Genomic DNA, 55,731 nt, shown 5'->3' with positions numbered 1-55,731 from the left:
GGCCTACACTTCTCACCTCAGTTTATTTTGAAAAGCTTCACACTGTTGTGCCTTTGTTTCTAGAAGTAAGTACCTCTTCTCTCACATAGCGTTGGGTGGCAGAATCTGATTTTTAATTTTTTACATTTTTATTTTATTTTTTTTTTTTTTGAGACAGAATCTCACTTTGTTGCCCAGGCTAGAGTGCCGTGGAATCAGCCTAGCTCACAGCAACCTCGAACTCCTGGGCTCAAGCGATCCTCCTGCCTCAGCCTCCCCAGTAGCTGGGAAGTCAAATTCATAGACACAGAAAGTAGAATGGTGGCTGCCAGGGGCCAGGAGGAAGGGGCAAATGGAAAGTTACTGTTTAATGAGGACAGAATTTCAGTTTGGGAAAATAAAATTAAGTCCTGGAGGTGGGTGGTGGTTATGGTTGCACGACAATGTAGATATACTTAATGCCACTGAACTATACACTTAAAACAATTAAAATGGTAAATTTTATGTTATGTATGTTTTACCACACACAAAAAAATTAAAGCTAAAAACAGACAAACAGTGGCATTCGAGCTTAGCTGGGTAAGAGGTAGAGGAGTTAACCAGCCCAAGCGTGGCAGGCATGTTGCAGGAAACCCGATTCTTGCCCTGAATCCCTTCCTCATTAAAGGTATTAATTCCCACGTCTGCTGGGGACCACCCTGAGGGTCTCCAGAGATCCAACATTTGAAAATAAAACTCCCAAACTAAATTATGTTTAATCCCCAAAATTCCCCTTTGAGTGCTTTATGGAAATAAATACATCAAGCGTAATCTTTAAAAACAGAACAACAGAACGTCATCATTCACATTCTAAAAGGATTCCTTGATTAGCAAGCGGATTTACCCGTTTCTTAAAATGGATGCTCCCCCAGCACCCTCAAGTGTGATTTAATTTACAGAAAACAGGCTTATCCCATCTTCCAGAAATAGGCCAAGCAGGTAATTTCAGGAAACTGAGTATTGAAAATCCAAGAAAACAAAGACCCGCCACAAAGGTAGGTGAACGCCACTCTAGATTAGAGGTTCTAACTCTACTTCCTCATTCAAAAATCCCACCCTGGGGCCACCCACTGATATGGTCAGAAGCCATAACCAGCTGACCACGTCTCCCCAGCTTAGCCAAACCTGCCAGTGCCTCCCCCACCATCACGCACTGTAGATTCTAGTTCTTTACAGGAACCTGCTAACATGAAACAAAGTTCTCATGGGCTGGGGCGGTGTCACATTCATTTGTGTGACTCCAGGAAGACTGTGAATAGCTCAGGCCACTGCCCAGGACCTATTTGTGGATGGATGGGTCGATTCAGTCATTTGAATGACTCCTCGAAGCTTAGGGAGCAAACCTTCACACCCTAGGCCTTCACACTTGCTGTTCCACTCAGCTTTGCGTCTGTTAGCCCAGAGCTCTAAACCTCTGCTCTGTCCTGCTCCCTGCACCCCATTTTCAGTTACTGGACCCCACTCTCACCCACCACAGCCAGGCAGCTCTCCTGGTGTCATCCTTAAGGGCAGGCCTCCCACCCCAGGTTCTCGCCTTCCCTCCCCCCAGGACTGACTTCTCTCCCCAAACGTAGGTCCAGCCGCGGATGACAGGCCCTTGGGTTACCATCTGCCAGCTGCTGCCTCCACCTGGGCACCCAGCAGGCCTCTTCTCAACTGTGCTACACCCACCCTTCCACACTGGTCTGTCCTCCCACCAAGGGAGCCCCCAACCTTCCAGTCTGGGGGGTGGGGGAGTGCTGCCCAGTGACATGCCCAGTGGCAAGTCTCACAGCTCTTGCCATTCTGTGGCTAGGGGTCTGGTCATCCAGGACCGGCTAATGACTACCACGGGGTGCCCATGAGCACAGGCTTTGGGCCTGCTCCCAGCGAGACAGTGCGTTGGCAGCCACCACCGAGAAGTCACTTCTTGTTCCGAGAAAAAAAGGCACCTACAAGCCAAGGGGCACAGCTGCAGCCAGGGCCAGCCCCTTGGGCCGGAGAGCCACCTGTACGGCCCTGTGAGGAGCTTTCAAAGGCCCTGCGGCTATGGAGGAAGAGCAAAGGTGACCCACACATTTTCCCTGTTCCGAGGCCAGCAAATTTTTTCTGGAAAGGGCCAAAGAGTAAATATTTTAGGTAAGAAAAAACAAGTGTTCTCACCGAAGAGTCCTTTTTTACGTTTAAAATTGTGAAAAACATTCCTAGCCTTCGGGTTGTGGAGGCTACATGTGATCTGCTGACTGTAGTCTGCCTACATGGGTCTAAAGGGGTGGCCTTCATTTATGACACTTTTCAAAACTATTAGAGAGCTTCAGGTAAATCAGAGACAACAGTTAGATGCAATTCTTCAACCAAATCCAACGATTTCCAAAGTGAGGCATTCATTCCTACTGGGGGAAAACGAAATTATTAAGACTTCTATGCTATGTTTTTATCTCATTCTTTTCTATCTATATTTTTGTTTATGTTTTATAAAATACATAATGTGGGTACAATGGCATTTTTACAGAATTTATAAACCTATAATTACATAGGGTGGGTGTGACATGCTAGATTTTTTTTTAATTATAAGCGTACAAGACGAAAACAGTCAGAAGAAGGCTGGCCTACACTTCTCACCTCAGTTTATTTTGAAAAGCTTCACACTGTTGTGCCTTTGTTTCTAGAAGTAAGTACCTCTTCTCTCACATAGCGTTGGGTGGCAGAATCTGATTTTTAATTTTTTACATTTTTATTTTATTTTTTTTTTTTTTGAGACAGAATCTCACTTTGTTGCCCGGGCTAGAGTGCTGTGGAATCAGCCTAGCTCACAGCAACCTCGAACTCCTGGGCTCAAGCGATCCTCCTGCCTCAGCCTCCCCAGTAGCTGGGACTATAGGTGTGTGCCACTATGCCAAGCTAATTTTTTAAAAAATTTTTTCGTAGAGATGGGATCTCACTATTGCCCAGGCTGGTCTCGAACTCCTGGCCTCAAGCCATCCTCCTGCCCCGGCCGCCCAGAATACTAGGATTAGCATTAGTGAGCCACCACCCCATTCATTTTTAAGTTAAAATGTATTTAAATCAATATTGATAGATATTAGAGAATTTCAGTATCTTTGAAATCAATGTATTATGACATGGAACCTAGTCTCTGCTTGGGATTTTGAATTTTTGCTGCTCTGTTTTGTCACATAGAGTCAGAACCATCTTCCCCCAAGACAGGCCTTTGGGATTAAGAATTTTTCAACTACTGCTGGGTCCACATTGACTTTGCCTTGGGCTTGACTTACATAAATTATAAAGTAACATTCCCTGCGTATGCTGAATTCAGTCTCTTGTACAACAGCCGTCTTTTGTGCAAAAAAGGATAGCAAGTGGGGGGCGGGGTGCAGCCTGCTAATTTAGCACCTCACCTCACTTGTCTTCATCTAAATAGCAGCGTTTGTGCATGTTTTCCCATGTTTTGTGAAATTAGTGGAAAATTGAAAACTGAAATTATTAGTGCCAGTGATTAAACAGTTGAGATAAACTTGATGTGACTGAGATAAATGTGGAAATAAACATGCTGGAAGCTAATCATTAGCCTCACTCGGACATTCATCAGATTAACCCAGGTACCTATCTGGGTGTTCACTTGGGAAGGAAAAAAATAAAACTATAAGAGATATAGTCAAGAACTGTGAAGAGTTGGAGATTTTACCTTACTTACAAGCTAACAAATTAGTCTGCCACAGTTTCATGGGTGTCAGCAGAAGACACAAAAGTCCTGGATCAGAGACAAAGAACTTTATTACTCATGGCAATATCAGCATTTGTGACTGTTCTCTGAGCCCCATTTTCCACAGGACGACACAAAGAGGGCCAGGTGACACTTGCACAGGCAGTATGTTGAATTACAGGAGAGGAATCCTGAGCATTGAGAACCTGAAGGCTTTTATGATTTCTGTACTTTTAAATTTGTCAAGATTTTTCTATGGCCCAGAATGTGGTCTATCTTAGTGAATATTCCATGTGAGCTTGAGAAGAATGTGTATTTTATTGTTGGATGGAGTAGTCTATACATGTCAATTAGATCAAGTTGATTGATGGTGCTATTCAGGTCAACTATATTCTTACTGATTTTCTGCCTGCTTCACGTATAAATTACTGAAAGAGAGGTTTTTCAGTCTCCAATTAGAATAGTGGATTTGTCTTTTTCTCCTTGCAGTTCCACCAGTTTTTGCCTCATTGACTGTGACACTCTGTTGTTAGGTGCATAGGTGTTAAGGATTGTTACAGCTTCTTGGAGAATTAAACTCTTTATCATTATGTAATGCACCTCTTTACCCCTGATAATCTTCCTGTTTCTTAAGTCTGCTTTGTTTGAAATTAAGAGAACTACTACAACTTTCCTTTGTTTAGCATTAGCCTGAAATAGCTTTCTCCACCCCTTCTTTTTAACATGTTGAGTCTTTATATTTAAAGAGGGTTTCTGGCCAAGTGAGGTGGCTCACGCCTGTAATCCTAGCACTCTGGGAGGCCGAGGTGTAGGAGGATTGCTTGAGCTCAGGAGTGCAAGACCAGCCTGAGCAAGAGTGAGACTCTATCTCTACTAAAAACAAAAAAATTAGCCATGTGTCATGGCACCCAGCTGAGAATCAGTTGAGCCCAGGAATTTGAAGTTGCAATGAGCTACGATGAGGGCACTCTACCCAGGGCAACAGAGTGAGATTCTGTCTCTACATACATACGTACATAAAAAGTGGGTTTCTTATAGGCAATATATGCTTGAGTCTTGTTTTTTAATTCCCTATGACAATCTCTTTTAATTGGTGTATTTAGGCCATTTGTATTTAAATTTATTATGAATATAGTTGGAGTAATAACTACCATGTTGATAACTGCTCTCTGTCTATTACACCTGTTCTTTGTTTCTTTTGTTTGCCCTCTTGTCCTTCCTTCTCCGGTTTCAATTGAGCATAATTCCATTTTATCTTCTTTCTTAGTATATCAAGGACACATCTTTTAAAAAGCATTCTAGTAGTTGCACTAGAGTTTGCAATACATTTTTGATCTAAGTCCACCTTCAGATAACACCACACTACTTCACACGTAGTGCAGGTACCTTGTAACGGAGTCTTCCCAATTCCTTCCTCCTGCCCCTTGTGACACTGCTGAAATTTATTTCACTTATCAATATGCTATAATCACACATTACATTGTTACTAGTATTGCTTTAAATAGTTATCTTTTAGATCAATGAAGAATAAGAAAAAATAAAATATTTTATTGTACATTCATTTATTCCTTCTCTTTCTCTATCTTTACGTAGATCTGGATTTCTGATCTGTATCATTTTCCTAGTCATCAAAGCACTTCTTTTAATATTTCTTGCAGAGCAGGTCTGCTGGTGATGAATTCCCTCAGTTTTTGTTTGTCTGAGGAATCATTTCTCCTTCACTCTTGAAGGATAATGTCACTGGATATAGAATTCTAGGTTGGTGGTTTTTTTCTTTCAACATTTTAAATATTTCGCTCCACTCTCTACTTGCGTGTATAGTTTTTGATAAGAACTCTGTTATGATTCTTATTCTTGTTTCTGTGTATGTAGTGGTTTTCCCCTCTGGCTTCTTTCAAGACTCTTCTCTTTTTTTTTTTTTCAGATTGATTATGATATGAATAGGTATAGTTCGTTTTTGTTTTTTGTTTTTTTGAAACAGAGTCTTGCTCTGTCACCTGGGCTAGAGTGCCGTGGCATCAGCCTAGCTCACCGCAACCTCAAACTCCTGGGCACAAGCGATCCTCCTGCTTCAGCCTCCCAAGTAGCTGGGACTACAGGCACATGCCACCATGCCCAGCTAATTTTGCTACTTTTTGTAGAGATGGGGTCTCTCTCTTGCTTAGGCTGATCTCGAACTCCTGAGCTCAAGCAATCCTCCCACCTCAGCCTCCCAGGGTGCTAGGATTACAGGCGTGAGCCACTGCGCCCAGTTTGGTGCCTTCTTTTTTGACATGCCTCCTAACCTGTCCACCCACCAGCTGCCTTTGGAAGCGTTTTAGAAATACCACTTCACAGTGATGAGACAGGTCATCCTTTCCCACTGAGCCTGGTTTCTCTGAGTTTTCTAATACAGATTTGCTGAAATTAGAGCACAAGGTCTTTGCTTCCCCTGACCTCTGTGTTTCCCTCATCCATCAGGAAGAAGAATGCCATGGCAAGGTACTCAGAGCTGAGGGAGGAAGACTGCTGCAGCCAGTTAGCTAAACGGAAAGAATACACCAGGCTTCTCTGGAATCCGGTGTGGAATTGATGCCGTTGCAGGTATCCATTCGATACATCTTTATGATGCACCATTACATGTTTAGGTGCTAGGGACCCAAAATGAATAAAATCTTGGCTCTGCCCTTGAAGGGCTTATTAGCCCCAAACCCAGGCTAATAGTTTTCTAAGGCTAGGCCAAATTGTTTAAATACTCAAACAGATTGTATCTATTTGCTTGTGGAGAGAAGTGCACATTTTGTCATCCAAGGTCGTAAGAGGCTAATAGTTACAGGGATAGGTGATTCCATGGGCTGTGAATCCTCATGAAAAGACATAAAATCCCTAAAGGGTGGAAATACAGTCTTGAGCCCGTTCCAGATGTTTGTTATTAAAACATTACCCATAATTCTCCCTGGATGGCAATCCCAAGCCCAGAGGAGGACCTACAGGAACAACATGATGTTCCTCAACCAGTGTATTTCTTCAGCCAACAATTGCAGCCAGGGAGGCAGACCTGGCTCCTATTTCCTCCCTAAATTCCTTCTCATGACTGCGCAACTGGAAACTCAAAGGTTTCAGCGGCCAGGCAGAGAACCACAAGAGCGTGAGACCAGAGGGACTGCAGGAACTACGTGCATTTTCAAGGCATTCAAAATCAACACCAATATCACCCAAACACCTCCTGCCTCTGTGTTACCTTAGCAACAATCTGTAGAGCTGGTCTTGAGAATCTGCTTCCCCGTTTCCATCTACGTACATCTGGGCATGTTACCTTGCCTCTTTAACACTTTGATTCCTCATCAGTTAAACAGGGACAATAATACCCAGCCTGTCTTTATCACCAGGTGGTTGCAATAATTTAATTATCCAATATCTGTAAAACATTTTAAAATTATAAATCATTATAAAACTGCGAACAATTTAACCAATATCAAGACTTCCTTATCTTTGAATGTTTAATTTATGCTTTGTCTCTCTTATAACTTAGGGACGTGCATTCCAATCTATTTTCCAGAATTCCACTGATAATATGTGTTGGAAAAAGTGCTCTTTTCCTGCTGCCCTAACTTGTTGAGACTATGGCTTGTGCGATTGTTAACTGGCTGCCCTGCAGCAAATCAATCAACAAATATTTACTAGCTGCTGAGCTGAGCCTTATAGGAGATACAAAAAAGCATGAGATTCACTTTCTATAATAAAGGAGCAAATTTGCCAGCTGAACCCATATATTCTAGCGGAGGAAAAAACTGCCTGTGCTCCCTGGATGCCCCCAATACACCTGGAGCTTTACTTCAAATACAAGAAACAGCTGGTGTTCATGATTTAAGGCTCAACACAAATAGCAGAGAGAATTTATTTTACAAGCTGCCTGGGTTGGCAAAATTCCAGAATTCACCAAACAGAAAGATAAGGATGATGATGATAATGATAAAAATGATTCTGCATAGTTGGTCTTTATATACTAACATAAAAGAAGTGTGATCTACATAGGACATTCCAGAGTTGGAACATACCCTTCCCAGGACCTGTAAAACTCAGAGGCGACCCCATATGTTTGACATAGATATGCTTGGAAGCGGGCCCTATGAAGGCTTCAGGCCATGGTTTTCTGTCTTGATCTAATAAAGGAGCATCAATATCTATATCACATGGGAAGGGTCCCAGAGAAAGAACCACAATATTTCAAAACCCAAATAATACCAAAAATGACTTACCATCCAACTGGTATTTTTCTGTGCATTACTGAGGTCTTTGTTAGAGTCTCATGAAAAATATGAAGCAAATAATTCTCCCACTTAGGGAAAATGCCAAGGACCTGATTCATAAAGAAATTTCCACCATTTAGTGAGAATAATTCTAACACATACCGAGAGCTTCTACTGCCAGGTTAAGCACTACGTACCTTAACATGTTAGCTTATTTAATTCTCTTGATAAGTCATTGCAGAAACTATTATTATTTTCATTTTAAAGATGGGAAACAGGATGGGCATGGTGGTGTGTGCCTGTAATCCCAGCTATTTGGGAGGTTGAGGCAGGAGGATTGCTTGAGCCCAAGAGTTTGAGACCAGCTTAGACAACATAGCGAGACCCGCACTTCATAAATAAATAAATAAATAAATAAAACTGAGGATCCCAGAGGGTGCATCATAGCCCAGGGTAACATGGGGCAGTGAAGGAGTTAGAGCGTTCCACTGCTCCCCACTGTCTGTGACACAGAAGACAGAAGTGGATGCGATCTGCTCGCTGGCCCCTAGGTGGCTGCAGGTTGATGAGTGGCTCTGGTTTCAAGTGAGCAGCCGTGGATGCCAGCTAATCCCATCCACAGCCACGAACTACACCCCTCACCGTGGCAGCTACTTCACAGAAGTCTTCTTTTGGTCCCCAAGAGGATCCAGTAGTATGACACCTGGAGATGGCTCCCAGAACTGCAAAAAAGAACTCAAAACACTTTTTCCCATCATTGATAGATTATCCCTTTTCCATCCTCACTGATATCTTATTGGTGGAAAATTCCATGGAGACTGATTTGATGAGGTATGAAAGCCTTTCAAACTTAAATGTGTTTCAGAAATTCCAGTTATGTCCATGCATGTTCATGGCTCAGGTTTTCTCATTTTCGGTGGGGTCTTCACTTAGAGAAGAGAACATATTCATTTCATCTTGGGCAAAAACATACAGCTCTGGAGATGTTCCATCTATAAAATGTGGATAATAAAATCTAGCCTACCTTTTTCACATGGCTTGGGGAAGTATACAAAGAACATAAAGAATAAAATTAAGAATAATTTCAGCTGGGCACAGTGGCTCACACCAGTAATCCTAGCACTCTGGGAGGCTGAGGCAAGAGGATCACTTGAGCTCAGGAGTTTGAGGTTGCAGTGAGCTATGATGACACCATGACACTCTACCCTGGGTGACAAAAAAAAAAAAAAGAATTTATAATACTATACTCAAATGCCGTCTTCCCTAGCTTTCCCAATCCATAGAGGCTCTCTCACAACCCATCCCTCTCCTGACAGCCGTCTGCTTTCTTTTATTTATAGCAGCTCTTGTTACTCAAATTCACTTTTTAATTTAGTTGTTTACTTAAGAACTTCCTGTCTGTCCAACTACAATGAAATTTCATGCAAGAAGAGATTTTATCTTCTTTGCTATTGCATTGCCAGCCTCTAAAACTGTCTCTGGTGCACAGTAGGTACTCAATAAATGCATGTTGAATAGTAAATTTTTTATTCAGATTTGTATCCTTATAGACATTTTCAAAATTGGATTTCAGATCCACAGAAACAGATTGATCATAATTCTTGGTTAACAGCACGCTCATGTTGATCCATGCATAGCCCGCTTTTCATTATTTATTTAGCTATTTAAATTAGGTTTAAAAAAAATCATACAATAAACACCTGAGAAAACAGAAACTAAGACAAAAGCTAGGATCCTTCATCCAATCATAGCGCACTGTCTTCCTCTCATCCTCTGCCTCTCCCCATCCAAGAGAATCAGCACTCAGAATCCCACGTCCTTCATTTCCTGTTGTCTTAAGTTCATCTCCCTGGAAGCAGAGCCTGAGATGGAGATTCTGATGCAAGGGATGCACTTGGGAGTGGTCTCAAGAGAGTGAGGGAAACAGAGTGGGCCAGGGAAAAAAGCAAGGATGACTTACCTGAATCATCCTGGAGTCTGGCTTTGGCCTGACATCGCAGGGAGCACTGGAGCACTCGTTGTACCAAAGCGTGGATCCCACCTTGTGGCAAAGAGCTAGCTATTTGTAGCCCTGAGCCAATCTGTCATGGGCTGACATGAGGGGAGGCAGCATAAGGGAAAACAGGTGCACAACCTTCTGAGTAAGGCAGCCCCCATTGGCCAAGGGCAATTTTCTGGAGAGGGATGAAGCCCAGAACTCTCCATATCCAATACTCACAGCTGGTGGGGATCCATGCGCTCGACCAGGAGGAGGGGGTCTAGGCATGGCCACTATGTCTTGCTTCACTTTTTATATAGTTTGATCAAAATTGGTATGTCTTCCTTAAAAGTACGTATGTATAATATATATTTTTTCCGTTATTTGGAACTTTCTAGAAAGGAAATCATATTAAATTTTGTTTTGACTGTCATATTTTAGTATGTGATTATACCATACTTTATTCACCCATTCTCCCACTGATGGTCTTTTAAATTGTTTTTAGGTTTTCACTATTTTATAAGTGTTGTTATGAACAGTCTCCTATGTCTCCTGTGGTATAATTGAAAGAATTTCTTAGGTTTATGTGTGGGTGGAATAGCTGAATCATAAGGTATGAAATTTGGAAGATAATGTCAAACTGTTTTCCGAAGTGGTTTTGCTGATTCACCTGCCCAGCAATAATGAATCAGAGACCCAGCCACCCACATCCTCTTCAACTTTTTGATTTTTGTAAACTGAATAAGTATAAATTAGCATCTCATTGCAGTCTTGATTTGCATGTCCTCAATCACTAATCATTCTTTCACATGTTTATCAGACATTCCTACTTCCTCTTCTAAGAAATGCTTGCTCATACGTTGGCCCATTTTTCTATCAGGTTCTTTGTGCTTTCCTTATTGATTTGTGGAAGTTCTTCTTGCATCCTTTGTCTGTTGTGTGTATTATGAATTATGAATATTGTTAATATCTTCACCTAGCCTTTAACTTGTTTTCTCACTTTCTATAAGGTGTCTTTTTGTGAATAAAAATTCTTAATTTTCTTATGGTCACAGGTATCAGTCTTTTTCTTTTTATGGATTTTATGTCCTGTTTAAGAAATCTTCCCCTTATGGAATCAGAAGGATAATCTCAATGTGAGGAGGCCAGGTGACAGACAAGTCACAGAGGCAAGCACCATCATGCCCTCCGATGCCTGTCCTCTCCCCAGAGCCCTGACTAGCCAGCACAATGACCAGCTGGCTGGCTGGCAGGTGTTTTCTGGTTATAGAAGTGGATATATCATGCTATTAGAGCAGGGTGTTATTAAAAATTCTAATCATAGACTTTAATTAACTTTCCTTGCACTGACGCCTGCTTGCTAAGCAACCACCTGATTATAATTTGGCTTCCCATGTATCTTGCCTACAGGGAGAGAATGTACGGTTCAGGCCGACGTGAGGATCCAATCTACTACACAGTTACGTGCCATGATGTAAATTAATAAATTCATATTCTGATTGTCTAGCCTCATCTGAGCTCTGTAGGCGTGAGTCAGCATCCCCAAGTCTAATCAACACGGACACTGGGAATATCAAGCTTCTAAGCTGAAAAATGAAGAACTAGCTCCAGGACCAGAGTGAGATCACCAGGGGAACATTGCCCTGGAGGCCCCTTGGCCTGGTGAGGAAGGCCCTCCTACGTGCCCTGCAGTATGGACAGGGATTAAAATCGACTTCTGACTTTATGAAGAGCTGTTTATTCAAAACCATGGCTTGGTTCCATTCAGGTGAAGGGGAAGAATAGGAGATGATCGTGAGACTCACACTGAATATTTATTGGCTTCTGAGTACACAACAGATGCTGCCCAAATCCTAGGCAGAAGGTGAAGATTTACAGACATGTTTGAAAAGAAAAAGCAAAAAAATAACAAAAACAAAACAAAACCAAAAAAAAAAAAACAAAAAAGGACAGATGGTGCATACGGAAGAGAAATGGAACAAGAGGCATCTGAATTCTTGCTCCACTTAGGTACTCATGGTCCGGGATACACAACAGAAGATGACGACTTTAAACACATACACACACACACACACACACACACACACGCACACACACACCCGGGAGAAGCAAACACGGGTAGGCACACCAGAGCACAAACAGGAATGTGCCGAGGCGGTGAGATTATCCAGACCAGGGGAATGATTTAGGACCTGGAGGGTGAGGGCAAGATCTTTGAAGTGAGTTCAAAAGGCAAAGAGGAGGTGCCCCCTCAGGACAGATGGGGCTAATTTAGCCATCCTGAGACTTCGATCACCTCTTCGTCCAGCCTTCCTGGGTGATCAGCGCCTAGAGGGACACAGATCCCCTCCTGCCACCCCAGTGATGCTGAGTAATAAAGGGACGAAAAGGCTAAGAACTGTGGTATCTAGAAATTCTTTGCCCAGTGGTGGGGAGTGATCCTCTACTTTGTATTCAGACTAAAAAGAAAGGGACCTGGAGGAAGAGACCTATACTGATGACCCCACAGGATTCATTGCTCAAAGAAAACCATATTCCGAAAGGAGTGAGAAAAATTAAAGGAAGTTCTGCATCATCTTTCAGATCCACCAAAGACAAGCATTGTCTCCCACTGCATGTCCCGTGGGGTTTGGCTACAGAACCATCTCAGCTGTTTCTCTGTCCTAAAAATGAGGTAGAGACATGCTCCCCGGGAAGGGATGAGCCTCAATGTGGCCACCCAGCCCGCCGTGTGGAAGGAGAGGCAGACAAAAGGCTCAGCAGCAGCAAAATCCAGCAGCTGGCCCAGCACCTGGCACAGGGACACCGCCAGGACGCACCGCACGACTCCAGGGCACAGGTCGGAGAGGCGCAGGCCTGTGAACTCTGCAAACCCAGAGGACTCTGACTCACTCGGGAAGGAATGAGCTCCTTTGACGTTGGCCTCAGTGTGTGCGCGCACATATGGGTACATATAAATGCAGACAAAGCGGGGTCCTCGCCTAGTAGAGGTGGTCCCGCACGTGCTCCATGATGGTCCTCAGTCCCAGCCAGGTCTCCTCCGCGGTGGGGATGATCTGGCTGGCCGGCAGGAGGAAGCTGTAGTGCCCGGTATCTCTCAGCTCAAACGTGAATGCGTACTTGATGCCGTTGTCATATGCCCAGTCGGGGCTGCTCCCGCTGGCTGGATCTGTAAGTCAGAAGGGAAAACACTCTTGAAGCCCAATTCCCTGCAGGGTTAGATGGGAAGACACAGGACCTCTGCCTGCCTGGGGCTCCTTAAGATTCCAGAGTTCTTTCTGCAAGTCGCAGGGGTAGGATACAAAACATCATCTCAGGCCGTCCTGCACCGTGAGGGTCTGCACAGCCTCAAACCAAGAGATCTGAAATCCTTGTCCCCACCTTGTCGCTAACTCACTGTGTCCACTCCTATAGGTCACTCAAAACCAGTCCCTACAGAGAAAGAGTGTGGCAGGCAGCCTCCAAGATAGCCCCAATGATCCTTGTGTCCTAGAAGTCTCATGCTTGTGTGGTCCTCTCCTGCATTGAATAGGGCTGACCTCACTTGCGTAACTAATAGTATGTTGCAGAAATGAAGCTGTTGTGACCATCAAGGCCGGGTGGTAAAAGATATGGTGGCTTCCTTGCTCTCTCTTGGATGGCTCACTCTGGGAAAGCCAGCTGTCATGCTGTAAGGACACTCAAGCACTCCATACAGAAGTCCCTGTAGTGAAGGACTGAGGCCCCTGTCACTAATCAGCACCTACACTCCAGGCACCCGGGTGGGCTGCCCTGGAGCAGCGCCCCCGCCGACCCCCGGCCCAGGCAGGCCTTGGGCCGACTTCAGCCCTGGAAGACATCCTGACTGCAACCTCGTGCGAGATCACGAGCCAGAGTCACCCAGCTGTGCTGCTTTTGAATTCCTGCCCCACAGAAACCGTGTAAGAAAATAAATGTTTATTGTTTTAAGCTGCTAAGTTTTAGGATTTTTTTTCACGTCACAAGTGATAACAAATACACGGAGAGAAGGAAGCACAGCCCTTGGGACGTCCCTTTGCCAGAAGGCTGGAGAAAGGCAAGAGGCCTACTTATTGGCTTCTTTCCAGTCAAACTGGACCGGAGCAAAAACTGGCTGAGAGTGCAGAGCGTAGCAGCTATTATTTACTGAGCATCTGCTGTGAGCCAGTCATGACACTAGAAACTTTACATTTATGACCTCATAATCTTTAAGAACGCAGTGAGGTGGGTTTTATTGTTCATGTTTCACAGATGAGGAAATCCAGGCTCAGAATGGGTATTTTATCCTACCCAGGAAGCACAGGCAGAAAATGACAGAGCTGGGATTTGAACCCAGGTGCATCTGATGACAAAGCCCAGGCCCATTAGGTTATTAACATGCCTGTTAAATGGAAATATGGGTCCTTTTATTTTCCCATTGTTCCTGAGAGGGGAAGTTTGCCCTTGGCCCCCACACACGTCTTTAGCAACTATAAACAATGCTGTCATGAACATCCTTAATACACGCGCTGTATCCATGACTTAGATGAGCCCAAAGAACTTGTTTCTAAGCCCTTGGTGGAGCAGAATCAGTGAGGGGCAGGGAAAGGGATGCTAGAGGCAGTTTGCCTAAAAGCATACAAGCTACCACTGACAATCTGGCAGGAGAAAGGAGGCATAAAAACTTTGAAAAGCAGACATAAGAATTAAAGAAACAAAACAGGCTGGGACCATTTAGCAGAGGGATGGAACAAGTCCAATATGGTGGAGTAGGCCTTCAGGAGGTAATAACTGATGTTCACAAGACCACTCAATCACGAGGAAAGGGGCTTACATCTTTTCTACATGCTCTAAGAAGGCAGGAAAGTGCAAAATCCGTTTTAGAATTATTTTCGTCTAAAATGGTTAATCTAAGAAAAGGTTGAGCACTTGCAAGAACAAACGCCAACTATTTATGCAGCACATGCCAAAACCCAGGGGGGTAGATAGAGTGCTATTAATATTATACAAAAATTGATTGCCTTTTTGGAAAGCAAGGAGGATAGACAATTCTATAAAGAATACAGAAGATGGGCTCTCGAAAGAGGTAGGAAATTTTATGTCTCCTGGACAACCCTCAGGAGACTCTCCCTCCTCATCTGTTGGAGGAATCGGATGAGTATCTCTTGGTTTGGGCACAGCTCACACTGGGAGAAGAACACAGCTGATGTGGGAGGACATGACCATTATTTAAACTGGTGTTTGACTCAAGAGCCAGGACCCTGGTGACCCGCAGAGATCTCTGGAGAGGACCTCCTCAGAGGGTTCCTACCAAGTCTCTTTAAACTCTCTTTGGTCTCTGACTCAGCTCTGATTAATTAAGCGGAAGGTGGGGAAGTTCTGCTGATGTGTTCTCTGAAGAGTTTTCATTTAACAAGACTAATAACAATAAACCATGAATAATTAATGGATTGTTGCTGTAATTAGCAGCACAAACACCAACATCATGCTAACTGCTTTATGCAGCTCAGTGGCAGCTGAAACAGAGATGGGAGCTGTTAAGGTCACAGGCCAGAGGAGGGCTCGGGGTGGATGGAGAGTCTTCCTAGAAGAGGAGGTCTGGAAGGATAGTCGGGTGCGAGTGAATCAGGCAGGATAGGGGCGTGAGTTATAGTATGAAGCAGAAAGAAATATCAGCAAGTTTGCCAGGGTTCCAGGTGGCGGAGGGCTCAACTGTTGGAACACTATTAATAGAAGAGGCACTAGAGGGAAAAACAAGGGAATTACCTTTAAAAGAATCACAGTTGTGATTCCTGTATTTATACCGTCATGTGTTGCTTAACAAGGGGGATTTGTTCTGAGAAATGCATCCTTAGACGACTTTATGGTTGGATGAACATCATGGAGTGGACTTACATACACCTAGACTTACATACACCTACATGTCTAGGCTGTATGATATAGCCTATGTTCCTAGGCTACCTGTGCAGCATGTGACTGGGCTGAATACTGTGGGCAACTGCAACAGTGTTAAGTATTTGTGCATCTAAACATAGAAAAGGTACAATAAAAATATGATATTATAATCTTATGGGACCACTGTTGTACATGTGGTCTATTGACCAAAATGCCATTATACGGTGCACGACTGTATTTGTATTTCCCATTTACAACTGGAGTCTTGGAGTATTTTTTTTTTTTCCAACTGGAACATTTAAAGACAGACTCACAGAATAAGGAAAGTGGAAAGATCTCAGCAGCAATTGAGTGAATTGCTCAGATGGACCATTTCCGTGAAAAACCAGAACAAAAGTATTTCCTCAAAATGGGGCTGTGGGTAGTGAGCCTGAAGCCCAGGTTCAGGTCTGGGGCTTAGTAGATATCATGGCTAGATGCTAACCATCGTGGGAAGGACCCCCTAACCCAGCTGCCCCCTCAATATGCTCCAAGGCTAATTCATCTCCCCACCCCCACTCCCAGCACCATCCTTCTGCCAACCCAAAGACGGGTTTCCTCTGAAATTGGAATGATGGGCTTGAGCGATTTTTGATAAACTATGTCAGGATCTTTAATGCAAAATAGGGAAGACAAACTCTGCTGACAAGACTTAACTCATCTTGAGCACATGATAAATAGCTTGATGGCGGTGGTGATATTTAGGAAGGCGACTGCCTGCAACAGCTATCAGTGCACAGGCTTGGCATAAGTTCAGTCCATTACTCACCACAAAAACAATCACACAACAACATAGCAAGTCTAACTTGCAGTCCCCTCCTACCCCATTTCGAGGTTCCTCTCCAAGTGCTTTCTAAAGAACAAATAAATACAGAGAGTACTTACAGATGGTGGTGGCGGTGGGACCCACTTGGTACTCAGTGCCCAACAGGGAAGCCAGAGCCTTGGCCGCACGCCTGGCCACCACGTCCTGGGAAGGGAGAACCAGTGGAATGAGAAAGAATGGATCCGGAAGCCTGACGTTCCTCAGCTGCTCTGCACTGGGATGGTTTGGAAGGTTCTAGGCCCCTCCCTTGATTTCCCTCCTGGTCTCTTCTTTCCCATCTGCCCAGAGCCAAGGCATGACTGGGCACTGAGAGAGGTGATACGGTTCCTGCAACTCCTCCCGCCACATCCCCAGTTTGGGAAAAAAGGCAAAGAGGGAGTGGAGAAGCCTGTCGGTTCGCAGCACAGACTGGAGGGCTGGCACCTAAGCTCTCTGAGGGCCTGGACAGCTGCTCGCCAAGGCCCTGAGAGTCTAGGAAAGGCGCCACTGTCTTCACCCATTCCGAGGGAGGGGATGTGACATATGTGACCAGGAGGGAAGGCCAAGTATGTTCAAGAAAATACCCTCAAAGGGCTGAGTGTTCTAGAGTGGAGGGGAGACAAGACCACCATGCATGCTTGTGCCCTGCACAGAGTGTCTGGCCCGAGCGCCGGGGGCCAGGATCCAGTACACACCTAGACCTGAGCCTGCGAGAGGCTGCTTCTGCCTGGAGGATTATGGGCTGGCTGTGGCCTGGGCAGCGGGGTGCATTGAAGCAGACCAGCACAGAGGCAGTAGTCTATAGTTACCCCGCAGATGTGGCCCAGCTCCTGCCAGTGTGCCCCGAAGTGTCTCTCCACATTCTAGGGTGAGCCACCAGACGTGACACAGAGCACCCGTGGGCTGTGGCCTACGCCCTCTGTAAACTCTTCCTTAATTAGAGCCAGGAGCACCTCCCCTTGCCCACAGCAGTGCCAATCACAGTCCTTGGCAAGCAGTGGGTCCCCAACACACTTCGGTCAGAAGGATGAGAGAGGACAAAAGACAGGGTCAGGTGTGGTCCTGGGAGCTCACAGTAGGCACAGAAACAAGAGGCACTGTCTTCTTCCTGTCCCCAGCACATCCCAAAGGGCAGGGAGAGAAGACGGGGCCCTTAATGAAACCTGCCCAGGCCGCTGGACTTTCCCTACAAAGCTGTGGAACAACCGGGGCAGTGCCAGGGGCTGCAGCAGGGCCGGGGCTGGCGAAGTGGCAGCCTGTCACTCACCAGCTCGTCAGCATCTGGGGCCTTTTTGACCGTGTACCCATACGGGTACATCAGCAGCTGCGAGTAGCTGTGCAGGTCAATGAAGCATTTGAAATGCCCATGCTTTTGGATGAAATCTACCACCGATTTCACCTCCACTTCCGAATTGGCGTGGGGTCCATGGTACACTTCGGAGCAAGGGTTGTCACTGGCTCCCTTTCCTGTTGGGGACAGGGCAAGAAAACAGAAATGCAGGACACTCAACCCAGAGGAGGGGCTGAAGGCATTGGTGAGGGGCAGAACCTGGGGTGTGGGGACAGCAGGGAGGGCACGGAGAGGGAGGCTGAGGTGTTGATCTGCCACAGCTCAGGAGGAAAATCATTAGGATGCCTTTAAATGGACAACTGTATCATACCAGTAGCAGTTGTCATAAGTAATTAATGTCATACTTGAGAATGAGCTGTAATTAATAAGTGTTCTAGATAATTAATATGAATACCAATAAATAATGAAAATGCCTCCATTTATCCTGGTGTCAACTTATTCTCTCGGTTCAGATCTTAATGGCCAAGTGCTGCCAAAAATAATCTATTGTTGTGGCTAAAATCTCTCTATTATTTATTTGGCAGGTATTTAGAAATGTTGCCTTCTGTATTACTCTACAATATAGCTCCCTGAGGTGTCTGGGTGCGTGTGCGTGCATGCGTGTGCACGAGTGTGTCTGTGACTAAAACCACCCCAGTTGTGACACTATCTGGCTCAACTCTGATGGCCTAAGTTCCCACGTTGGTATCAGCTCCTTTCCCACAGTCATTATTTTACCCCAGTGGTTTTTCTGGTATTTCTATGCAAGTAAAAGGAGTGCATTCAAAACAAAACATCAGTTCAGCTGTGGAATAGTGAAAGAGCACTATCTGGATTTGGAATAGGAAGGTGGGTGTAGATTTGAACTCTTAGCAGCCATATGATCTTGAGATTGTCTCTGAGCTTCAATTGTCTCATTTCAGATAAGAAAATTCACCACGAGGTGAGAAGAGTAAGTACAATATATATGGGAAAGTACTTGGCACTTTTTTGAAGGATGGCTTTTTAACATCTGGAACTCAGAACCCAGGTCGCCCAATTCTCGTTCTCTTTCTGTGAAGCAAGCTGCTGAGGTTCATGTTTACACATCTAAGAGTAAACTGCGGGAGTTTAATTTTCACAGCACGATCTTGCCTATTTGGGTAACAGTGCTAATTGCTCTCTTCTGAGTTGCCAGGAGGAGTCCTTCTACCTGCTCATAACTAGCCCAGGCAGAGCTGGTATGGCCAGGGATAAGGAAGGGCCTTGGGTTTGTACGTGAAAGACAAAGTTGGTTTTAAAAATATTAGTGGTTTTTTTGCCAAGTAAACAGAAGTGGAAAAAAGAAAGAAAAAAAATATTAATGTCGATTATAATCTCAACGTAAAGATGCTTTGTGCCATCATTCTCTCAGGAGGACAGGAGTTACTGAATCATTCCCTTTCAAAATAATGAAGATAAAATTTGAAAAACAAAACAGGCCAGGTACAGTGGCTCACATCTGTAATCCTAGGACTCTGGGAGGCCGAGGTGGGAAGATCACTTAAGGTCAGGTGTTCAAGACCAGCCTGAGCAAGAGCAAGATCTCTTTGTCTCTACAAAAAATAGAAAAATTAGCCAGGCATGGTGGCACATGCCTGTAGTCCCAGCTACTTGGAAGGCTGAGGCAGGAGGATCACTTGAGCCCAGGAGTTTGAGGTTGTAGTGAGCTATGATGACATCACTGCACTCTAGCAGAGCGACAGAACGAGACTGTCTCAAAAAAAATTAAAAATTAAAAAAAGACAAAACATTGAGGCAGAGAGAGCATAAGGGATGCACCTCAGTCTCTCAGTGAATCAGCAATGGAAGCAGAGAGAAACTGGCCCCACTCCGGCCAGCGCAGAACACTGGTAGACCAGGTTATATATCATGGGGAGCAGGCTTTGCAAAGCATCTCCCCCTACCTACCTGCAAAACTAGCGTTCCAATTCCTATTCGCATCAGTGCCAATGCAGGGACTTCCAGGATTTAGGGACCGTGTCTTCCTCCAGAATCGGTTCTGAAAAAGCCACCAAGGAAGGAACAAACATCCAGAAGCAGGTCAGGGCACAGGAGAGGACTAAGACACCATGGGGGGCAGGCTGCTTGTGGCTCTGCCTGAAGGGTCCTCTGGGCTCCAGTCCTCACTGACCGAGCAGTGGCCTCTCCTCCCCCAGAGATAGGAGGGTTTTCCCTTCTGGCTCCAAAAGAGGGACTCCCTTAAAACACCCTGATGAGGAATTTATATGCTAGAACCAGTCTGATACCACCTGAACCCATCAAACAATTTTTGGTTTTGGCAGAAGTGGGACACATGGACACTATGTGCCTCAGTGATCATGGATGCAATTGCAAGCGTACAGCCTCTGTTTCATTCTTACCTAAAAACTTCACCTAAATCCAATCGAGTTCTAGATCTGACCATCGAGGAATAGAAAATACGGGGGGATAAGGGAACAGACTAAGTGGCACAACAAAGAAGCCATCAGCCAAATTCAGAATGTCAGACATTGCACAGGACAAATTATTTGGTTTCTCCAACAAATGAATGACATTTTTAAAAGGCGAGGGGTGGGTGCTGTTGCAGAACGAAAGAGACTACAGAGACACTGCACCAGATGCAGCGTGCAGACCTTGCTGGATCCTGACTTGAACAAATTGACTCTTAAAAGACATTTTTAAAACAATTGGGAGTGTTAGATGATATGAAAGAGCTTCTGTTAATTTTTTAAAGGAGATAGTAGTATCATGGGGTTTTGCTGTTTTTTTAATCATCACCTAGAGATGCATGCCAAAGTGGTTTTGGGTGAAATAACATGATGTCTGGGATTTGCTTAAAATATGTCAGGAAAAAAAATGTGTGGGAGAGAAAGTGATGAAAAAAAATTGGTAAAATGTTGATAATTGTTAAGACCCACGATAAAGAGTTCATTCAATTATTCTCGCTAAGAAAAAATATTCCCTGGTGATTCCTGGCTCTGAGAATGACTGGGAAATGAAACCCCAAGGGAGGTTATAACATGCACATTTGTGGAAGTTCTCTCCAAGCTTAGACAATTAGGTTCATGGCAAAGCAAGGAATCCAACAAAGTCTTAACTCCAAGCGCAGCCCATTTGGGATTACTCACTTTAGTTTGAGTGTACACGTATCCATCAGGATTGGCCACAGGCAGCAAGAAAATATCCATTCTCTCCAAGATGGAGGTGATAGCTGGATCCTTCCGGTAATCAGATACGATCTAAGCAGAGACAGCATGCTTGTCAGCTGCCCCACCACGGGCTGGGTCACTAGTCTAGGCCGCGTATCTTCCCGAGATGCCCAGCCAACTAGAACAGCATCCACCCTCAGGAGCCTCCCTGCCACCCTCAGAGGCTCAGCCCTCTGAAAAGCCCTTGGAGCCCTTCAAAACCTGGGGGGACAACAGCAACTGCAATGAGTCCTGAGGTGCCCCCTTTATTCATTGCAGGAGGAGGGGGATACACATCATACGTTTTTAGGAATTTGAACCCCCAGTGAAGGGATAGGGAAGATGTATCCCCCACATGTGCCACCCCTCCTCTCCTGGCATGGGCTTTATTAAAGTAGACTTTCTAGAAGGAGATGGAGACAGCATGAGATCCCCGAGGGCCTGTGGTGCCTCGCCTGAGTTTTGCTCCGTGGGTGGACTGCAGGTGAGGGTCTCAGGCCCACCTCTGCTGCTCGCTAGCTTGCTCACCCACCGTGAACACGTTCTTTGTCACTTAGCCAAGTGGGCTGGCCGAGGGGCTCTGACTGTTTGCTCCTGCAACCTGAGAAGCAGCCCCAACCCCAGCCTCTTGGGGCTGGGCAGAACGCCTTCCCACCTCATGCCCCGGGCCCAGCCACATGGGATGCTACAGGGGCACCCCGGGCCCACCAGAATTCTTGGCTAATACCAGGCGACATGACCTTCCTCGCCGTCCAGATCGCGGTGGCCTGCGAGATCCACTCTCGGGAATGAATGCCCGCGTTCAGCCAGATGGCCGGCCGCCGCTCGCCTTCCCCAGTGCTGAACTGCAGGAGGGAGGAGAGGCCAAAAAGTGACCCGCCTGCCCACATCCCCCTCACCTCTCCTCTCCCCAGCTCACTCCCATTCATTTAATTCATTTAAGATAATTCAGAGACCAAATGTTCCTGAGGGCACCATCTATTTATCGAGCTTATCCGTGACCAGGGAGCTTAATTGGTTGGCTGCGGGGCCAAGCTGCAGCCCTGGGCAGCCCGAACCTCTCCAGCACTCAGAGCAAATGGGAAGGGGAAACAATTGTTATTGTGGATTATAATGCCAGAGCGATTAGAGATAACATTATGTCTCTTTAAAGACCTCAAGTGGTATCCCAACAGAGAGAAACATAAGGTTCACGAACCAGGCTGCTCCAGTTGATGCAATAAATGAATTCGGTTTTAAATTAGGAAGAAGGGAGGTGCACTATAGCTCTTTGTAAATGGCAGTAATGAATTCTGGCTCCTGCCTTTGCCATAGTGTTGGGCCCCTTGGGTCAGAGCTTGGTGCTTAATGAAGCCAGGGTCTCCATCAGATTGGCAAATAATCTAAATGTAATTAATTTTAGAGCAACCAGCTCAGTGGCAGGTCTCCCCTCCCGCTGGTAATTTGCCCGGTACTATAAACCTGAGCTCTTCGGGGCTTATATGAAGCTAAAGGTTTGGCAAATTCTTAGTACCATCAGTTATTCCGTGGTTTATATGCCCAAATTCCTCTTTATTCATTCGCCTGATTTATGTAATGTATGTCAATTGTCATAGTTCTCTACCTCCTTTGCCAATATAGACCTGAATCTGTTAGAAATATCTGGAAATGCCCTAGCCCTCTGGGAGGCCGAGGCGGGTGGATCGTTTGAGCTCAGGAGTTCGAGACCAGCCTGAGCAAGAGCGAGACCCCGTCTCTACCAAAAATAGACAGAAATTAATCGGACAGCTAAAAATATATAGACAAAAAAAAAATTAGCCGGGCATGGTGGCACATGTCTGTAGTCCCAGCTACTCAGGAGGCTGAGGCAGTAGGATCGCTTGAGCCCAGGAGCTTGAGGTTGCTGTGAGCTAGGCTGATGCCATGGCACTCAAGCAAGGGCAACAGAGTGAGACTCTGTCTCAAAAAAAAAAAAAAAAAAAAGAAAGAAATACCTGGAAATGAGGCTTTGTGTAGCTAAGGATCAGAGGCTGGGCTTAAAATTACATCGACCCTAAAATTGGCTTCCTAGGATGCTTTTCCATTAAAGTACCCCTAAAAGCGGAAGTCCGTGGGCCTATCCCAGCTTGTCCTGCTATTTACAGAAGGTGACGATGAAGACAAAAGACCATCTGAGAACTTTCTGGAATACCAATCACCTTCCCTCTCCGAACCTTTTAGTCAAAACTTGGAATGGGATGTGCTCCTTCTAACTCCCCCCACATTAGGCAGAAGCAGGGGACTCTGTCAGACTAAGTTCTAGCCCAGGTACAATGTGTCTGACTTCACTTCCTCCCTGAAGTCACGGAGTCTAAACAGCTGCCTCCTTCAGAAGCGTGAGACCTGGGTCCTAGATATGGGGACCCAGAAGCCTGAGTCCAATCAGGACCCTTCCAAGTGCATGGGCCTCACCTTCAGAACATATATCGGCCGGTTTTCAAATGAATGTCCAATCCTCACCCTGCTTGCCAGGTCAGGAAAATCTGCGGCGATGCTGTCCATCTCGTGGTAAATCTGAAGCATGAAAAGGTGAACCCAGGGGCATTTTTAGAATTTGTTTAGCATTGGCTGGATCTCTGTGAACTTAACCTTGTTGTTCTAGCATTGGCTGGATCTCTGTGAACTTAACCTTGTTGGTCTTAATGATTTCTTCTGGGCCCCTAACCTCAGGGTTAACCATATTGTTGGCACAGAACGCTTATTATGAGGAACTGCCTGAACAGTTTTTCTACAGTTTTCTAGAGAATAGCACATTTTATTTGTGCACAAAATTAAAGTCCACTAAACTATAGTAGAGAGACTTTTGCAGATATTGCTGCAACAGTTCAGCCCCTTGTGCCATACTGGACTAGACAGTCAGCAACAGCCCCGGTTAGCCCAGGCTTTTGAAAGCAATGCTCTCCAAACCCCTGTGGTCACTTTCTCCATCAGCAAAAAAAAAAAAATTAGCATGAAATATATATATATATACACACACACACACACACACACACACACACATACGCATACACACACTACCATACATATATTACGTAAGTTATTTTAAAAGAGTTGCATTAATAATAAACATAAATATGTGTCAAAATCTACAGACAAGTTGTAATGGTTTCTTCCTCTGTCCCAGTGGACTATCTTCCTTACACCCTGAGATACAGGCACCCCACGATAGAGATGATTTCTCTAAAGGCCTTGTGAGAGCAAGTGAAGGACTGTAAACAGTGGCTATGAATATTCCCGTTTGCTTTCAGAAAAAACAAAACAGTTTGATTTAAATAAAAGGTATCCATCTCAGTTGCTCAAACCATTTGAGGGCCAACAGAAGAAAATAAACAAATTTATCTCTTTAGTCCTTAAGATTGGAAGAAGGAGCTAGACAGAGGAGGAAAGTGTGTAATCAATATAGAACAAAATCAGGCTTCAGGGTTTCTCAGACTTACAGTCAATACAGCAGATGGAACAGAGGCCAGAAACCACCCCAAACACACAGGCAAACCAGATAAAATACAAGGAAAATGATTCACAGCCAAGTTTAAAAGCCAAAAAAGGCGAAATTGTAGATGCCAGAAATGAAGATGGAACTAACCACCCGGTGGAGGAGATGAAACCACAGGACCACACATCTGCCTTAGGTGCTGCAGGTTTACGCAAACCAGACAGAGGAGGAACAGAGGGCGTGGACCCAGCATGGGGCAAGGACCTGGAACTTTGAGAGCTGGGAATTGGCAATTTTGGCCACAAAAGGGCCCGGAAACTCCACCCACTAATCCTAGAGAGTGGAGAAAAAGCAGGATGGCCACCCTGAGCCATGAGGACAAAGAGAGTCACCCAGGAAAAGTTAAGTCACCAAGCTGTGTCCAGACGTGGGGTGCAAATTCACACTGCCAACCACCAGCATGACATGCACAAAGGATCTGGAACCAGAAACCCTGGCAGAGACAAACATGAAATTCCTACTAGAGACCTAAAAAAGCCTAAGTGGTTGTAGGATATGAGCTCTTAAAAGCTGTCTTTAGAAAAAACTGAAAATGATCAAGCTGGGAGAGAGACAGCTGCCCATCCACAGCAAAAGGCTTCACGGAGAGCAAGAGACAGCTGCGAGCCAGACTGCAAAGGGCACCTACAGCCAGAGAAACCAGAGGTGAGTGGATGAGAAAGTGAGGCTCCAGCAGCCAGCAGGTGAGGGGGTGGCCCCTCCAGGGTTGTGGGTGACATTTGCAACTGGTTAGCTCAGCTGGGGATGGCTCCATGTTAATGGGGCTGATGTCATGGGCTCTATCTCTGTGTGGGCCCTGAGCTCTGCTTTTGTCCCTGGCCCGAGACTGAACTCCTAACTTTATCCAGCTGTTTTGCAGATGTATGTCATTGGTCACAAGAAGGATCAAGGGGCAATGTGGTTGGAAGTGTACACAGTAAACAAAGCTACCGACAGTCATGGGAAAGAAGTGAAATAGTTGGCCAACCTTTGAAATAATCCCTTGTCAAGAAGAAAAACAACTTAAAGTATGTGCCTCATGAAAAGCATGCCAGGAACACCGCATTTGCATGTGAAGAACAACATGTATTAAGGTATATGAGGGCAGGTGAATACCAGTTTAGATTTGGTGGTGTGTTCCTGAGCTAGTAGAGTTTGCAGACTAATGAAGAAGGCACCGAGGGACATAAGAGAACTGCATCATGCACAATGCAGGCCTTTCTCTAGTCCCTCTTGATCTCTTAGGTTCCAGGATCCTAGGAAATTATTCTGCTCCAAATTTTTCCTCCGAAGGTCTGGCTTACCTTGAAAGTCAGTCATCTATATAAAGTGGTTTCTAACTAAACATAGCACCAAAATGCATAATGGAACAAATATACATTATACATAATCACGATAAATGAATGCAAATATTTGGTTAACCTTGGAAATAACCACTTGTCTACTTGCTTGGAATAAGTAACATTTTATTCTGGGTGAATAAAATAGAGGGATTATGGTACAGTAGAAGAAGGTTGAATTACAAGGACTGAAATGATTGCAATTATTTCATGGTTTTCTCGAAGGGGTCGCTCAAGGAAAGAAGGATGGATGTGGGAGAAAATACCCAGTGTGTGTTTCGCTATGCTGTTAGGTATTGGTGGAGTTAAACAACCCAAGATAGGAATTGAAGTGTACACATTTTAGCCCCTCAGTGAAGTGGTAGTGTGGTGAAGGCTGATACCTTCCGGAAGGAAGGAAAGAGGTTACAAAATTCAGGAGGCAGAGAACTTTGATCTTAACCCGTTCTGAAACACTTACAGCTTCCAGAGAATGGTAAGCTCCATAGTTGAAGTTATTGCCACTCCGTTCTTGCCCTTCATTGTGTTGCATTTCTTCATCTTCATTATCTAAAAGGGCCTAAAACAGACAGAGCAATGTTGTGAAGTGATGCACTAGAGATGTAGGTTCGCGGGGGTTTTTTTGCCGTGTTTGGTATATGGGCCAGCCAAGATGGCAGCACCCTCACCATGTCAAGCAGCGCAAACGTCAAGGTTTAAAAGGGGGTCAGATTTCTTTCATATCTTTATAAAATTTTACTTCTCGGTGCCCAATTTACATCACCCCATTGAAAACCCACTTACTCCCTGGAAGCAGCATCTGTGCTATTTGGCTATTCTAGAGTATGAATTCTCTAGACAGCAGCCTGCATCTGGTATCCAGTGCCTCTGAAACACACAGCTTGGGAAATGATACAGAAACAAAGAAATTCTTACAACCACTCATACTTTGAAGGTTCCTGGCAGATGTCTGTGACATGTGAAGATGATTAATAAGCTCACAGCTGCTCATGCCATCAGGAAACTCCCAGGCCAAATCACCAATTAGTCCATAACCCACCTCAGTGGAGGAGAGAGCATGAGCCTGACACTGTCCTGATGTTCAGGTCCAGGTCGTGAGGCTGGACGATGATGTTCCCTCTGCTGGGGGACATTGGTGACATTCTCCCTTTCTCAAAGGGTGCCTCTCTGGCTGGTCTCCATCCCGCCCCGCCAAATCTGCTCTTGCCTCCTGACTTCGAAGGAGAAAAGGGAGAGGGACTTATTACTTAATGGTACATCTACGATGTGCCAGGCACCGTTAGACACTTTACATACATTTAATCACTGAATCTTCTCAATACATCCCATGACATAGGTATCACTATTACCATTCTACAGATGAGGAAACGGAGATTCAAGAGGTTGATAGCTTGTGCAGAGATATAGCACACAGCACTAGTAGTTAGAAAAATCAGGATTTGGATCCAGATCCATGTGGTTCCCTGACCCACGTGTGCCCTTTCCCGCTATGTGTTGTTCCTCTAACAAGTTCTGCACTTTACTTCCAGGTGCCTCAATTTCTTCATCTATGATATTGAAAAGATAAGACCAGAACATGAAAATCTCTCCAGCCCACTCTGGACTCGCTGCTTGGTCCTACTCGACACCAGCGAGGGGGCGAGGCCTACCCACCTGTAAGTTTTCAATTGTCACTGAGTATTCCAGGCCCTGGGATGCCAGGAAGGATTTGACTAGCTGCAGACTGACAGACGGGACCAGGACATCCACAGGCCGACCGAAGGTAGAGGGAGATTGCCAGACATTGAGCTGAAGGGAACAGAAGTAAAACCAGGTTAAAGGACGGTTCAGGTAAAAGGGACAATGAGCTCATTCTTCTAGAACACTGCCAAAAGCTAAGGTGATCCCTGAGGGGCTGGGCTCTGGCCAAGGGCAAAGTTTGCCTATTTCACCAACTGTGTCCGGTCAAACCTGTCCGGCAAGCAGCATCTGGCAGAGTCCCGGAAGGAATAAGTCAAAGGCAGCTGGAAGGAGGGAGCCTGCTGCTCACACTCCCCACCTCCCAGGACAGCACTGCTGTGATCTACAGCGCCGCTTCTCCCCTAGCAACCCGCCCAATTGTGTAAATGGTAGGTCAGCTAATACAGGATTATACCCAGAGAATCTCCGAGAATAAAAATAATAACGCGGGTAGTACAAGAATCTTCTCCCACCAAAATTAGAAAACATTCAAGAGGACTAAGAAAAACCAGGTACCTTAAAGTTATCCGAATTCACTAGCTGACTCAGTTTGCTGATCTCGTCTCCATTTCTGACATTAATCCTAAAAACTTGGTCCCTGGAGAAGAAGAAAAAAAAAAAAAAGGCAAAAGATCACGGTGAGCTTTCAGCTGGCATATAAACCCCAAGCCCACTATCCCAGACGTAACTGGGCCGAAAGGGAGGAAATGGTCTAGTCTTTGGTTATAATGTATAGCCATTAAAAATAAGACTACGTGGCAAATATGAAAAAGTGCTTATGGTATAACTTTAAGGGAAATACTAAGTAAAAGAGCAGGACACAAAATTGTATGTATGCCATGATTACAAGTATGGAAAAAGCAGATGCATTGGAAGAAAAACAGACAACGGAAATGTACCAAATGCTGACAGCCCTTATGTTCGGGTCGTGGGATTATGGATGACTTACTTTTTTTTCCCCTTGTATCTGTTTTCTGTAATGTGGTCATATTACTTTATAATGAAAAACATATATATTTCACAAGAAGGAATGTTCCTGAGTTACACGCAAAGCTAACTCAAGACATAAAGAAGCACTTCTTCACTGTCAGGGGTAAGTCCCGAAATGCTGGCGGAACCTCCATGCTGGGAAGAGCTGGGAAAGGGACCCGTATCTGTGTCCTAAGACGGATAGCTGTTGTCCTCTTAGGAAAGAAGGGAGAGGCTGGGCGCTCTCAAAATCCCTCCCGGCTCCAGAACCCCAGACAAGCACACGTTACGGTGGGAATTGAACATGGCCCAGGGTGCCGAAGCTGAACTTGGGAATCCAATCCTCTCCACGGTCAAAGAGGGGCCCTCCCAGGGTCCAAAAGGGCCCACCAGTCCCAGTCCCCTTGTCGTTTGTCCTGCACTTGCTTCATGTACATCACTGGACTTCTGCAGCAGCTCAGGGGTGGGTGCCCCCAAAGTCCTGTGTGTGGGTGGGAGAGAGCGGGCCTGAAAAGCTGCCTTTGTGCTCTCATCTGGCTGAGGGAGCCAGGGGAGCCATTAGACCGTTGCTAGGTGACAGCCCAAATGAATCCGCACTCGACGCTGTCACATGCGTCATCCCTTTGACATCAGTGAATGCGAGGAGAGCTGCCGTGGGCTGAAGGACCTGTTGACAGAACGAATGGCTCTGTCACAGGAAGCTAAACGTGCAGCCTCACGTGGCAGCTCCTCATCAGAAAACCAGTTCCATCCGGATGGACCATCAGAGTTTCACCAGGTTCTGGAAAGTTCTGGGGGCTCTCCAGGGGGTCTAGGCCAGCCCCCAAGGAGGCAAGGTCCACTGCAGAGCTGCTCCTGCTGCAGGAGGCCCATCTGGAGGAGATGCCAGTGCTAAAGGTTGACTTTCTCCCAACCCACTTGGTCCCCACAGGGTCCCAGAGGTGGGCAAGTAACTGCATCCCATGAGAGCTGGTGAGGGCCTAGAGGAGAAGCCACGGGCTGGGCAGGTGTCAGTCTGAACCCAATAGGTTTGCCAAGAGTTGGACTGCAGCCCTGGGAAGACAGAGAGTCAAACCGCCATTTCCCTAACCCAGGCAAGCAGCCTTGCAGAAAAGGGACAGGTTCCAAACAGAAGGGAAACCCTTACTCCTGGCTGAGGACCAGGACCTGTCTGCTGAACCCATGCTCTGTCATAACCTACCCCCAACACTCCAGAAAAAGAGGCATCTTAAAAATGGGTGTTCTAGAAAGAGCCTGTGTGTTGACATCTCTTTTGGCAAGAGGAGGCATTTGTAAAATACAGCACTGGCTAGAGCTATCACAACAAAGGAGGGGATGGAGAAGGAACAGGAAGAGAAATAAAAGAAGACCTATGGCCATGCCACCCTGAACGTGCCCATCTCGTCTGATCTGGGAAGCTGAGCAGGGTCTTAGTTAGTATTTGGATGGGAGACTGCCTGGGAACACTGGTCGCTATAGGCTTATTTTTTTAAAAAATAAAAATTTTAAAAAGAAAAAAAGAGGGACATAAGAATAAGAAGCTCTTTCGAATATGAAAATCTCATTAAGCATTCACCCAGCATGTACATTTTACTTTTTCCAAAGTGGTGACTTCAGCTCAGGAGTTTGAGACCAGCCTAAGCAAAAATGAGACCCCATCTCTACTAAAAATAGAAAAAATTAGCCAGGCGTGGTGACGCACGCCTGTAGTCCCAGCTACTGGGGTGGGGGTGGAGGGCTGAGGCAGAAGCATCACTTGAGCCCAGGAGTTTGAGGTTGCTGTGAGCTAGGCTGACGCCAAAGCACTTTAGCCCCGGCAAAAGAGAGAGCGACTATCTCAAAACAAAACAAAAAAAACAAAGAGGTGACTTCACAATAGAACTTGTGCAGTCTCCTGGGCAAAGCCCACAAGAACGGAATACAGTGACTCAGACTGGCTCTGATGATGAATAAATCCATAGCCCATTTCATCATGCTCTAATCAGCCAAGCTACAGAGGTTAAAGAAACATCTGTAGTGTGCTGAGTGGCAGGGAGGAAGGCCTGGTGTCCAGTGGAGCCCACCCCCATCTCTCTCTCCTGCACCTCTCCCCTTCTCTCCGCCCCTCAGCCCCAGCCCCACAGACATCCCAAATTCACTGTGTACTTTTTTTTTTAATAGAACTCATTCAAGTATGTATTTATTTAGCAGTATACTAACAGAAGTTCAATACTTTTTCTTTTCATTCTGGACCACAAAGATCCTAGTTTGGTAATAAATTAGATTTAATTATTGAGTACTGGCCGGGTACGATGGCTAATGCCTGTAATCCCAGCACTTTGGGAAGCCAAGGGAGGAGAATCACTTAAGGCCAGGAGTTCGAGACCAGTCTGAGCAACATAGTGAGACCCTGTTTCTGAAAAAAAAAAAGAAAAAAGTTAGCTGGGTGCAGTGGCATGCCCGTAGTCCCAGGTACTTAGGAGGATGAGGTAGGAGGATTGCCCCAGCCCAGGAGTTTGAGGCTACAGTGAGCTATGATCATGCCTCACTGTGTACTTTTGCCCTTGCATGCCTTTGCACATGTTTCCTCTGCTTGCAGTCCCAGTCCTTTGCCCCCTCTGTCTGGCAATCTCCCACCAAGTCTTTAGAACCAACTCCTATCACCCAAGAAGCTTTCCCTAATTAGAGGAGGCAAAGCTAGCTGCAGTGTTCAGAGACTGCTGAAAATCGGCAGTGAGGGTAGGGGCTAGCATTATCCTTGTGAACATGAGCCCAGGAACCCCTGAAAGCAGGGAAGCATTTGTGGGGTGCCATGCAAAGGGCCGCCTTTTTCTTGCCCTCACTGTCCTTGTCTCCATTTGGGAAATGCCCTCTCCGGGTCATGAGAGGATAGATGGTTGAGTACATCCTATCTGTGCTATCTGGAAACTCATTCAAAGACCTTGAGCTCTTTCTGAAGATGGAAGATTGACCTGGGAGGGGAGACATGTTGGGATTTGCAGGTGGCCGCGTCTACCACTCCTGCTCCACACGGGTGTTTCTGCACCTCCTCTTTACTCTGGCCCTCTTCGGTTGCCAGTGCTGTCCAACTGCCGCCACTACAATCACTGCTGACCCCTCTCCGTCACCCTCACACTTGTCCTGTGTTCTGGACGGTCAATAATCACCTTAGTGACTGAGCTTCTACCCCTCCCCCCTTTTCCATGCCTGTAGCCACATGCCTGTTCTTGGTGCCTTTCTCACCTGCCTCCCCAGCCAGGCTTAGCAGCCACCATGAAGAGTATTAAGAGATGGTTTCATGGGACTCACAGATGCCTGCCGGCTTCTGCTGATGCTGCAGCCAGTTATCCAACTACTTCCTGTTCTCTGCCTGCCCAGCATCTCCAGGCATCCGGGCCGTCATCTCATCCTTAAGATGTCTGAAGACCAAGGCAGAAGACACCAGTAGAGCAGGAGAGACTGGGGAGGTGGGTGAGGCAGGTGGAAGGAAGGGAGACTGGGAGACAGGGAGAAACCATCATCCTCATCTTCATCAGCCAGTCTGGGTCCTGGCTTCCCAACCAGTTGAATGCTCAGAGGCCAACTTCCCTCGCTGTCAATATTCCCCGAGCTGGGTGCCTGGGATATGTCTACAGACCCTGGGAAGGATTCCGCCATCCTTACTGGGTTCCCTGCTATGGGATGAGAACAGATTTTGGGGCGAGGATGACACTATTGGCTAAAACCATCTGCAGTCAGCTCAGGCACACAGCCCTTTCTGTGCAAACTTCCTGCGGTGAGCACTGCAGGGCCCAGCCCCGCTGTCTCAGCCCAGGTGCCCACCCCATGATAAGAGAGGTCTGTATCCTGAGAACTAGAGATTTTTCGGCCACACGAATAGCTGCAGTGAGAGCCTGACATTTCCATGCATCAGCAAGTGTAGTTATTACATACCTCCTGCCGAGCTGCCTGTGGAAAAACCTCCTTCCCTGGCCACCTGCTACGCCTAACCTCTCTGAGCTATTCGGCAGCAGAGACACAGGTGTGAACAGGAGTCATCACCATAAAAATTACTCAATCTCATATAAGTAATTACTCCAATAAATAACCCCAAAGTTCCTTTAGCCAGGTAGTATAATAAATAGAGAGTAAACTAACAGATAGAGATAGATCTGGGAGATAGAGGATTCTGTTTGGAGACTAACTTATGTAATAGCAAGAGGGTATCAGTTTTGCATTCAGAGTTCCAGCTCCCCTGCTTACCAGCTAAGTGGCCTTGGCATGTTCCTTAACCTTTCTAAGGCGTATTTTTTTTCAGGTTTAAATTCAGGAAAATAACAGCCTTGCCTGGCAAAGTTGTTGTGTGATCCAAAAGATAATGCACATGAAAGCTCTTTGTAAATGGCAAAGCATTATTCAGTAATGAGCTATTATAATTCACTCTTCTAGCAGGACGCTGTGGCATCCCTTTCATGTCTCCTGTTCCCCAAATGTCCTCTCCTTTGCAAGCTTCAAAGCATTCTGTGTGTAATATGTGCGCATGTGCGAGCGCACACACATACAAAATGTACAGGTGTGTGTCCCTGCATGATAATTTTCATAGCTGTGGCTAGGCAAGACCTATTTAACCTTCATGTCCCAGAACCCACTGACAAAATACCAGCTCTGCAAAGCCTTTGCCATTAACAGAGAGGTGAAACCAAAAATCCCGAGACCCAGGTTTTCCCTTTAAGCATGGCAGAAATTAGAAACAATTTCTGGTACCTCTTAGTAATTAATTAATGTAGGAGTAAGAAAGTAGGAGATGCCTGGGACTGACCTTACAAATAAGAACTAGGAAGAAAAAGAATTGGCAGGAGATTAAGATGCTGAAGAAGGACTGTGGCAACCTTCAGTCCTGATTTCACAGATGAAATCGGGCGTCCTGGATGACAGGGGGCACAAGAGCCCGGGTCTCCTTCCACCAGGACCGTCCCACTTGAGCTATAATCAGCCACTCATTTTCAATTCCATTTGACTCTCGTATTTCTGAAATAACCTAATAATAATAATAATAATAAGTCTAAAAGTAACTTACCCAAAAAATTTTTCTCGGCCACAGATGCTGGTCCCAATAAGGGCCCCAAAGAACAGTATCCACCGCATGTCCCAAGGGTGTCAGTCATATAGTGGCTGAGTCAAGCTGTATTTATAAGGTGTCTGAGCAGACTCATGTCCTCAAAAATGATAATGTGGTTCCCAAGCACCCTTGCAACTCTGACGGGGTGACAGGCCAGTCCCTACCGATGCCTCCTCCATTCCTTTCAAGTGATAAAGGCTGAGCCTCTCAATTTACAAGGTCAGGAACTTGTTCCACAGGATGGAAAAGTCTGTGCCAAAGGTACCACATTGCTCATCACTTGGCATTTAAATAGTGTTTTTTGAGTGAATAAGAAAGTCCCATGGTGCTAGGTGGAATTTATACTGATAGGAGAGGCCAGATCATAAACCTGGCATTAAGTTACCTCTGGAGTAATAAAACAGTGAAGACTATCAAAGCAACCCTAAGTCAGCTCCAAGGCCACACACTCGATGGGCCCTGCCAGAGAATTTCACCAGTGTGGGTCATAATGACGGGAGTTTGTGGCCTCTTTTACGTATCTGAGGCCTAATTCTTATGACTCCACTAAGAAAATAGAAATATATCAGGCAAATGGTATAGGAAGGACATGTTAGCCTGAATGAATTATCAGTGCTCCTTGGGGTCTGAACTGCAGGCAGTCTTAGTGGTATTATTAACAAGACTTTCTTACATCTGCTAGACTCTGAGCCGGATGTCTGTTCCACCAAGTCACAGCTGAATAAATGAAAGAAATTCATGATCTCCAGGACTTCTCCAGGGGCTCTGGGGCTTTCAGTCTACCCTGGGAGCCCCAATTCCCACAAGCCTTCCCTATCCCACCTTGCCTACAGTCTACACTCTTTCCAAGAGGAGTGTACACAACCAGGGTCATTATTGGCAGTGTTAAATAAAACTTATTCTGACACTTGTTAAAACAGTAAGGAAGACGTTAATTAGATGATTGCAATACAGGCCATGACCATTACAATAGGAGACACTAATTGTGCTCGACTCTGAATACAGCAAGGACAGCAGAGTGAGGGCATCGGTGGGATGGAAAATTACTAAGAGGAGACGTAAAGGTAGCAGGATTCTTGCTAGGCCAAGGCAGGCCAAGGACGTATACATCAAAGGTGGGGGATGAGGAACTTGATCAGATACCAAGGTGGGGGGATGACTTAGTAGGATCTTCGAGCAGACTGGCTTAGTGCCAAGACCCAGCCTAGCCAAAAGGAGGGCACAGAGTCTCAAGTGTGGTCCAGGAGAGAGCTGTCAGGAGCTAAGGGCCCTTTTGTCCTCCCAAACTTACACACTGCATTCCTAACCCGCCCTGTCCATTACAAAGCCTGGGCTCTACTTCGGCTGAGGTAGATTTCAGCTTTGAAGTTAGGAATGAGAGAAACTGAGACCCAAATCTCTTAAGAGATGTGTAGCAAAAGAATCAAGTCCCCAGAATGCTAGGCAAGCTGGAATTTAGTTCTTACCTTTTCTCTCAGAGAAAACCATCAACATGAAGAAAACCTAAATTCCCAATGGAAGTGAATGTCCAAAGAGAAATCACGTGGAAGCTGAGAACCAGACTTGATGGGGCAACCAGAAAGGAGTGTCACTGGTGTGGACTCCACTAGTCTTTATATTGCAGCTTGCCGGAAATGGAAAAGCCAACGGCAACAATGGGACCAGACCTAATGCCTGGCACATTGCAGATGCTTCATTAGTATTTATCGAATAAACGAACTCAAAAGTCCACTGCTTGCTCTACAATGCTACACTATTTAGCATTGAGCTGAAGGGGCTGACATCTGCTACAACACAAGGAGCCTTGGAAATGTTACGCTAAGTGAAATAAGCCAGACACAAAAGGGCGAATACTGTATGATTCCACTTATACGAAGTCCCCAGCACAGGCACGTTCATAGAGACAGAAAGTAGAATGGTGGTTACCAAGGGCGGGAGGGAGAGGGGAATAAGGAGCTATTGTTTAATGGGTACAGTTTCGGTTTGGGATAAAAAAAAGTCTGGAGATGGATAGTGGTGACCGTGGCATAACACTGTGAATGTACTTAATGCCACTGAATTGCACACTTAAAGATATTCAAAATGGTAAATGTTATGTAATGTATAATTTATCACAATTTTTAAAAAACCTTTTAGAGGATGTTGGGAGCATTCTGCTCAAGGTGGATATTTTTTAAAAAGGCAAAAGGTACAGTGCAGTGAATTGCTGTGTTTTATGGCAGCAGAAACTGAAGAACTGGTACTCCCAGATCAGGGTTAGAAAAAGGAATAATCACAACCCGACTTTGCTTCAAACCAAAGAGATTTAATGGTGTTTGTTTCCTCTCCGGGCCCCTAGTAGGGGTGGTCTCGCACATGCTCCAGAATCGTCTTCAAGCCAAGCCAGGTCTCTTCGGCTGTGGGCAAGATCTGACTGGCCGGCAGGAGGAAGCCATGTTGCCCTGTGTCTCTCAGTTCAAAGGCAAATGAGTATTTGACGCCATAATCGTAGGACCAGTCAATGCTTCCCCCACTGGCTTGGTCTGAAGGGCAAATGAGAACAAAGTTTGGTTATGCTCTTCCCACTGTCTCTCATAGCAATATAACCTCTCTACTAAATTCTACCATTATCAAAGATACATCAGGCCCCTATATGCATGAACTGTGAGAGGAAGGATAGTTCGGTAGAGGGTCATACTTATGAAAAAAATACATGATAATTTGAAAAGCAAATGGACACTATACTTAGCCTTCCTTTGGTGTTCTTAGGAACCTCTAGCTCTACCCAGCACCCACTTGGAGTCCCACCGGCTGTCCTAACTGGCATCTTCTCCACCTTAGGGAAGCTACACCACTTCCTTCTTTAGAAGGCACAGATAGTTTTCTCTAGCAGGACGGGAGGGATTACAAATGGTGTAAGAGATTTGGTTCCTGTCCTCAAGGGACTTTCAGCATTATGGGTGGAGCAGGCTCTGCTCTGCTATCAAACGGCCCGCCCGGCTCCTCTGCCTGATGGGTTTAGCCAACACAGTAATGAACACCTGCGATGTGCTGTGACAGATGACAAAGGAAGATGGTGTGAGCCTACGAGGCAATCATGACTCAGAAGAGCTGAGCAATGAATGGCCCTGAGGGCCCTCCTGGGAAGGGCAGGTAGAGGTCACATGGAGGACATGGCTGGAGCAGAGATGGCGGAAGCCACCTACTCCCTACGAATGAGGCTGGGAAGACCAGGAAGCATGTGCCAGAAAAGAGTAGGACTAGAGGTTAATACCGTGAATTAACGCTGTGAACCCCATGACTTGTGTCTTTGCCTTCACCCAGAGCAGCCATGCGAGCACCTGGTAAATAACAAATTCTAAATGGTTGCTGACTTGAACTGAATCTTGCTCGGGTACCAAAATTACTAACCCATCCCTTTGGTGTGGCTAAGCAGCACAGCCAATCACAACAGGAGGTCCACAGGGGACAGAATACTGGCTTCAAATGAAATTCTGCCCCTGCGAATAATTACCTGGGTGACATAAGGCAAGTCCCTTATCTCTCTGAGGCCCAGATGACTCATCTGTCGGATAGGGATGATACTGCTACGTATTTCACAGGGCAGTGAGACTCAAAAGGGATTATACAATGGTTACGATTAGAACACCAGTTGAGTGCTTACTAAATGTGTTCGGCACCACGTTAGATTGGTTCATTTAATCTGTAGGTAGGTACTAGTATTATTCCCATTTTCAGAAGAGGAAAGTGAGATTCTGAGAGTTTAAGCCAAGGAGCTAGGATTCAGTAAATACCAGTTATGATTACAACTATCATATCAACAAATGCCCAGGATCTTGTCAAAAAAGTAAGACTACAGAAAGGATCAGAGGTATCTGGAGGAGGGTTCACCAGGAAACTAACAATCAGCATTTATACAGTGCTTTAGAGTTAGTGCACACTTTTATTCCATATACTAGCTTGTGAACCTCTCAACAACCCATTTCACAGATGGAGACACCAAGGGAGGATGAGTGACCAGCCCAAGGTTACTTTGTGGCTGTGCTATAACTCAAACCCAGGCTTCTGTCACCAAGCTCTGTGTTTTTTTCCCCTACACCTCCCTGAGAAAGAACTCAAGGAACAACCTCTCCTGGACCAAATACCTATTGTAGTGCAGTTCCTCAAAGCCCTTTCCAGATGGAAAGCTTCCCAGGAAATGTCTCACCCACCACAGGCACACAGCAACCTCTTGGGTGGAGTGAGCAGGTGTTCAGCCCAGAGCTGCATACCAAAGTGGGGCAGCAGGCAAAAAGGACTTAATTAGGACTGGTCCGTAGAGGCAGTGCTTGTCCAAGCTGGAATGAGGCCAGGATAACAGAGTCAGCTCTGGGCAGTGATGCAACCAGAACTTGCTTGGCCATCGATGGTCAGGTTTCGAAAGATCATACAGCAAACACTATACTTGTCCGATATTTGCTCAATATCTTCAACATCTGTGACATCACAAGGAAAACATACTCAACCTCAGCCTTCCAAGGTCTACCTTATTTGCAAATACCTCCAGATAAGGTGGGTGAAAAACTAGATTCCTTATAATAGAACTGCTGAGATCCACATGAGGGTCTCAGGGGTATATGATGCCATTCTGCTGACACTCTGAACTCCAGCCTCCACTCAAAAGGTGCCAGCCAGACAAAGGCACGCATTCCTCGGTCTTGAGTAGTTGTCACAGTCTCAGGCTAGGTCCACCCCTCTGTCCCCACTGCCACCACTCAGAGGGCCCTCCTCCCTGGAGGTTTCCCTGATGAAGGTGAGAACAATCCTACGTGGAACATGGATAAAAAGGTCTCAGCAACTGTGAGCAGATCAGTCTTCCCAGAGAACAGCCTAAAAAATATGTAACAAGAGCTCCAAAGCTGTTCATTCCATTTGATTTGGTAATCTTGCCTTGGGAATATACTCCAAAAAGATAGTCTAACAGAAAAAGGAGTTTGTACAAACATGTTCAAAATAGCACTCACTATTTAGCAAAAATGTCGAGACAATCCAAAGACTCAATAACTGGATTATAGCAATACAATGGAATAACAAGTACTTGGAATGTGAATGCATAAAACTATACAGAACTTTAAAAAGCTGAGCACAAAATATATGGTTACAACTACATAAATATATTTGTATTCATTGACAAAAATCATTGACGAACTTGAAAATGATAATAAGACGTGATAATTGGATTTTTTATAAAGTTTTTTAAATGTATCATAAATAGCAAGAAGAGCAAAAAGAAAAAAAGACATAACCTGGGAAAAAAGAAACTTTAAGGACATGTAATATAATTATCAGATAAGTAGTTTTTGTGTTTCCATGAAGCGTTCTGGATATGGTGAGTAAAATATCACTCCCATTAAGACTCCCAGTAAGAAAACCATGACTAACAAGCATGCATTCCTGCAAATTCCCATGACCACCCCTCCTATGGCTGTAGCTATATCCATGCCCACAGCACATCTGTAGAGATGCTCCTCTTGTCCCAGCCTGACTGGCCACCTCTGCTTGCCCGTGCTTGTCCCCTTCTTTTCCCTCTTCTCCCCTACTCTGGCACCGCCCTGCACTGGTCATTTCTTCTCTCTCCTGTATCTTCGACTGCTCCCTCTCTACTAGTTCTTTTCCCACAGTTAATAAATGTATCTCTTATCTCAAAAAAAAGAGCCTTCCATTCCTCTCTCCTTCCTTTCTCATCCACTTTTCTGAAACTGCTCTAGTTAAGGTCGCCAATAAACTAGTGGTGAAAATTCAATGGAAAATGTTCTGTCCTTACCTTAGTTGAAGGGAAGATTAATAAAAGAACATGACTTAGGACCAGGTCTTGATAGAGGTCCATTTTTAGGCAAAGAGATTCTACATAACAGGAATAAGCTGTAAGGATCTGGACAAGCACAGGAGCGAGCAAAAAACTCATATATTTAGGAAGTTCTTTGTACCAGATATTACACAGCAAGTGTCTCATGGAGGAGATGAGACTTACTGAGGGAGACTGGGTAAGGCTGGGTTCCATGCATGAAGGTCTATTCCTTTCACATCAAGGTATTTAAAAGCTTTGGCCCAAACTCACGTGATGCCTGCCAACTTAGTGGCTCATTTGTAAAAACTTCCAGCACATTAGATACTTACAGATAACTGAGCATATTGGTCCCACTTCGTACTCGGTACCATGCAAGCTTTTCACAGACTGGGCAGCCTTTTGAGCCACTTCATTCTAGAGTGAGAGAACCAAAGAAAGGTGGATGGATAACATTCGTCTCTTGGGAGATCAGCTGCCAAACAGCAGAATGTAGAATGGGAAGGTCTGGCTAACTAGACTGTCTGGTTCATTGAGCTGGAAGCACAATACTGTTTTTGTTTTAACCATTTTCACTGAGAAGTAAGCACAAGTTCACTTCTGTTGGCTTTGAAAACACAACGTGAAGTCCGTCAGTGTTTATTTGACCATCCTTTGGTTTTGCAGCACTCCAGGTTTCATGATTTTGTCACTAGTTCTCCTTGTTCAGGAGTGTGGATGGACACAGAGTGGGTGTAAGGGGGCTAAAGAGATCATGTACTGACCCCAGGACGGACCCAGGAAGTTGATTTTTTTTTTTTTTTTAGCTAAATCCCTACATTGGCTTGTTTCTCTGTGATTGTCTCTTTTTCCAAGAAGTAGAGCTCAGAAAAATATTTTCTGTTATTTGACAGTTCCAATTTCGACTGATTGAGGCTTTACCGTCCTTGTTAGGGATAAACGTAAGGTCTTGAACTTGGGTCCAGGAAAACAATTGTACAATTACCAGATGGGGGAAACCTGGCTCGGTAGAATCCTTGGAGAGCCTGGGGGTTTCTGTTGTCAGTGAGCCCAGCATAAATCAATAGCAAGCTGCCACTGCCATAAAACTAACATGACCCTCAACTGCATTAGCAGAAGTGCACTGTCTGGATGAACGCAGTTATGATCACGCTCTGCTCTGTGCTGGTTAACCCACAACACAAGTGTTACATTCACTTCTGGGAGCCACCCTTGAAGAACACAGACAAACCAAAGCATGCTCACGAAACAGCTACCAGAATGGGGAGGGAACCTGATCCCACAATCTGAGCGCTTGAAGGAACGGGAGTTATTTAGGAGAAATAAGAAATAAGTTATTTAGGAGAAGCAGGTTGTGGTCTTCGAGTAATTAATGGATTTGTCTCTCAAAGGGAAACAAACTTGCTCAATAGAGCCAAATTATAAACCAGGACCAATAGGTGAAAACCATGGGGAGGAGGTTTCAGCTCTATAAAGAAGGGCTCTAACAATCAAGCCTGCCCCAACACAGACAGGCTCCGGTGGAGGCAGGAAGCCATCCAATCACAGGATAGATGACTACAGATAGAGATTTGAACAGCAGCTTTGGATAATTTAAGGTCATCTAGGTCTACTACAAGTATATTTTAGGTTCTTTCCAACCATGACATTCCTTTGCCTTGATTTGACCTTGAATAATAATACCATCAAAACCCTGAAAACTGCTTTACGAAGTTAAAATCCAACTGATAAAACAAAAAATACACCTGAATTAGGATAATCTATACCATTGTTGCCTGGGGCTGCTGACAATAATATATTTGAAGATACATTGATAAAAGGCCCCAGTGCAGGGCTTATCCCTAACATACGGGTTTCAAACCAAGCTTAAGAGCCATATTGGAAATATCTGCACATTCTTTTCAGCTGGGGCTATCTCTTGCTCAATTAGGAACAGCCTTCTGAGATGTCACTGTCGGACCTAAGGCTGCCACCAGTTTGCTTATTCCTGAAACAGGAAAGATGACAGAAAGTACCAAGTTAGGGAAGTGAGTGTTTCACCCCCAGCATCACATACCAGTGTATCATCATGGCAGGTCACAGAGCCAAACACCCCAGGAAAGAATGAGGCAAGTTCTTGGGAAGCAGCATTGACTAGCGCAGAGCATCTGACCACACACCCAAGAGCCTCAGATCCAAATCCAAAGATTTTTTTTTCCCCTTAAGCAATGAAAAGCACGTCCTGGGAATCTATGGTCAAATCCAGCTCCTGCTCATCTAGATCAAGGTAACAATAATTTTGTGAATTCTATTTCCCAAAGAAACTCAATTTACAAAAGTTCGTAACCAGGTTTTCAAACTTTTGGCTGCATCGCAATCTTCTCAGTGGTTGAACTCATGTCTCATTCATCTTTGTGGTTTTTTTTTTTAATTTTTTTAGAAATGGGATCTCACTATGTTGCCCAGGCTGGACTCAAACTTCTGGGCTCAAGCGATCCTCCCAGCTCAGCCTCCTGAGCAGCTGGGACTATAGGAGGGTGCCACTGTGCCCAGCTCATTCATCTTTGTTACCTATCACAAGTACATCGCCACCTCAGTACCTAACTTTATGACTGAAACTTACTTGTCTACACAATGGATGTTTGTTGCTGAGCTGAAATTAAGCTTTAGAAACTCACCAGCTCATCAAAGTTAGCTGAGTTGGTACATGTATACCCATAGGGGAACATCAGCAGCTGGGAATAGCTGTGGAGGGTAATGAAGGCCTTGACTTTTCCATGACTCTTGATGAAGTCCACTATGGATTTCACTTCAACCTCAGAGTTGGCACTGCATCCACGGTAAGAATCAGAGCAAGGGTCGTCACTGGCTCCAGGTCCTGAGGAGATGCAGAAGAAGCCCAGTGAGGACAATGAGCTTTAAGAAGACACTGTAGGGAGGAGGCTACCATGAATCACTGTTTCTCCTCTGGAAATCAGAGCAAGACTGTGATTGTGTTAGATCAAGTCTCTTCCTAAGGAAATAGGAAGCCTAACCAAAGTGATTCTGGATACATCTATTCTTTAAAAAATAGGTTCTTTCTGCTATGTAGAATGGCAGAAAAAGCCATCAAATTATATCATCTTCTCTCCGTGGGAGTTGTTGGAAGAAAAGCTAGATTTACTATTATAGATGGAATTCCTGCATTGGGTGGGAGTTTAGCAAGTTCATATTCTGGTATCTCGTCCAATTCTTAGAGTCCAAGAGTAGAAGATTCTATGCATCTTTACTTTCAAATAACAAAGCCACAAATGCAAGGAACCTCTGATACCCTTTCTACAGTGAGGAAACCATAACTATGTTTGACAACAAGGTCACCTTTGGTCTTGATTCTCTCAGCAACTAGCGGGGCTCAAGACCACTGAAGTGGGTCCATGGGGGGCGTGGCTGGGCCTCTGAAGCCTAGAGAACCTCTGAGGGGATCGGAAGGGTTAGAATTCCCCAAGCTATCTAAGTGATACAGACAGAATGTCACCTTATTTTAAAATTATTTAATACAAATAACGTTTCAAGAAAAAATGTGACATTGAATTGCAGGGCATTGTTCAATATCTGGGATCTGGTGCTTTGACTTTTTTCCCCCTAAGCTAATAAACAAAAAAAGAAATTGTAAAAGCAATGAACGATATTGCCACTGATCCATAGCCTGTCACAATTCCCTAGTGTGTGCTGTCTCAGTTCCATAGCTCTCGTTAATTCATTTGTTTTACAAATATTTACTGATTGCCTTTTATGTTGCAGCCTCTGTGCTAGGTGTTAGGAACACAGCCGTGAAAAAGGCACAGCTCCTAACCTCACTGTTACTGTCGCTTACTGAGGGGGAAAAAAATCAAAGAAATTTCAATTCTATGATTAGTGAAACATAAGTGGTTTTAACCGGTGGCTGAAAACATAAAGGAGCCCCTAACTAGCATGCTGCTTGACTCCAAATCATAACAGCTGCAAGTCAACAAAACCAGAGCAGCAAGCTAATATTTTACCTTTGAATCTATTTTGAAAATCAATTTCTTAATCCTATTTGTACTGCGTTTTAGTTTTCTTTCTCGAAGCATCCATAGATGATGTAATGCTTTCTCCTCGGAATAGATCCTAACCCCCTCTAGTGGTGGGTGCAGGGCTTCCTGAGGCCTCCCACCATTGCAAGCCCAACCGGCTTGTGGGAAAACCAAGATGTGAGACAAAACATATTAAATGCTGCTCAGAGCTCTGTGACAGCACTGTGCCCCTGGTGAGGGGAATTTAGTTAAGTGTTTTTCAAATAGGTTTTTAAATGACTTGAATCCTGAATGGGTTTAGCAGGCTGACGCACTATAGAGCCACACAAACCAGCTAGTTAGCCAGACAACCGTCTGACCGTCCCTAGGGGCAAGTCCCTGTCCTCACCTCCAAAACCTGCATCCCAGTTCCGGTTAGCATCCACACCGACACAGGAGCTTCCAGATACGTTGGACCGGGTCTTCCGCCACATACGATTCTTCAAAATCCCACACAAAAGGAATATGAAAAAAAGAAAGATGGTCATTCGGCCTGATGAAAAGTCCCTTTAAAATTCTGTTAATTTCCCTTGCTCCCTCCCGGGAAGGCCCCCTTGGAATTGCACTCATTTCCCTTGCCCGCAGAGGTGTCAAATAGTCCTCAAACAGGGTTCTGCTTGCAGCTTCTCTACCATCTCATGGGGTGAGAAGTAGATGTTCCTCCATCTCCTCAAACGCATGCCTGCCTGCCGTGCTCACAACAAAGAGCCGGGAGAGAGAGGGTTCTGTGATAGAATATTTTGGAAAATACAGGGCTAAGTTGGTAAACTTACTTCAGATCTTTGAAGGATTTTTTAATGCTTTAATGTTTTTACCAACCTCTAAGAAAGGGATATAGTGGGTGGTATTTCCTAGACTTGACTGCAGAACCCTTTATTCATTCGGTATCTCATGAGATACCGTAGTTAGCTCTCTAAAAAAATAAACTTGAAGCTCCAATTCATTTTCGATATACGTGGGGTCACGGTTGCCACAATAGTGTTTTGTAATGAGATTTTAAAGGGGAAAAAACCTACGTAACCCCTTTTAGTGATATTACGGGGGCTTTCTTCCACAGATTCTAAGCACAATGCCAGACGCATTGTACTCCTACCCAAATCCTACTGCAATCTAATTGTCAGCAGGTAACATCCGCCTCCTCTTTTCTATCAATCCTACCACAAAAACGCAGAGATAATTGGAACAAACCTCTTAGGTGACTCACAGCGAACACTGAGCTCTAATAGCCCAGTCTAACAGCCGAAATGGGCTCTGGCGGAGACAACATGCAAAGACATCATGTACCAGAATAAGAAATGATTATAAACACCTCTCTGTGCCTCATTTCCGGGCACTACTGAGAGATGAGGCATTCCATTTAGCAAAAATCAAGAAAAGAAAGATCACTTTTATTTTGTTTTTGATGTTCCCACACATCTCCTTAGGTCCTTGTCGAAGAAGTGAAAAAGTCCAGGCTTACTTGGGTGTGAGAGAACACGTATCCGTCGGGGTTTGTGACCGGCAGCAGGAAGATGTCCAAGGTGTCCAGGATAGAAGTGATGGATGGATCATTTCCATAATCAGAAGCAATCTGAGCAGGGACATTATACATGTCAACCTCATGCTCCCCTCTCACCGGGAAACACAGGGCAAAACATTAATGCAATGTGTTTTTTCCAAATGTGAATTAGGGATCACCGTTGGTCAATGAGTTTTCCACGTATACTGCAGTCCAGCCTCCTGCAGTGTTAATGTGTTTAATATGCCAATGTCTATACTTTTATTTCTTGTCAGAATAATTTACTTATATTAAGTAAAAATCAGATATCACATGTCCATTCTCTCTCAAGAGCAGTAGCATTCTTCCTATTCATTCTGGTGAGGCATTTTGTAATGGTGGGCAATAGTATATGTGGCTTATGTAGATCTATGAACCAAAGAAATTTTTTTTAGCAATCCTTAATCCCCACGCCGGGTAGTTTTCCATAAGAACTCATGACCAACATCAGATTACTTAAATATGTGGAGGCTTTGCTAAAGATATAGAGAACTGGTTAAATTCCATTTGAGCAATTACATTTTTACTTGCCATCAATAGCAGTAGAGTTGAAGTTTCTGCTGGATTAAAATTTATTCATTTCCTGTGCTCAGCCATCCTAACGCATTATTATTCAACTGTTAAATATCCATTTAATAATACCCTAAAGGTAACCGCATTTTAATTGAAGGGAAAAATGTATCAGTCAGTATGCACGTGGTTGCACATGCTTGAATGATCTGATGTGGATTGATTTCCTTTGCTCATGAATTAACATTCTGATTTATAGCATGTCATTTTTGAATTACTTAAGAAATACCAGACTAGGTCACACCCAGCCCCATGTCCTGACTCTAATGCCAACAAACGTGTGGAAGAGAGGTATTGCTACACCGTGACTTCAAAATCAGATTTGGGAAATTTTCAGAACCACCCAAACACCCTTAAATAATTCCACTTTGGATCTGTAAGTTAAAGTAAACTCTTCTTGCACCAGTTCATATGTTCTCTCTCAGCCCTTTTCATGATTTTATAAATTTCTAGCACATCACACCACAGCCCTTAGAATTCCAGGCAGCAAAACCATTTTTCTCTAGTCAGTTCTTAGGCTGCAATCTGATTCCCATGGTCCTTACTTGCCACCCTTTTGATCTTTTCTAGTTCACTGCATCATCGTGTAACAGAGCATGCAGCAGCCAGCCCAAGGGGAGAGGGCCAGGGTGCGGGATGGGGCAATGCCAAAAAGGCTGGATGGGTCTGTTTCCTGCCTGTGCTACAAGAGAAGGGCTTGGGCTGAGAGCACCGGCTGTCAGGACCACAGAGACTTTTGTGCACTTAGGTGGGCCTGACTCCAGAAAGACAAAATAAGCAAGGAATTTTTGGCAAAAGACCTTATTTGCTGTCCACAGTGCAGTAGCTTGTGTGACCCACTCTCGAGCATGGATGCCGGCATCCAGCCAGATAGCCGGCTTGTCTCCTCCGGTGCTGAACTGCAAAACAAGCGTGGCAATGTGAACGGCTCCACCTCGGTGGCTTCTCGGCCCCTCCTTCCCCCCCACCTCCCCCGACCTTGGGTCCTTCTCTATCCCCCTTTCTGTTCTTGATGTGATTGAAAGAGGAGATGCAGACAATGACACTGTCGATTAACTCTTTCCATTTAAGGTGGATTTTCTTTTGTCCCTTTTTTAAAATGTAAGCTTAAATGCAAGCTAACAAGCGGGACGTGGGCTTTTTCTCCTTTGATGTTTATAAAAAAAACTGTTGCAGATAAGGTAATGACATGAAAATATGTTCATATGTTGTAAATTGGAAAAAAACAGGTTACAGAAATGTATGCCATTTTTAAAAAGACTGCTCATCAGATTTTGTTCTGGAGACCAAAAAAAAAAAGACTTCATCTAGTATATTAATATATATACACACACACATACGTATGAGAAAAAGGGAGAGGAGAAAGAAGAAAGGAAAAAGAGAGAAAGAAGTAGAAAAATACATATTGTTAATAGCTGTTGTCCCATAGTTGTAGAATTAGAATTACTAGGATTTTTTTCCTCTTTTGTTTTTTTGGTTTGTTTCTCTACTTTCCAAATTTATGCAATAATAATGTTATTTTTGTTATAAAAATGCTCATAACCTTTTGAGACCTTCATAAAAACAGGATGGCAGGCTCTAGAGGTGCTTTCCAGAGTTTAAATTTTATGATCTAAGTGAGTTTTATTTGGAACAGTGGCTTTGCCAATTGGATCAGTAAATGGGGAGGAAAAGATTATTTTTGCACCATCAACTTCTATCTCCGTGCAGCATTCTAAACATAGCAGATAAGGTAAATGAGAAATGCAAATCCTTGCTAAAAATTACATTTCACAGGTTTTGAGAGTTTTAGTTGAATGTTGAATATTTAGTTGACTGTTTTGTGCCTTTTCCTCTAAAGGGCTCAAATGCAAAAACCAGGGAACTTTCAAAAACACTTAGCATCCTCAACTACCAAACAACCCTGGAAAATGGAAGGCCAAGCAAGTCCAAGGCCGGGAGAATCTGGGGTTTCCTGACTTAGATGGGAGGCGGGTGGAGAAAATAAAAATAAAGAGTAAAAAACATTAGCAAATGTACCCCAGTGTTATAAAGTAAGCAAACCACTCCTTTCAGGCTTGCTTTGGGAAAAAAATGCTCTGGAGAAATCCATCTGTCCCAGTTAGTTGGTTCCCAGCCATAAGGTTTCCCAATTTAGCAAGGAGTTGTGACATTACCTCTTCTTTATTTATTTATTTTTCTTAACAAACTCTTTCTAGGAAATCTGGGGAAATAATTTTCATTCTTTTTCAGGGCAAAGCGCAAAAGCTTGAAATCATCAGCACTAAGACAGGGGTTACAACTGGAGCAAAACCCTAAACTAAAAAACTATCACCTAAAAGAAAAAAAGGCTTCGTTTAGGGCATTTGCCTTTGTGGCTTAGCTGTCAGTCATCCTTCTGCACGCTACGGGAACTCTTCTTTTTTTTAAACTGCAGCTCAGGCAATTACTCGGTGCCTTTTCTAACTGGTTTTTTTTAAAAAAAAAAGAGTAAAGAAAAGAGAAGATGAAGGGGGAAAAGGGCAGAGAACTCCCACCTTGATTAATTACAGAATACTCCCCCGCCCCCAGCTCCCCTGCTCGGTTCCCATTGGCGCCCTCGCCCCGTCCCCCGCGCGCGCGTCCGTCGGCCGTGAGCACTAACTCCTGCAGACCTGCGTCAGCCTGCGCAGGAAGAGGGGAAAAGAAAAGGGTGGGGGTGGATGCTCCAAACCAGCAAGGACCGGTTAGGAGGGGGATGGGAAAAAAAAAAAAAGGAACCGCTCTGCAAGCTGAGCTGGGACTGCGGGCCGGCCTGGGGGAGGGGAGGTTCTAGAAGCATCGGGAGGAAAAACCGCCGCTGTGCCGTGTACCTTGAGCACGTTCATAGGCCGTTTCTCAAAAGAAGAGCCAATATTCACTTTGCTCACTAGACCAGGGTGCTCAGCCACGAGGTTATCAATTTCTTGAGAAATCTAAAATGTTTCAAATGAATACATAAGACATTTGCACGTGAACGACCTGATGTGATGCATTCCTTAGTGATTTTTCCCCTCGCCTCCATTCCCGTGCCCTGGGGTGCCGTGGAGAGGTGGGTGCTGGAGGGTAGGGGACGTCCCAGCTAAGAGGTAAAGAGCCAGCAGGGGTCTGCAGGGTCTGCGAGCCGGCATCTGCAGGGGCAGGAAAGGAGCAGCCGTTCTGCTGCGGCAGTGCCGGCTCTTTGCAGTTTTGCGCAGAACAAAATGGCACTGCTCTGGCTTGCGTGTGGCTTCCTCGACCCCCGTCCTGCGGCGGAGCTTCTGCAGCTATAAAGCTTCCCGGCCTCTCTAGCACAGGAACACAAACATTAATGGCCCCCAAAAGGATGGCTGAAGAGGAGGGCGCTACAAAACACAGCCGGGCCAGCTCAGGCCTGGGGACAATGAGGTGGCTGCCCGGAACGCACTAAAGCCACCAGCTACTCTGGCTCCCATTTTCCAAGGCTGATTGAAATTCTGTGCTTCTGGGGCGCCCAAGCTGTGTCCATTGCTGGAACTGAAACATGTCCGGGCGCGTCTGGAGAGTTAATGGGGTGAAAACAGCCCCTCCAGCTGTTATCAGCATTTGCACTCCATAGGAGGACACCAGTTTGTGTGGCCGGCAAGGGGGAGAGAGAGGGCATCGTGTTTTCTCCACTCCCTTTTTTTTCTTTACTGTCTGTATTGGTCCACAGCCTCTTATCTGAAATCCTTGGGGCCATATATATTTCAAATTAAAAAATTTCTTTTGAAGAGGCAGATTTAACAAAGGTAATAGGAAATATGTATTATATATTACACATGGGACATTGCTCCATATTCAAGCACATTAATATTTCTGGCAGTGAAACAAATGAGTAGCGAGTCAGTTCAGGTCAGATTTTGCTCCCAAATGAGTTTAGGTCAGATCAGGTTTTGCCACCAGATGAATTAGAGGAAAAAATGTTTCCAAGCTCTTTGCATTTTAAAATTGCTGATTTGGAGGCTTGGTGCCAGAAACCTCTGTTTTGGGTCTTCCGTACTCCCAGCCTTATGCCTGAACCCCACAACGGCCCTCCCTCATGCCCCCTTCCACTCCCTACCCCTAAGTCATTTAGTGCAGATGACCCCTGTGCACCCCAAAAAGAGCTCTGTGTCACAAAGAGGTAACGCAGCATTGCCTGGGAGCCGCATAGCAGCGTGGAGCACCAGCGGCAAGAAGGGGGCATTCTTCACAGAACCAACAAAACTCAGGGAAGACAGCACAGACTACATGAGGCTTTGCTACCATGAGGCCTTGGAGCCTTGGGCAGGCTGCAAGACCCCCAGCCCCCCGTCCCTGGCCAGAAGGCAGAGGCGTCAAGGCGGCCCCTGATTGTCATCAGTGGCAGCGGTGAAGCAGAGCTCTCACATGGCTCTGCAGACAGCACAGGTCAGAAGGCAGCAAGGGGGCTGAGAGGAAGCGCATGAGCGGGAGAGGGCTGTTTGTAGGCTCACTTTAGACACCCCTGGACACTTCCAAAGTAGCTGGATGGCCAGTGGGCTTCATGTCCTGCATTAAGCAGGAGGAGGTGTGGAGCCATGACTCTGATGCTGGCTATGAAATCCTAGGGAAACTTGGAGAAGTTAGGAAATAGGAGAATCATTTCTAGGTCACTTAATCACCATGTGGAAGTGCAGGCCCTGTCATCAGAGGAGAGAATGGCCCATTTCCCTGATGTTCATTTGGAAACACCTACCTCTTCCAAGGTATGGTAGGCTCCAAAGTTGAAGTTCCCATTCCGTTCCCGTCTCTGATTAAATAGCATTTCTTCCCTCTCTTTGTCCAACAGAACCTAAGATAAACCAATTATATCTATGATTAGTTTATAGCAATGCATTTCAGTCTGTAATTGTGAAAGAAATAGAGACACTCAGGTCCCCAGTACCAAGCTTTCCTCTTCCTGACTGGTAGGCTTTGGGGTCACGGCTTTCCCTTCCTCTGGCAGTACTCCGAAAGGGGACAGGGCGTCGATGGCACTTCCAGCCGGCCAGATCTACAGATGCCGTGGTGGGCTGGGAGGCGCAGTCTTATGGCTCATGCCACCTTTCTGGGAACTCAGGGCCTGAGTTAACCTCTAATCAAAAACTGCATCAGTAACAGCTTGCTTTTCTCTCTTTTGACTAAACACCCTTCAGGTTTGCACTTTATATGTCATGTTATAGCCCCTATCTCGCCCTTTCCCTTCAATTCTTTGTTACCATATTCTACTTGTGCCAAATGCAAAAGGAAAAGAGACCCTGCCTCTCTACCCACCCTGCAGGGGTAGCCAAGGCTGCTGCAAGGTCCTAGGGACACCCACAAGTCCCTTCCTTGGCAGAGGGTACTCAAGGATAAAAGAGGAAGGACATGAACTGCAGTCCCTGTGGACCAGCAAGCCTCTGGAAGGCTGGTCTGTGGCATAATTACCTGCACATCTGCAATCATGGTGGAGTAAGAAATTCCCTGGGACTCCATGAAAACTTTGACTGCCTGGAGGTTGACAAAGGGAACTCGGACATGAGCTGTCTTCCCTGGGGTGGTGGGATATTTCCAAAAGTCAAGCTGAAAGGGATAAAAAGCCAAGCCAAGGCAATGAGTGGGTTTTTCTGGGGATATAGACAGTTCAGCATTGATAGATTTCAAGAAATCAACTTGTATGCATTTTATCTTGAACCCACAAGACCAGAATCATTGTGGAATCACTATGATATTGCAACAAGGGTTTTTAAACATCCAAGCATCAGCAAATGTGTTATATTGCTCGCTGCCTCCCCCCGCCATGGCTAGATATTAAAACTGGCAGAAGGAAAGGGTTATTTAAAATTATAGTAGGTTAAAAAAAAAAAAAAGCTGGCATTCAAGTGATCCAATTCATTTCATATTAGGATATAAATACTATAAATTATTTTAGAAGGAAAATATGAATTAAAGGTGTTCAACAATTTTTCAAAGTAACTTTCACATTCTATATCTCTGTGCATTCTTATAATAAACCTATGAGATACAAGAATGGTATATTTATTGCCATTATTCTGAATGGGAAAATGAGACACAGGGAAGGTAGGTGACTTGTCCAGTGTCATGTAGTTAGGACTAGAGCCCAGGTTTTTGGAATCCCAGCTCCATGAGTTAGCATTCCACACTACATCAGAGAAGTCATAATATCTAACTGCAGTATCCACTCTGGGAAACAGAAACCCCCCAACTAGGACAGATACCTGAAGATGTTCTTCAGCCTCCAATTCTAGCAAATTTTTAATTTGTTCTTCATTGCTTGGTACAATCTCAAGAACTTGGTCTCTAAAGAAAATGAACCACAGACATAACCTTAAAAGCAAAACCTGGGCCCTTTCCTATTGCTTTCTGCTCCTGTTAGTCTCTGCATGTAACAGATTAACGCGACAGTCAATAATCTCTTTGACAATCCAGAAGCTAATAAGTAGCATACTGACCCATATCCCCAGAATGAGGGGGTGATAGAATGGCTTTATTTCCTCCAAGGAAATGTTATCTAAATAATAATTAAGAGGTGTACCTGCTCCTGGCAGGAAGCTTGCCATTAAAGTTACCTTTCCTTTAGCTAATGAGTGCTTGTCAAATAACACCTGCTGCTCATAAAGTGCTAGCTTTCAAAACTTGTCTGTTCCTGTTTTTCAGAAATAAGTTTTTAAAAGGTGGAATAATTAACTTGGTGCTTATAAGGGGAATCAAATTCACATGTGAGTAGACATAGGTTTTTTTTTTTTTTGGTTTGGGGTTTTTTTGTTTGCAGTTTTTTTGTTTGTTTTTTGTTTTTTGTCAAATGAAAATGTATCAGGGTTCCATCTCCAAATCCCGGCCAGAGACAGTTGGGACCCAGACAAGTCATGATATGCCTCTCTTTACACACACACACACACACACACACACACACACACACTTATAATGGGAATAAAGGATTGGCAGGAAAGAGAGATCTCAAAACAAGCAAACAACTGTCTTTCAAGAAGAGTTTAGATGGAAGAGCTGGATTTATACAGCCTTTTCCTTGCTGACAGAGTTCCTCCTCTATCCCTTTCTCAGAGCAGGCAGACTTCCCAAATCACTGCCCCACCCGTTTGTACAGTGGGGAAGGAATCTGCACAATGAGCATACATATATGGGGGCCAGCACCCAGGTCTTGGTAACCAATCCCCATGCAATTTCCACTCTAGTGGAAATACATAAATGACAGAATGTGAGCTCTTCAAGGCTCTTCTGCCCCAAGTATCCATCTGCCACAAATAGTCTGAAAATTCTTCCATTTGAGTCTCATTACTTTGGGTTAATGTATGGACTCCCTGGAGTCCTCCTTTAAAATGGGAAGCTGCTGGGAAAAGTAAATACATCAGGCTAATATTTCCTGGTGTTTGTTCTAAGGAATAGTAGTTCTCAGCAAAAAAAGGGGGGAGGGGGAATTAGAGATTTTTTAAAAATTGGGTATGTACATCCTGCAACCTAGATCCCCTCTTATAGATTTATAGTGCACACTAATTTAGTCAAAGTTCTTAGAAATCCTATAGTTTGTTTAACCCTCTTATTCCCAAATTTATTTGACCACTCACTTTTTTGGACTAAATTGATTTGACTGCTTCGTTAGTTACCTGGAACACTCTCCAAAAAATGCTGCCGAAAGCCCTAAATTTTGGAGCCAAAGTACTTGGGAGCAAAGATGAGTCCTACAAAGCCTTGAGAGCAGGAGTCCAGCTGGAGTCTCCCCGACTCCATGCAGTTCCACTGCTGACACGCTGAATCTGAAGCTGGGCCAGACAGGGACTGAAGGGTAGGTAAACCCCAGAAAGGTGGGAAGGAGCTGGGAGCGTCGCCTGGACACCTCCTGAGATGCCCTAAAACAAGTGGCCACGCAGCTTTATTTCGTCTGATGTCTGTCATCCCACGTTCTGATCACTGGAGGGGAAAATGAGTAAGAAAATCAGGTTGTGTGTGTTCAGTTTTCACTTTCATTTTTTCCTTTAAATACCATTCATCTCTTTTTTGATTACCCACTCCTATTTTTCCCACTACTGAACCACCCACGAATCTAAGAGAACTTCTCTGGAGACACTGAACATTTAACACCGTTTACTCTGTAACAGTCAAGGGAGAGGCTCAGTGAAATCAGGTCAATAAAATTCAAACAAGCACCAGAAAACGTAACTTACCCCACAAATGTTTCTCGACAGTAGATGTGTCCCAAAAGGGCACCAAAAAACAGGATCAACCTCATGGTCAGGAGTTTTCCCAGAGTCCAGAATTCCAGAGTCTTTCCTGAACTGTCTTTATAGGGACTGTAGCTGAGGCTGATCCATTGACCTAAGACCTCAAGTGAATTTCCCACATGGTAAAATTCCCACCCGCATGTGAAATTCTCAAGGTTATAGATACTCACCTGCATGCTATCACCAATCTGTCCATTTTCCATTCCTGTGATGAGATAACAAACTTCGGTGGAAAGAAAACAAAATTGCTAGAGCATATCAAGGGTGAATCATATATTTATAATTTAGAACATAAAATGTCACTAGCTTTGCCCAGTGATAGAAACCAGATTAATAGACTTAGAGGTTAAAGTCCTTTCTGGGTCTCTGACAAAAAAAAGGACAGAGCATTTATGGCAATTACTCAGGCATCCTGTCTATCACATTCCATTAGTTTGCTCATTTGTTTGTTTTTATAATGTTTACCCTGAACCACTGCAATCACCTAGTCCACATCTGCTGAATGTCCCTGTAGATGTGGCCCACTCCAGTCCTCACCCTGTATTAAAACAAAACAGAAGGCCTTTTAATATTCAATTTCACACTGTCTCTAAAGTGATCCATCTGCATTTGCAACAAACTGATATCCCTGTTTCTGTGCTTTTTCCCAAAATGAAAATGTCTTTCTGATTATAATGAAGTTACCTGTTATAGAAAGTTTGGATTGAAATGAAGTGTTGTATTTAATCACCAGTAATTCCTCCACCCAAAGGAAACCATTTAGTGTATCTTCCAAATTTCTTTCTATACTTTAGATTTTTTTCTTAAAGAGTAGATCAGATAGCATATCCTGTTTTTTAAACAAAGTTTTTTTTCTAACAAAGGTGATTTTTCTTGTTTGTAAACATAGATCTACATTAATCTGACTTTGTTCTTCATTGCATAAAAAGAAATTATACCTGTTTATTTTTAGGAATCACATTTTATTGCATTTTAGTCATTCATACACATTGTATTCAGCCTGGCAAGAATCAATCACAAAAAGCTGCAAGGCAGTTTTCATCTATCTTCAATCTGTCAAATTCTTTGTCTGCACACACTTTAAATCCCTGGGTTCAAATTCTCAAGTACTTGCTTAAAGGAGAAAGTATATCTATACAGTGTTTCTGATTTAAGAAGTTTCTGGATTAACTTGGTTTTTAATTCTCTTGGGAGTCAGAGAGAAGAAAAAAACCAAGCGGCAGAGGCCAAGTTCATCCTCATGTCCCCAGCACCTATCAAACAAACAATAGTCCAATATGTTGAAAGGCATGCGCTGGTTGAATCAATAAAATCTTCCTGGAAAAGACAGAGCTTGAGCTGAGTCTTTGGGCAGGTAGGATTTGCTGAGGCAAATGTGAGAAGAGCCTGGATTTCTGGTGGTAGTGTTAGTGAAAGTTTGGTACTTGTCCCCGAGGCCAAATCAGCGAGGACAAAGAACAAGGACAAGCAGTTTGAGGAAAAGGAAAGAGAAGTTTATTGATTTGCCAGCAAATGAGGAGGGCGGCAGACTAGCGTCTCAAAAGACCACCATCCTGCCTTTAAGTAGAAATACAGGGCTTTTTAAACAGGGGGAGTTGAGCTCGGTGGTTGAGCCTGGGCTTATGTGATTGGGGTCACATGTTGTGGCTTCAGGTTATTGTTCAACTATAGTTGGTGGTTTCAGTCGACCTTATCTCTGGTGAGGATGATCTCATGACCTTTGTCCAGACAATTCTGTTGAGCCATCTCCTGTGTTTTAAGATGCTAGAAAACAGACAGCAAAGAACATTTTTCTGCCCCTTTGATTACTGGCCTCAGGCA

The 55,731-nt window shown here is 44.7% G+C and overlaps 2 protein-coding genes across 3 annotated transcripts; both read right to left on the bottom strand.

Annotated features, from left to right (window-relative positions):
* Positions 1–12,541: 12,541 nt before the first annotated feature.
* On the bottom strand, positions 12,542–33,808 carry CPA4 (carboxypeptidase A4). 2 transcript variants are annotated; one of them, XM_012664744.1, is made up of 11 exons: positions 33,694–33,808; positions 28,206–28,287; positions 27,624–27,758; positions 26,431–26,529; positions 23,571–23,672; positions 21,881–21,985; positions 21,081–21,191; positions 19,882–19,972; positions 17,890–18,089; positions 16,703–16,787; positions 12,542–13,076 (listed from the first exon to the last, which is right to left on the bottom strand). In XM_012664744.1, the coding sequence occupies exons 1-11, from the start codon at positions 33,759–33,761 to the stop codon at positions 12,889–12,891; spliced, it is 1,266 nt and encodes a 421-aa protein (XP_012520198.1). In that variant the 5' UTR covers positions 33,762–33,808; the 3' UTR covers positions 12,542–12,888. The 2 variants fall into 2 exon arrangements, with proteins under 2 accessions (XP_012520198.1, XP_012520199.1); XM_012664745.1 differs by lacking the exon at positions 26,431–26,529 and having other exon boundaries at positions 12,737–13,076; positions 33,694–33,781.
* A 2,211-nt stretch (positions 33,809–36,019) lies between these two features.
* On the bottom strand, positions 36,020–53,937 carry CPA2 (carboxypeptidase A2 (pancreatic)). Its single transcript, XM_012664748.1, has 11 exons — positions 53,854–53,937; positions 51,892–51,973; positions 51,101–51,235; positions 50,391–50,486; positions 48,529–48,630; positions 46,498–46,596; positions 45,050–45,160; positions 43,940–44,030; positions 42,196–42,395; positions 39,871–39,955; positions 36,020–36,257 (listed from the first exon to the last, which is right to left on the bottom strand). Exons 1-11 carry the CDS (start codon positions 53,916–53,918, stop codon positions 36,070–36,072), a joined length of 1,254 nt encoding a protein of 417 aa, XP_012520202.1. The 5' UTR covers positions 53,919–53,937; the 3' UTR covers positions 36,020–36,069.
* Positions 53,938–55,731: the final 1,794 nt, after the last annotated feature.

Source organism: Propithecus coquereli, unplaced genomic scaffold, assembly GCF_000956105.1.
Source record: "Propithecus coquereli isolate 6110/MARCELLA unplaced genomic scaffold, Pcoq_1.0 Scaffold91, whole genome shotgun sequence".
NCBI lineage: Eukaryota > Metazoa > Chordata > Mammalia > Primates > Indriidae > Propithecus > Propithecus coquereli.
Note: the sequence above shows the minus strand (reverse complement) of the source record. Positions and strands in the feature narration are given on the sequence as shown.

What these genes read in the sequence shown, in the direction of transcription:
- CPA4 (XM_012664744.1), bottom strand. Translation starts at nt 33,761, where the DNA reads ATGCGGTGGATACTGTTCTTTGGGGCCCTTATTGGGACCAGCATCTGT. An exon ending in CTTACCATTCTCTGGAAGCT is followed by an intron (nt 23,673 to 26,430) that starts GTAAGTGTTTCA and finishes TTCATGCTTCAG; the next exon opens with ATTTACCACGAGATGGACAG. An exon ending in ACGTGTACACTCAAACTAAA is followed by an intron (nt 19,973 to 21,080) that starts GTGAGTAATCCC and finishes TGGCTTTTTCAG; the next exon opens with AACCGATTCTGGAGGAAGAC.
- CPA2 (XM_012664748.1), bottom strand. Translation starts at nt 53,918, where the DNA reads ATGAGGTTGATCCTGTTTTTTGGTGCCCTTTTGGGACACATCTACTGT. An exon ending in CTGGGATGCAGGTTTTGGAG is followed by an intron (nt 42,396 to 43,939) that starts GTGAGGACAGGG and finishes GCATCTCCTCAG; the next exon opens with GACCTGGAGCCAGTGACGAC. An exon ending in CAGCTAACTTTGATGAGCTG is followed by an intron (nt 39,956 to 42,195) that starts GTGAGTTTCTAA and finishes CTCTCACTCTAG; the next exon opens with AATGAAGTGGCTCAAAAGGC.